This window comes from Salvelinus namaycush, chromosome 18 (assembly GCF_016432855.1).
Source record: "Salvelinus namaycush isolate Seneca chromosome 18, SaNama_1.0, whole genome shotgun sequence".
NCBI classification, from domain to species: domain Eukaryota; kingdom Metazoa; phylum Chordata; class Actinopteri; order Salmoniformes; family Salmonidae; genus Salvelinus; species Salvelinus namaycush.
Genome location: NC_052324.1, coordinates 30,531,050 through 30,603,138, shown reverse-complemented (window position 1 = coordinate 30,603,138; position 72,089 = coordinate 30,531,050). Strand labels below are relative to the sequence as shown.

General features: G+C 43.1%; 2 protein-coding genes across 5 annotated transcripts; both read left to right on the top strand.

Annotated features, from left to right (window-relative positions):
- The first annotated feature begins 4,563 nt into the window (after window positions 1-4,563).
- Window positions 4,564-8,090, top strand: LOC120063348 (zinc finger protein 703-like). Its single transcript, XM_039013682.1, has 2 exons — window positions 4,564-5,251; window positions 6,085-8,090. The coding sequence occupies exons 1-2, from the start codon at window positions 5,000-5,002 to the stop codon at window positions 7,570-7,572; spliced, it is 1,740 nt and encodes a 579-aa protein (XP_038869610.1). The 5' UTR covers window positions 4,564-4,999; the 3' UTR covers window positions 7,573-8,090.
- Window positions 8,091-36,241: 28,151 nt separating this feature from the next.
- LOC120063347 (erlin-2) lies at window positions 36,242-70,236 on the top strand. 4 transcript variants are annotated; one of them, XM_039013680.1, is made up of 13 exons: window positions 36,253-36,328; window positions 38,291-38,349; window positions 38,502-38,609; window positions 38,958-39,039; window positions 39,418-39,464; window positions 39,571-39,632; window positions 54,163-54,288; window positions 54,961-55,034; window positions 57,523-57,581; window positions 61,211-61,302; window positions 61,491-61,580; window positions 68,556-68,635; window positions 69,005-70,236. In XM_039013680.1, the coding sequence occupies exons 3-13, from the start codon at window positions 38,503-38,505 to the stop codon at window positions 69,176-69,178; spliced, it is 993 nt and encodes a 330-aa protein (XP_038869608.1). In that variant the 5' UTR covers window positions 36,253-36,328; window positions 38,291-38,349; window position 38,502; the 3' UTR covers window positions 69,179-70,236. The 4 variants fall into 4 exon arrangements, with proteins under 4 accessions (XP_038869609.1, XP_038869608.1, XP_038869607.1 ...); XM_039013679.1 differs by having other exon boundaries at window positions 36,254-36,328; window positions 38,296-38,349; XM_039013681.1 differs by lacking the exon at window positions 38,291-38,349 and having other exon boundaries at window positions 36,242-36,328.
- Window positions 70,237-72,089: the final 1,853 nt, after the last annotated feature.

Below are 72,089 nucleotides of genomic sequence, written 5' to 3'. Positions count from 1 at the left end.
TGGATAGAGAACAGAAGATCATAGGTTTGAAGCTCACTGAGGCCGTGCCACTATAATAAATACATGTGTTTGCATGATTAATTGCTAAGCAATTGTTCTTGGAGTTGCTTGGAGTTCAAAACAGTTAACCAAAGCTAGCAGTGTTATTGCAATTCTTATTGAAATCTTTTCTTAAAACGTTATTTAATTACTTTCAAATAACCTATCATTTCCGTTCTCAGAACATTAATAAAACCTCCCAGGAAAACTTTCAGGGAACCATAGTAAAATGTTCTCAGAATCTCCTTGCAAACAAAAATGTATGTTCCCAGAACAGGTCAAATGTTCACTTCCATTCTCAGAACGTAAAAAAAAAATGTCAGTTTTTCCGTTCAATAAACGTATGGCTTAATTTGCAGACCCAATTGGAAACCAAAAACGTATGTTCCCACAACTTCCAAGGAATCAAATGTGGTAGCTGGGAGGAATGTGCAGGAGACTTCATTCTCTCTTCTCTATAGTGCATTACTTTTGACCAGGGCACTATATAGAGAATGGTGTGCTATTTGGGACGCAAAGCCAAGTGCTGTGAATGCCTTGGTTGTACTTCTATCAAATGCCCTCTCTGGACCATTGCAAAAACACCTTTTGATGTCAGCTGAAATTTCACACAACAACGTAGGACAACCTGATTTGAGTCAAACGGGGTCTGGCAGTCCGTCAGTTGGTCTGTTCTCCCTGGTTCTTCACCCACTATTCCTGATAACTTCTCCATGTGGAGCACAATAGATACATTATATTGTACCAGAAATATGTAAATATCCCACTTCTTATTGCATGCATGTGCGTGTTGCTCTGAGTGTGTGTGTGTGTGTGAGAGAATGTCTGTGAGAGAACCATGTATGTAGATACTGATGTTTCAAACCAGAACCAATCAAAATCCTTGTTTTTAAACTATTTGTCCAGCGTGGAATGTTGCCTACTTTGCTCCTTTTCTTTTAAGAGGTTGAGGCCTAAATGCCATGTCTGCTACACGCTATGAAAGTCTTATTCCCCCTGGAGAACACAGACAGGGCTAGAGCAACAGAGCCCCAGCCTCAGGCCTGTATTCCCATTCCACACACCCCATAAGTCACTCACAGATAATTAAATAGGAGTTATTTACATTCATTTCTCTTCCTCTGCCCCTCAGACCGTTTATCATTCTCCTCTCTGTGCCTGCAGGATACAGTATATGCATCCCAAATGACCCCCTATTCCGTACTTAGTGCACTGCTTTTGACCAGAGCCCATATGTGAGAGGTATTGACATGTTGAATGCACTGAGCTGTCTGTTTGAACTACTGGCACACAGCTCAGACACCCATGCATACCCCACAAGACATGCCAGCAGAGGTCTCTTCACAAGCCCCAAGTCCAGAACAGACTAGGAGAGGCGCATAGTACTACATAGAGCCATGACTACATGGAACTCTATTCCACATCAAGTAACTGATGCATGCACTAAAATGAATGCAACATTTTTTATAAAAATATACCTTATGGAACAGCAGGGACTGTGAAGCAACACAAACATAGGCACAGACACATGCATACACACAGACACACAATAACATACGCACTATACACACACGTACACATGGATTTTGTGTTGATATGTGATAGTGGAGTAGGGGCCTGAGGGCACACACTTAGTGTGTTGTGAAATCTGTTGTAAATGTATTGTAAATTTTTTTAAATTGTTTAAGTGCCTTCATTTTGTTGGACCCCAGGAAGAGTAGCTGCTGCTTTGGCTGGATCCTAATAGGGATCCATAATAAATACAAATACAAATAGGGCTTTGGTCAACGGTAGTGCACTATATAGGGAATATGGGGCCATTTGGGATGCAGACACCAAACTACACTCAGTCAGTGGTTACTCTCCATTTACGCTCCATTGATCGAATCAGAGGGTTATAGAAATGGACTTGGTCTGAAAACCCTTTGAAATATGGGCTAAACTACAGCATTTTCCTTTACAACTTAACCATCACACCAGAGGTCAATTGAGAATGAACATCCTCACATGCCTCAAACTTCATTTTACTCTTACAAGAAGTAGGTCTACAATTGACAGGATGAGCAATCCATTTACTCTAGTGATTTACATTCTGTATATCACTAAACTCAAGTGAGTCAAACACCAACCTTTTCACCAATAAGGCCAGCCATTTTACGTTAGCAGATGCTCTTATGCTTGCTCAAGGGAACATCAACAGATTTTCCCTTTAGGTCACCTCAGTGATTCGAACCAACAACCTTTCAGTTACTGGCCCAACCCTTTTAACTGCTAGGTTACCTGCCGCCCTAGGCTTCCATTACATGCCTCAGTGGGTCTGTAAATCACACAATCAAAGACAGAGGATGTCTGTGGGGTCCTCTAGTCTCCGTTGCCTAGCCGTGTAGCCCTAGCCACAGGACAGGGTGTTTTGTTAGGCTGCTGTTCTAGTAAAGACCTCTTGCTTTGATATGGCCATGCAAAGGCAAATGCTTCCAGGGCCGGCCAAAGAGATTTCTACTGCAGAGTGCCCTCTTGATGGGAAACACACCCCTTAAATATCAACAACAGGAAATGGCCATCAGTCACCAACATGCCACAACAGCTGTAACCAGCCCAACTTCAATGCAAGACATGAAAGGAGCTGCTCCCCATTGTTTCAGCCCTCCACTTGTTTCTTTCTCTCTCTCTTTGTGTCTTTTTCCTCTCTTGCCCTCCTCCAGGTCTCCTTTTCCCCCCACCCCCTTCTTTAACCCACACACCCAAAATGTACCCTTTCTCTCAACCAACTGACCCCCTTGCAAATGGAGGACTGAGTTACACGTATATCAGTGAATAACTTGCGTTATACGCATGGCACGTTTCCTCATGACATTACTTGAATGTTTTAGATCAGCACTAGACACTGAATAAAAATGTATTTGAAGTTATTTCTATTCTGCATGCTTTGTGGCCTAACCTACATTTGAATTGGCTTTGTGTCGTGAACATTATAACCAACCTGCATATGCGTCATCTATTTGTACAGCTTTCATCGCATGGTTGAATAAAACAAGCACACACAGACAGACAGACACATTGAAAACGAAGATCACATCACACTTAACCCCTTGTACATCTGCATTCACATGCTCTTGGATCTGGGTAGGTTATTCAAGCGTTCACTGCAGTGTGTAGGTGATAAGTGACGGCTAAGCCTAATGATGACAGGTCAAACAGCGATCCTGTTGAGTGAGGCAGAAGAAGTGACTTCATCTATCCACTCCCAGCCAGCCAGCTAGCATCCCACTGCCTTTCCTCTTAACTGAAGATAAATGGCATTCGTCGTTATAGTCAAGGACTATTCTGCTGACAGCACCATTAATAATGGGACATGGAAAGTGTGACAGAGCTTATCAAGCTTGTAATGGGCCATTATGGCACATAAGCAGCACAGAAAAAGGCCCGTATTTATTGTTCTCTTGAGTCATTGAGTATGTTAGCTAGACTACAGTTCTCTCAGTGTAATTGGTTTAATGAACAGTGTTGTTTTGTTTAAAACAGAACAGGTATATACTCCCAGCTGTTGTTTAGGAAGACAGAACACACACAGCTGGTACAAGATGAGTTGTTCCTCATCTCAACTGGGCCTGAGATTACAAACTGGACTTATGGTGGAATAGTTGTCATTTTTATATGTTTGAACAAGGCAAAAAATTGTTGATGTTGATGGTTGTCACATAAGTTCACATAACATGATTAATCAGTATTTGATTGGACAATATTGGTTGAATATGGGTTCATTTTTTTGCTGTGTTACTGTCAGACAGTTGATATTGGGTTGTCATGACAGGCACCTCTAGACAAGTGTGGCATTCAAATTTTTAACCTAAATGGAGACGATGACATGTATTAGATGGCCTTTTAACGGGAGGTGACATGGCATCATGTGGTTACTTGGGACAGAAATTAGAACTATCATGCCAGACATGATTTATGACCAATGGAGGAGCAGAGTAGCCAGAACATCATAGTTTCTTTATTTCAGACAGATTGTAATTGCATCCGTCAGGGCAAATTTTCAAATAATACATCCAATTCATTGCATAATTAGATTAGTTAAATTACCTAATTGGCAATTCAGCCAGCAGTAATGCAATAAAGGCAATTAACATTCCAGAATTGTACCCAGACATGAACATAGGGCTGTTATTTCGAATTGGATGAACTAATTTACAAGGGGAATGGGTATAGGCCATATAACAAATTACATCTAAAGCAACCCATCAGCTTGTTGTGTGGCTATGAACTATCTATGGTAGAGATCGTTTTTTATTGACATAAAAAGTGACTTAAATTTCAGTTATCATAAAAATACATATCTATATATTATGCCATATTTAAAAACATTGCCAAGGAGAGTGTAGAGGTGTGGGCACAGGCAGGCCGCGCCTCTACAAGGAGAGCCGACCCCCTTATTACGAATGCGTGAACTCGCGATTGGACCGCGGTTTCTTGCTTAAAATTTCGCCTCCTTAGTTAGGTCTTTAGTATGTGAAATGAGCATGGTACTAGCTGTTGTGTGAACAGAGAGACAGTGGGACAGCGACAGAAAAGTCTGACCGTATCGTCTACGGGGATATTCTATTTACACTAGTCCTTGTTTATTCTTTTCTGGTGATAACTGACTACTGATGATCTTTCTGCTCCATTCCTCTTTTACAAGACGGACGGATGTAATTGTCCATTCCAAGGAAAGTATTTTGAAAGGACAGAAGATTGGGTCAAGGAATGTTGACATTTGAGAGAATTCTTCCTCTATAAAGACAATAATTTGAACTGATTCATGAGACCCGTGCTACTGTTGGTATATTTGGATTAAAACAGACCGAGTACTGCTTGATTATTGATTTGTGCATCATTTGTTGTTTTCATAAATGTATTTCTACTTACAACAACACGTTCCCTGCCATCGCCCGAACTCTGCGCCGCCCCGATCCAGATGAACAATTCTCCCCGTGGATCTGACTCGCATTTACGCAGTCCGTCCCCTGAGCGTACCGATAACGACCGTTGTAATTCACTCCCGAGAGGAACTAAAATAGAGCTGGTTTCCGTACCTTCTCCCTCAGATCCAACACGCCAGGCTAGAAGGCTGCCTATTCGGATTCTAAAGATGTTGAGCACTCACAGTAGCATCTTGCTACACCCAGAGTATCTCCAACCCCTGACATCCGCGCCAGTAAGCATTGAGGTAAGCAAAGCACATTTTCTAGAACTGTCGAATTCTTCGATCATCATCGACCGTGTTAATGTCTGGAATTATTTACAAATATTTATAAATATCCCACGTAGTTTCCGAGACTACTCATGTATTAGCCTACGCATCAAATTACGCATAACATTGTAACTAATTCGTCTACATTACAATACAGTTTATATTTATTTTACCTTTCAAGTTTGCGCGTAGATAATACAAACATGACCCAACAAACTAGATTATGAAATTAATATTTCAAATTCGTAGCCTATTATTGAGTTATTCTTGAGTTATTGAGGTTACATAAATAGGCCAGTGTGTTGATTTGATACTCTCATATATTGTGTGTAATTGTCTGTAAAATATGTAAACAGAAATAGTTCAATCGTTTCCTTCGTTTTTCCCAAATAGAACAGATGCTATTTACCCCGTGCCAACATTTCAGTCATACATTTTTCTCGCTTTCTCTCTTTCTGTTAAGGATTTTTTCATAGGGCAAACACAGGGAAATAAAACTTTTGGGCAGATTGATGTCTCCTTCCCTCTGCGGATAGGTATATGACTCATGGGCTAAATTATTACTAACATTTACAACGCATTTTACTGCACCTTGTTTATTGGATGGACATTTTATTTGGCCTATTAAATGATACTGGCTAAAATATATTTATAGTGGACATACTATACACTCAGAACAAAATCGAAGAAAAAAATTACAGAATAGTTACTGAATTACCATCCAATGTAAGACCAGTATAGAGTGTGACTATAGAGTACTTTAACGTGGCTGTGCTCTCATCCTGTCTCTGTTTGTGTCGCCCCCTCAGCTGGATGCTAAAAAGAGTCCTCTGGCCCTGCTGGCTCAGACCTGCTCACAGATCGGCAAACCAGACCCCCCCTCCTCATCCAAGCTGGGCTCCCTCTCCTCCATCAGCCTCAGTGACAAGGAGTCATCCGGACGCTCCTCCAGCTCTGGCCACAAGTCTGGAGACCAGCACCAGTCTCTGGAGGATAAGTCCAGCTTCAAGCCTTACAACAAGACCGGAGGGGAATGCCGCAAGGATGGGTTGGTGACCAAGGGTGCTACAGACAAAGCTGGCTTCAGGGTGCCCAGTGGTGGATCCGGGAGCAGTGGCTCTTGCCCGTCCTTCCCCCCACACTCCACCTCTCCCAGCTCTACCTCCCCTCCCCTGCACTCCCAGGGCCAGTCCCACAGACAGACCCAGTCCCCCTCCACACAGCAGCAGACATCACACTCTCAGGCCCTGCACATAGACAACAAGCCTGTAAGCTCGGACCAGGCCAGCTCAGACAGCAGCACAGGGAAGAAAGATTCTGATCACAGTAAGGAGAAGCTGGACGGGGCCCAGCTAGCTAACTCCAGTCACATGCGGGCTATCGCCAACTCCAGCAATGCCAGCTCCGCTAGCAGCCCGCGGCCGGAGAGCAAGGCTGACCCACAGTCCTCTCAGTCTGGGTTAGGCTCCGGACACATTGCCCCTGTCTCCCCCTTCAAACCAGGCCATTCAGTCTTCCCCATGCCCCCCTCCTCCATGGGTTACCATGGCTCCATAGTGGGCGCCTATGCAGGCTACCCATCTCAGTTCATGGATCATACCAAGTCTAGTCTAGGGATGGGGATCCCAGGAAAGCACCCCAGCTCCAGCCCCCTCACTGGGGCCTCACCTCCTTCCCTCATGCAGGGTCTATGCAGGGACCCGTACTGTCTGACTTACCCCAACCACCCCCATCTAGGGGGAAGCAACTGCAATACATGTGTCCATGACCCCTCCTCTCTAAAATCAGGTTACCAAATCATGTACCCATCACACCACCTTCACTCCCTCCACCCCAGCTCTCTATCCTCCACCACCCCCACCCTGTCCCACCCGCTCTACACCTACGGCTACATGCTGCAGAACGAGCCCCAGCCACACGCCTGTAACTGGGTGTCAGTAGGAGGGCCGTGTGACAAACGTTTCTCCACCTCAGAGGAGCTGCTGGCCCACCTGCGTACTCACACGGCTCTACCTGGTGGGCTGGACAGTAAGCCCCTATCTGCCTACCCTTCCTCAGCCGCCTCCTGCCACCTCCACCTTCCCCAGCCCGGCAGCCCCGGCACCCTGCCCAGCTCCTTCTCCCTGCGGGGGTCACCTGGCCTGAGCCTGGCTCGCTACCACCCCTACAGCAAGGCCCACCTGCCCGGAGCCCCAGGCCTGCCCATGCACTCACTGCAGGCGTCCTCGCCCTACTACTCCCCCTATGCCATCTATAGCCAGAGACTAGGCTCAGCCTCCACCCTGGGCTACCAGTGACGTCTGAGGACGCAAAGACAACAGAACAGGCACAAGCTGGACACCTCAGATATGCACAGTGGATGGATGGACCAGGCCCCGTCTGGACCGGAGGGGTCCTCGCCAGTCGCCAGAACAAGGGGGCCTTACCCTGCCTGCCTGGAATACCACCTGTTAGCCACAGGATTCTGAATGGCATTTCAATGGCAAGACCCAGTGGTGATGGCTGGCCAGCAGTACAGGCCCAGAGACATTTGTGTGTGGGCCAGACACCTGCCTGGGAACAGAAAGGAGCTTGAATTTGATTGGATGAGATTGTGGGATTTCGGATTGGTTTTTGATTTTAGATTTTTTTTCTTTCGCTCCCTCCCAGGACTGAAAACATGTATTTATTTTTCACTTGAGCGCTTGGCATTCAAACTTGGGGGAAGTTTACTATCCAAATTAATTGTTCATAAGTATTCTAATTGGGAAAAAAATATTTTAAATATATTATTATTATGCCTATCATACACTCTTTAAATAAAGTTTTTCACCATGGCAAAGATGGACTGTGTTTTTTTAATAGAGGAATAAACCAAAATTTGTTCTTTGCTTCTGTATCTTTCCATCTCTGCTGTTTGTTTTCTTCTACTATTCAGACTGATGGAAAATGTAATGTCACGATTTTAAAGTCTTCTTGATAAATTGCCATTTATTTAGTAGTTGTACATAAGCAAAGATGCAAACAATTTTTAAGTGTTTTCGAGTCAGCCCGTTGGGGTTGCTGACTGTAATTGAAAGAGGATGAGATTAATTCAAACAAAATAAAAACACAACGATGGCAGTGCTACCCATCTGACAGGGAAAGGTCTTATTTTGTTTGAAAAAATTTACTTGATTGCATTTAAAGTTGTTTTATTGAAATGCTTATATAGTGTCATAACTTGTGACACTGTATAACTAGTTTTCATTATGGCTATAAGGGGGTCATTTATCTTTTTGCTAAATTGTACTAAATTATTTTAGTAAACAATTTAACTATTCAATTAATCATGTAATTTAGCTGTTGCACTGCTGGTGTACTGCAGTTCTATGGACAAGTATAGTTGTAATTTAGTGATATACTACAGCTATATGGATATGTGTAATAATTCAGAATATATTACAGTTGACAGGATTTCACACTGTCCCAGAGAAGGCAGATCATATTTAGCTTCTTTCTAAAGACCACTATCCCTCCTTCCTCTCCTTCTCCCTCTACCTCCACCACAATGTTGGCTGTTGGAAGTGCAAGCCAGGGTTTAATTGCTGATGCTTGTTTGTTAGGGGGCCAGAATAGCAGTCTCAGCAGCACTGTGGCTTGCTGGCTGTCGCTGAGTGGCCGCTGGGTCAGTGGGATTTCGATAATGACTGGAGGGTTGCTGACCCTGGCGCCCCTCCCTGTTTGACGGATGGCCCTGCTACACAAAGGCCAGGGCTAACAATGGGAGGTAGTTAATAGAGAAATATTAATCAAAGCTCCTGTCACCTTGTCCTCCCTAGAGAGGAGGAGCACAGCCTTTAAACCAGGAAACACAAACAACAAGGCTGTGTCCCAAATGGCACCCTGTTCACTATGTAGTACAATACTTTTGACCAGAGCCCCCTGGGTCCTGGTCAAAAGTAGTGCACTAAAGACTAGGATGACAGTTGGGACAGATACCATGGCTCTCCCCTAGTGGGGAAGAGAATTTAGTAGGTTAATAAATACAATACTGTATTATGTATTATCTGAGGACAGATTTCTCTGTTTTAAGTATCTGTTAGACGCTAATATTCAGGGATAGAGAATGAAAGCCTATGTAAGAACAACACCACAGTTCAGTAATTCCAGTGTTTTGTGTCTTGGTTCAATTAAATAATGGTTTATTTATCTAGCCTAAATGGTCTGATAGTGTGGAGGATAGGAGGTTTATCCGGAAGTGAAGAGGCTAGTAGTCAGTCTCAGGGGTGGCTATTGACCCCGACTCCCAGACTCCCCTAGCTAGTGAAGCACACTCGGTTCATTAGCACTCCAGACAGGAGAGAGGGAGAGGCGACCATAGGTGTCCCTTGACAGGGCCATTAACAAAATAGATCACGCTCCCAAACCTCTGTGGGCTTGCCAGCTCCAGCCCTTCCTGCCCAGGAAGGTCACTCTGCCATGAGAGCTGAGCAGGTGAACTCATCGGGAGGGAGGGAAGCCCAGCGGACACATTTTTCACCCCCAGAAACAAGCTAATGCCAGCAGACTGGGACAGGGATGGTCTGCCACACATATGGCTTATCTGTGTTCTCTATCTGTTTTCAGGGTTGGATCAGAGGTTGTAATCAAAACTAGGACAGATAAGTTGTTGTTTTGAGCTTGTACTGTAAATAAGAATTCAGTTTATATTGAAGATACATTAAAGTGCTAAAAGAGGTCCACTAATTGGGTCATATACTAGTATATGTTGCCACCTATGGGTCTGTTGTAGAAGTACAGATTATATATTTGACTCAGTATTGCATTATTCCTCTTTGTCATGTTGTACATAGCTATTGGCTTTGTTTATCCAAATCCCTGTGTAAATGTAGTAGTAAATGTCAGAGTTCAAAAATGATGTTAATGTCCTCTAGAGGCTGCCACTGGCCCTTAAAAGACTGTTGTGAGAGATCAGCCTCACACTAGTGTATTAGAGAGGGCCTAGAACCAGAGGTCAAACTGAGGACAAAACGTTCAATCTTGTCAAGAGGGAGGAATTAATTCTGCTGTCGCCCATTTACACTCATTCATCAAATTCTTCACTATTCTTTCCATCTCAGTACTCTCATCAGTCTCACTCTCATCTATCTTTAGATTCTCTCACTGCTACAGCTGAGTCAACACCCAGATACTTCATTTCTGTCACCTCTGTTCTGCAGGCTGGTTGGCTGGGTGAGGAGGGGGAGGCTAGTGGGGAGGAGGGCAGTTAATTTAGGTTCCAACTGCTGTTCTCACAGGAGGGCCCACACCTGAGATAGATTGATCTCCCTGTCCTGTCCCTCTGTCCTGGGTATGGTGGGGACAGACAGACAGAGGTTACGTCTCAAATGGCAGCGTAGTGTCCCCTACTACTTTTGACCATAGCTGCATGGGACCTGGTCAAAAGTGGTGCACTATATATGGAATAGGGTGCCATTTGGGACATAGCAAGGAAGAGTGTACCCTCTCTGTCTCTCTCTCAGGCTGAGAGAGAGCTGTGCTGCTGGCTGGCTGGCTACGTGTCACTGTGGGGTCCTGGGCAGACAGCCGACAGCCCCGGTGATTAATGACGACAGGGTGTGGAGCTGCTCCTCAATTAGACGCCAAAGCCACACTGGCTCACCACGATGACAGCCACGACAGAGAGTGAGAGGAGGAGAGGGAGGAGGCACTCTCTCTCATACACTCTATTTCTTTCTCTCGCTCTCCTTCTCTCGCTTTCAATTCAATTCAAAGGGCTTCATTGGCATGGGAAACATATGTTCACATTGCCAAAGCAAGTGTTCCTGAGTGGCGCAGTGGTCTAAGACATGGCATCTCAGTGCTAGAGGTGTCACTACAGACACCCTGGTTTGATTCCAGGCTGTATCACATCCGGCCGTGATTGGGAGTCCCATAGGGCGGCGCACAATTGGTTTGGTTTTGGCAAGTGTAGGCCATCATTGTAAATAAGAATTTGTTCTTAACTGACTTGCCTAGTTAAATAAATACAATTTTAAAAAGTGAACAAAAGTTAAATAAACAATCAGAAATGAACAGTAAACATTACACTCACAAAAGTTTCAAAATCATAGCGACATTTCAAATGTTATATTATGGCTATGTACAGTGTTGTAAGAATGTGCAAATAGTTGAAGTACAAAAAGGAAAATAAACAAACATAAATATGGGTTGTATTTACAATGGTGTTTGTGCTTCACTGTTTTCATGTGACAACAGGTCACATATCTTGTTGCTATGATGCACACTGTGGTATTTCACCTAATACATATGGGAGTTTATCAAAATTGGATTTGTTTTCTAATTCCTTGTGGGTCTGTGTAATCTGAGGGAAATATGTGTCTCTAATATTGTCATACGTTTGGCAGTAGGTTAGGAAGTACAGCTCAGTTTCCACCTCATTTTGTGGGCAGTGTGCACATAGCCTGTCTTCTCTTGAGAGTAAGGTCTGCCTATGGCTGCCTCTCTCAATAGCAAGGGTATGCTCACTGAAACTTTACATAGTCAAAGCTGTCCTTAATTTTGGGTCAGTCACAGTGGTCAGGTATTCTGCAACTGTGTACTCTATGTTTAGGGCCAAATTGCATTCCAGTTTGCTCTGTTTTATGGTAAATCCTTTCCAATGTGTCAAGTTATTATCTCGTGATTTTGGGTCTTATTGTGTTGCTGCCCTGAGGCTCTGTAGGGTGTGTTTGTGTTTGTGAACAGACTCCCAGGGCCAGTTTGCTGAGGGGATTGTTCTTTAGGCTCATATCTTTGAAGGTGATGGCTTTTTCATGGAAGGTCTGGGAATCGCTTCCTTTTAGGTGGTTGAGTTTAAAGGCTCTTTTTTGGATTTAGTTAATTAGCGGGTATCGTCCTAATTCTGCTCTGCATGCATTATTTGGTGTTTTACATTGTACACCGAAGATGTTTTTGCAGAATTCTATATGCAGTCTCAATTTGGTGTTTGTCTTGTTTTTGTTTTTTTTTATCAAATCAAATGTTACTTGTCACATGCCACGAATACAACAGGTGTAGGTAGACCTTACTGTGAAATGCTTACAAGCCCTTAACCAACGATGCAGTTTTAAGAAAGATAAGAGTTAAGAAAATATTTACAAAATAAACTAAAGTAAAAAATACATACACTACCGTTTAAAAGATTGGGGTCACTTAGAAATTTCCTTGATTCTTATGGCTGCAGGGGCAGTATTGAGTAGCTTGGATGAAAGATGCACAGAGATGCCCAGAGTAAACGGCCTGCTCCTCAGTCATAGTTGCTAATATATGCATATTATTATTAGTATTGGATAGAAAACACTCTGAAGTTTCTAAAACTGTTTGAATTATGTCTGTGAGTATAACAGAACTCATACGGCAGGCAAAACCTGAGAAGAAATCCAACCAGGAGGTGAGAAATCTGAGGTTGGTCGATTTTCAACTCATCGCCTATTGAAAACACAGTAGGATATGGATCTGTTTGCACTTCCTACGGCTTCCACTAGATGTCAACAGTCTGTAGACCTTGAATGAAGCTTCTACTGTGATGTGGAGCTGGATGGGAGCTGTTTGAGTCAGTGGTCTGGCAGAGAGCCAGGTCCTGGTCACGCGCATTCCACATGATATCGACTTGCGTTCCATTACTTCTATAGACACAAAGGAATTCTCCGGTTGGAACGTTATTGAATATTTATGATAACAATATCCTAAAGATTGATTCTATACTTAGTTTGACAAGTTTATTCGACCTGTAATATAACTTTTTGAAGTTTTCGTTCGACGTTCGCCTGGACCCGCACGAGCGTTTGGATATGTGTACTAAACATGCTAACAAAAGTAGCTACTTGGACATAAATAATGGACATTATCGAACAAAACAACAATTTATTGTGGAACTAGGATTCCTGGGAGTTCATTCTGATGAAGATCATCAAAGGTAAGGGAATATTTATAATATAATTTCGTATTTCTGTTGACTCCAACATGGCGGAGAAATTTGGTTTCTATCTGAGCGCCGTCTCAGATTATTGCATGGTTTGCTTTTTCCGTAAAGTTTTTTTTAAATCTGCCACAGCGGTTGCATTAAGAACAAGTGTATCTTTAATTCTATGTAAAACATGTATCTTTCATCAAAGTTTATGATGAGTATTTCTGTTATTTGATGTGGCTCTCTGCAATTTCTCCGGATATTTTGGAGGCATTTCTGAACATGGCGCCAATGTAAACTGAGGTTTTTGGATATAAATATGAACTTAATCGAACAAAACATATATGTATTGTGTAACATGAAGTCCTATGAGTGTCATCTGATGAAGATCATCAAAGGTTAGTGATTCATTTTATCTCTATTTCTGCTTTTTGTGACTCCTGTGTTTGGCTGGAAAAATAGCTGTGTTTTTCTGTGATTTTGCGGTGACCTAACATAATCGTTTGTGGTGCTTTCGCTGTAAAGCCTATTTAAAATCGGACACTTTGGTGGGATTAACAACAAGATTACCTTTAAAATGGTATAAAATACATGTATGTTTGAGGAATTTTAATTATGAGATTTCTGTTGTTTGAATTTGGCGCCCTGCACTTTCACTGGCTGTTGTCATATCATCCCGTTAACGGGATTGCAGCCATAAGACGTTTTAAAGGGAAGGCAAAACATTTTGTCCATTGAAATAACATCAAATTGCTCAGAAATAGAGTTTACAATACAATGACTATTGTAGCTGGAAAAGGCTGATTTATGGAATATCTGCATAGGAGAAAGGGGCCCAATATCAGCAACCATCAGTCCTGTGTTCCAATGGCACGTTGTGTTAGCTAATCCAAGTTGATCATTTTAAAAGGCTAATTGATCATTAGAAAACGCTTTTGCAATTATGTAAGCACAGCTTAAAAATGTTGTTCTGATTAAAGAAGCAATAAAACTGGCCTTCTTTAGACAAGTTCAGTATCTGGAGCATCAGCATTTGCGGGTTCGATTACAGGCTCAAAATGGCCAGAAACAAATAACATTCTTCTGAAACTCGTCAGTCTATTCTTGTTCTGAGAAATGAAAGCTATTCCATGCGAGAAATTGCCAAGAAACTGAAGATCTCGTACAACGCTGTGTACTACTCCCTTCACAGAACAGCGCAAACTGGCTCTAACCAGAATAGAAAGATAAGTGGGAGGCCCCGGTGCACAACTAAGCCTAGGGGACAAGTACATTAGAGTGTTGAGTTTAAGAAGCAGATGCCTCACAAGTCCTCAACTGGCAGCTTCTGTCACGCCCTGGCCATAGAGAGGCTTTTATTCTCTATTTTGGTTGGGCCAGGGTGTGACTAGGGTGGGCATTCTAGTTTCTTTATTTCTATGTTTGTGTGGTTCCCAATCAGAGGCAGCTGTCTATCGTTGTCTCTGATTGGGGATCATATATAAGTTGTCCTTTTCCGTTGGGTTTTGTGGGTAGTTAGTTTCTGTTTAGTGTCTGCACCTGACAAAACTGTTTCGGTTTTTCACTTTGTTATTTTGTTCAAGTGTTTTTGAGAAATAAAATATCATGAACACTTACCACGCTGCACTTTGTTCCATGCTTTCCGAAGAGAGACGTTACAGCTTCATTAAATTGTACCCGCAAAACACCAGTCTCAACATCAACAGTGAAGAGTCGACTCCAGGATCCTGGCCTTCTTGGACAAAAAATATGCTTTTCTTTCAAAAGCACGGAAATTTCTAAGTGTCCCCAAACTATTGAATGGTAGTATATATTATATATTTTAAAAAATAACAATAAAATAACAATAACGAGGCTATTTACAGGGGGTATCAGTATCGAGTCATTGTGCAAGGATACAGGTTAGTCAAGGAAATTTAGGTAATATGTACATGTAGGAAGGGGTAAAGTGACTATGCGTAGATAATAAACAGCGAGTAGCAGCAGTGTAAAAAAAGGGGGGGTCAATGCAAATAGTCCGGGTAGCCATTTGATTAGCTGCTCAGCAGTTTTATGGCATGGGGGTAGAAGCTGTTAAGAAGTCTTTTGGACCTAGACTTGTTGCTCCGGTATCGCTTGCCGTGCGGTAGCAGTTTTTAGGGCCTTCCTCTGACACCACCTGGTATAGAGGTCCTGGATGTCAGGAAGCTTGGCATCAGTGATGAACTGGGCCGTACGCACTACCCTCTGTAGCTCCATGCGGTCAGAGGCCGAGCAGTTGCCATACCAAGCGGTATGCCAAGAGCGTGCAAAGCTGTCATCAAGACAAAGGGTCGCTACTTTGAAGAATCTCAAATATAAAATATATTTTGATTTGTTTAACACTTTTGGTTACTACATGATTCATGTAGGGAAATATACGTCTCTAGCTTCAGCGATTTTTGCAATTCGTTCCAGTCACTGGCAGCAGAGAACTGGAAGGAAAGGCGGCCAAAGGAGGTGTTGGCTTTGGAGATGACCAGTGAGATATACCTGCTGGAGCACGTGCTACAGATGGGTGTTGTAATCGTGACCAGTGAGCTGAGATAAGGCGGAGCTTTACCTAGCATAGACTTATAGATGACCTGGAGCCAGTGGGTCTGGCGATGAATATGTAGTGAGGGCCAGCCATCTAGAGCATACAGGTCGCAGTGGTGGGTGGTATAAGGGGCTTTGGTAACAAAACGGATGGCACTGTGATAGACTGCATCCAGTTTGCTGAGTAGAGTATTGGAAGCTATTTTGTAGATGACATCGCCGAAGTCGAGGATCGGTAGGATAGTCAGTTTTACTAGGGTAAGTTTGGAGGCGTGAGTGAAGGAGGCTTTGTTGTGAAATAGAAAGCCGATTCTAGATTTATGAAGCAGATGCTCTCCTGCAGAGATGAAGCAGATGCTAAGCTACAGAGCTGTTTTGCTAGCACAGACTGGAATATGTTCCGGGACTCTTCCGATGGCATTGAGGAATACACCACATCAGTCACTGGCTTCATCAATAAGTGCATCGATGACGTCGTCCCCACAGTGACTGTACGTACATACCCCAACCAGATGCCAAGGATTACAGGCAGCATCCGCACTGAGCTAAAGGGTAGAGCTGCTGCTTTGAAGGAGCGGGACTCTAACCCGGAAGCTTATAAGAAATCCAGCTATGCCCTCCGACGAACCATCAAAAATGCAAAGCGTCAAAACAGGACTAAGATCGAATCGTACTACAACGGCTCCGATGCTCGTCGGATGTGGCAGGGCTTGCAAACTATTACAGACTACAAAGGGAAGCACAGCCAAGAGCTTCCCAGTGACACCAGCCTACCTGACGAGCTAAATTACTTCTATGATCGCTTCGAAGCAAGTAACACTGAAACATGCATGAGAGCGTCAGCTGTTCTGGATGACTTTGTGATCACGCTCTCTGCAGCCGATGTGAGTAAGACCTTAAAACACTCAACATTCACAATGCCGCAGGGCCAGACGGATTAGCAGGACATATACTCCGAGCATGCGCTGACCAACTGGCAAGTGTCTCTCCCTGTCTGAGTCTGTCATACCAACATGTTTCAAGCAGACCACCACAGTCCCTGTGCCCAAGCACACTAAGGTAACCTGCCTATATGACTACCGACCCGTAGCACTCACGTCTGCAGCCATGAAGTGCTTTGAAAGGCTGGTCATGGCTCACATCAATACCATTATCCCAGAAACCCTAGACCCACTCCAATTTGCATACCACCCAAACAGATCCACAGATGATGCAATCTCTATTGCACTCCACACTGCCCTTTCACACTTGGACAAACGGAACACCTATGTGAGAATGCTTTTCACTGACTACAGCTCACGGGGGCCCCTCACGGGTGCGTGCTCAGTCCCCTCCTGTACTCCCTGTTCACTCATGACTGCACGGCCAGGCACGACTCCAACACCATCACTAAGTTTGAGGATGACACAACAGTGTTAGGCCTGATCACCGACAACGACAAGACAGCCTATAGGGAGGAGGTCAGAGACCTGACCGTGTGGTGCAAGGACAACAACATCTCCCTCAAGTTGATCTAGACAAAGGAGATGATTGTGGACTACAGGAAAAGGAGGACCAAGTACGCCCCATTCTCATTGATGGGGCTGTAGTAGAGCAGATTGAGAGCTTCAAGTTCTTTGGTGTCCACATCACCAACAAACTAGAATGGTCCAAACACACCAAGACAGTCGTGAAGAGGGCACGACAAAACCTATTCCCCCTCAGGAGACTGAAAAGATTTGGCATTGGTCCTCAGATCCTCAAAAGGTTCTACATCTGCACCATCGAGAGCATCCTGACAGGTTGCATCACGGCCTGGTATGGAAACTGCTCAGCCTCCAACCGCAAGGCACTACAAAGGTGTAGTGCGTACGGTCCAGTACATCACTGGGGCCAAGCTTCCTGCCATCCAGGACCTCTGTACCAGGAAGTGTCATAAGAAGGCCCTAAAAAGTGTTAAAGACTCCAGCCACCCTAGTCATAGACTGTTCTCTCTACTACTGCAAGTAGCTGTATCAGAACACCAAGTCTAGGTCCAAGAGGCTTCTAAACAGCTTCTACACCCAAGCCATAAGACTCCTGAACATCTAATCAAATGGCTACCCAGACTATTTGCACTGCCCCCCCCCCCCCCTTTACGCTGATGCTACTCTCTGTTATGATCTATGCATAGTCACTTTAATAACTCTACCTACATGTACATATTATCTCAATTACCTCGACTAACCGGTGCCCCCGCACATTGACTCTGTACCGGTACCCCCTGTATATAGCCTCGCTATTGTTATTTTACTGCTGCTCTTTAATTATTTTGTTACTTTTATTTCTTATTTTTTGTAGGCATTTGTTTCTTAAAATTGTATTGTTGCTTAAGGGCTTGTAAGTAAGCATTTCACCGTAACGTCTACACCTGTTGTATTCGGTGCATGTGACAAATACAATTTGATTTGATTTGATTTAGAATTGGTCAGCCCCTGTGGATTTCTTGTTGTCTATTGCTAGCAAAGCATCCAGGACAAGAAAAGCTTTGACTGTTATTTCTCTGATCATTCAACAGGTTTCCCTCAACAGCATCCAGCCCAATATTATATATAGGCTTAGAAACCCTTCCAAAGATATAGCCAGCTGAAATAAAATGGTGATTAAATGCATCAATAACGTCATTTTTTCCCATAATGAGGCCTGTGTCTCAAATTAATTTCTTGTGGCGGAGAGGAAAAAGTAGAACCCTTCAGGGATTTGACAGTTTTCCAGAATTTAGCCGGGTTCCCATTACAATCCGAAAAAGTGGTTACATAATAATCCAATTCTAAAAGTTTGCCAGTCCGAGCCTAAGCCTGTGTTCCTGGCCATGACTCCAGCATCATCTCTTTTATGAATGACTTCTGATAATTCCAGAGTGTACCAGACATTTGATCTACCTTTAACCCTTCATTTTTTGAAGGGAGCATGATTATCCGCAATAGTATTGAAGACATCTGCAAAAAGGCACAAAGCTAAACCAGGATTAGGGATAAAACTGAAATACAATCAAGGTCACTAAAATTCAGAAAATGTAAAAAAAAAAAAAAAAAAGCCTGTTCACTGAAGTTTTTAAAGTTCCTCTTTGTGATGACTCGAGGCTTAGATTTTTGTATTTTCATATCTCTAACACAAACACCTGGGCAATGGTCACTAATGTCTTGTGCGAAGACACCAGTAGAAACATATTTATCTGGTGTTTTCGTTAAAATAAGATCAATCAGAGTTTACTTTGAAGTATCTTTAGGGTTGGGCAGTGTAGTCTTAGTCACCAGCTGGGTTAGGTTTAGATCATTTCATATGTCTTTTAGATTGTCTGAAGCCTGCATTTCCCAATCATACTTAAGGTCACCCAGGATAATAACTTCTGATTTCATACAAGAAGACAACAAACTAGTTAACTCCTTGAGTGCACAAAGGTTAGCTGAGGGAGTATGGTAGACCCCTATAAAAGTTATGGATACATTTTTTTCCCCAGACAAAGGCTTAAAAATAGAAGCTCATTTTTTGCCTAGGGAAATTGATTTCAGTAAAGAGACAGAGATTTTTTTTTTTATAAGAATGGCCACTCAGAGTAACCAATAATGGAATGTTATAAACTTAGGTTGCTATCGTGCAACAGCCCAAGCCCTCTAAGTGATTGGGAAATCAAGGGGATATTCAAGTTTATGGAATTCACATTTTAACTCAAAGCACTGAGTGTGCAGACTACAGCGGGCTTCTCTTTCGAGCTAACAATAGCAGATTTAAGAGTTCAAATGAATGGGTACAAGATTACAAATGACAACACCACTGGAAGTATAGACAACAGCCTCGGACACCTTGAGGCCTGATGTGAGAGGGAGCCCGGGGGGTACTAGCCTGTGGTAGGAACCCCCTGAGCTGGACCCCTAGAAGACGGATGAATGAGCAAGAATCTCTGGAAGCAAGTGGGCGAAATGGATTCTACAAGGTGTCCGAAACGTTCCACAGGGATTTGGTCTATGCTGACACGATGGAAATCATGCAGTTGCTACAGATTGGACAGCGGTACATTCATGCTGCAATCATCCTGTTCCATCTCATCCCAAAGATGCTTTATTGGGTTTGGTCAGCAAAAATGTTCAGATATGCTGTGGCATTCAATTGTTGCTCAATTGGTATCAAGGGACCTAACGTGTGCCAGGAAAACATTTCCCACAGCAGTACACCACTGATGTAGAGGGTAGTATCCTGTATAAGACAAATCCTAGGTTTATCCAACTCTAATTAAAAAAATTTGCAGAGTAATTCAGGAGTCCATGAGCTCATGACCTCTCTCTCTCTCTTACACAGACAAACAAACAGTCAAACAAAATGTTAACTTCAACTTCCCTGACTACTACCTCTATGTTGAGCATCATTCAGGAACAGGACACAATGCAGAGCTCTACTCTTTCCAACAGTGACCACACTGTAAAGCAACCCAGATGGTGAAATACATCCTTCATCAGGACTGAACCTCTTAAGGATCGGACTCTTTTATTAAATTTTTGCCTAAAATGACATACCCAAATCTAACTGCCTGTAGCTCAGGACCTGAAGAAAGAACATGCATATTCTTGATACCATTTGAAAGGAAATACTTTGGAGTTTGTGGAAATGTGCATTTAATGTCGGAGAATATAACACATTAGATCTGGTAAAATGCAAGGGAAAGGTCACTATGTACTATTCCAGGTTAGGCGCAAATTCGATTTTGGCCACTAGATGGGAGCAATGTATGTGCAAAGTTTTAGACTGATTCAATGATCCATTGCATTTCTGTTCAAAATGTTGTATCAAGACTACCCAAATGTGCCTAATTGGTTTCTTAATACATTTTCAAGTTCATACCCTTGCACTCTCCTCAAACAATAGCATGGTTTTCTTTCACTGTAATAGCTACTGTAAATTGGACAGTGCAGTTAGATTAACAAGAATTTAAGCTTTCTGCCCATGTCAGATATGTCCCATGTCCTGGGAAATGTTCTTGTTACTTACAACCTCATGCTAATCACATTAGCCTACGTTAGCTCAACCGTCCTGTTAGGGGGCACCGATTCCATAGAGGTTTTTAAGCAATCACACAACTCCTGCTTTATTTCCACATATAAACATAATGCCTGCCCTCTCCACATGCTTAATTCCAACCCCTCGTCTCATTCACACCTGCATTAACCTGTCTGGGAACGGCCAACAGCCAATGAAACAGCCAATGAAATTGCAGGGCGCCAAATTCAATCAACAGAAATCTCATAATTCAGATTTCTCAAACATACAAGCATTAGACACCATTTTAAAGATAAAATTCCCGTTAATCCAACTACAGTGTCCGATTTCAAAAAGGCTTTTCGGCGAAAGCAGAACATATCATTATGTTAGGTCAGCAACTAGTCACAGAAAGCATACAGCGATTTTCCAACCAAAGAGAGGAGTCACAAAAAGCAGAAATAGAGATAAAATGAATCACTAACCTTTGATACTCTTCATCAGGTGACACTCCCGGGACAACATGTTACACAATACATGTATGTTTTGTTCGATCAAGTTCATATTTATATGCAAAAACCTCAGTTTACATTTGGCTTTGCCTCCAAAACATCCTGTGAATTTGCACAGAGCCACATCAATTTACAGAAATACTCATAATAAACATTGATAAAAGATACAAGTGTTATTCACAGAATTAAAGATATACTTCTCCTTAATGCAACCGCTGTGTCAGATTTCAAAAAAACTTTACGGAAAAAGGAAACCATGCAATAATCTGAGTACGGCGCTCAGATAACAAATCAAGCCAAACAGATATCCGCCATGTTGGATTCAACAGAAGTCAGAAATAGCATTATAAATATTCACTTACCTTTGATGATCTTCATCAGAATGCACTCCCAGGAATCCCAGTTCCACAATAAATGTTTGATTTGTTCGTTAAAGTTCGTCTTTATGTCCAAATAACTCCTTTTCGTTTGCTCGTTTAGCACAGTAATCAAAATTCACGATGCGCTATCACTAGGTGCAGACGAAAAGTCAAAAAGTTCCTTTACAGTCCGTAGAAACATGTCACACGAAGTATAGAATCAATCTTTAGGATGTTTTTAACATAAATCTTCAATAATGTTCCAACCGGAGAATTCCTTTGTCTTCAGAAATGCAATGGAACTCAAGCTAACTCTCACGTGCATGGTCATCTCATAGCACTCTGGGAGAGACCTTACTCAATCCCCTCTCATTCGCTCCCACTTCACAGTAGAAGCATCAAACAAGGTTCTAAAGACTGTTGACATCTAGTGGAAGCCTTAGGAAGTGCAATATGACCCCATAGACACTGTGTATTCGATAGGCCAAGAGTTGAAAACTACAAACCTCAGATTTCCCACTTCCTGGTTGGATTCTTCTCAGGTTTTCGCCTGCCATATGAGTTCTGTTATACTCACAGACATCATTCAAACAGTTTTAGAAACTTCAGAGTGTTTTATATCCAAATCTACTAATAATATGCATATATTAGCAACTGGGACTGAGTAGCAGGCAGTTTACTCTGGGCACGCTTTTCATCCAAACGTGAAAATGCTGCCCCCTATCCCAAACAGGTTTTAAAGCACCGCATAACGTCAGACTTAAAAGCAATAACGACTAAATAAAACACACGGCGCCCCAAGTGACGGCCAAACTCATTTGAAGGAACACCTCTGCTGCTTTTCCTCTGCTCCACATTCAGTTGTCCTATTCCGTGCTAGATCAGCTAGATCTACTGTCTCTATTATATTATGACAGACCAGCTAGATCTACTGTCTCAATTATATTATGACAGACCAGCTAGATCTACTGTCTCTATTATATTATGACAGACCATCTAGATCTACTCAATTATTTTATGACAGACCAGCTACATCTACTGTCTCTATTATATTATGACAGACCAGCTAGAACTACTGTCTCTATTATATTATGACAGACCAGCTAGATCTACTGTCTAATTTATATTATGACATACCAGCTAGATCTACTGTCTCTATTATATTATGACAGACCAGCTAGATCTACTGTCTCAATTATATTATGACAGACCAGCTAGATCTACTGTCTCTATTATATTATGACAGACCAGCTAGATCTACTGGGCACCCTTAGCAGCATCGGCGGAAAGCAAATGTTTCTGGTTTTCAGATAAACAGTGTTTTTCAACCTATCTTTCGTTTCCCCTGAAAAAAGAATGTGTGGACTTTCTACGCCTGCTATGTTAGGTTATACACCCGGTAATCGGGGAGAAGAAAAGGACATCACAATTGTGGTACACTGCTAATAATAACGTGCATACCGCTATTGCAGCCTTGTTTGCGTGCTGGGAGAGCGTGGCTCTGCTCAGTAGAAGGTGCCTGGAAAGGAATGAGTGGCAGCCCTCCTACTTGCCATTCGTGCCCTGGTTGACAAGTTTTTTCTCCTTCACTATGGGACAGCCCGTGGTCATAATACACACAGTATTCATGGTTTCTGCCTCTGCTGTCTCTCTGAAAGTGTGCATCCAACCCAGATGCAGTCTTTAGTCAAAATGGCTAACTAGGCCTAGAGAAGGTATTTAGGGTCACACGTTGCATGCAGCTGGTCTGAATTTTCTCAAGTCATAAACTTCAAAGTCTAATTAATCCCAGATTATTTTTCTTATCAGAGACAAAGTCAAGGTTATCTTATATAATTATTTTTGGGCCTAGGGCATACTTATCTAACATGTAACATTAAAACCACATTTTGAACCAAGGAGGATGTGATAATTCTTAATGAGTAACCATCTATTAATCTATCACACAGTCATTGGGTGGCAGGTAGCCTAGCGTTTAAGAGCGTTTGGCCAGTAACCAAAAGGTCTCTGGTTCAATTCCCCGAGCTGACTAGGTGACAAATCTGTCTAAGTGCCCGTGAGCAAAGCACTTAACCCTAGTTTGTGAATATTTGACTTGATCTGAAAGTAGTTAATGAACGACAATGGACTGACTCTATGAGCTCTGTTTCTAGACCAAACAGGTTTGTGTATCTCTGTGTGTGCCATGTTCACTCATCTATAGATTGTATTCAAGGGATGATATTGTTGTCTCGCAACTGTTCAAACAAAGACATAATTCCAGGTGTCAGTACACACACACACAGTAGGAGTCACCCTTCTCACTTCCATACTTCAGTTTATATGGCTTTTTTATGCAATGACAACTCTGAATAAGACAGTGAACACAGTTGGTCTAAACTGACACGGTGGCTTGATTCCATCACAGTGACTCTAACGACATGCTTTGAGCCCTTGTATTTAGCTAGTGGTTAGATATGTTGTCCCACAAGTCTCCCTAGCTCGTTGCCCCTCTAATGTTACATTACAGAGTTGTTTGCTGTCAGCATCTCATGCCCATTCGTGTTTTGTGAATTTTAATTCAGCAGGACTGTGAGTGTGTGTGCTCACATACAGGAGTTTACATAAGGAGAGTTATAGCGGTTTCTTGAAAAAAATCCACCAGAGGCCCTAGCTGTGATTACTCAAGACCCTTTTAGAAGCCTGAGAGAGACCACTCCCTCACTATTTCTCCGCCCAGCCTCTCTGACTGTGTCCCAAATAGCACCCTATTCACTACATAGTGCACTAATTTTGAGCACTGCCCTATGGGCCCTGGTCAAAAGTAGTGCACTTTATAGGGAATAGGCTGCCATTTTGGACACAAGCTCTGTCCTGCAGTAAGTCAACCCAGCTAGCTGCCTGTGATGTTGCTTGGGGCAGAAAGAAAAAGAGGGAAGGGAGGGCCTGGGCCGGGAGAGCAGAGGCAGGAGGAGAAACAGAGATGATTATCCAAATACAGTCATTAAAGGGGAAATGTGTTTTTCAAACTGTCAAGATGATTAATGGGGTAGAGCAAATCCTCACAAATGCTCTTGTTTAGTCTAACTGGCAGACACGATCCTACCCATTGATTAATGGCAGGCCTGGTGTGTGAGACCATAGTGGGGTTAGGGGAGTGCTGGGGGAGGGAGGGGGGAGGAGTAGGGAGAAAAGGGATTTGTGGAGAGTGAGCATTAGGGAACAGGCAGGAGGTAAAGAGTTAGGGAGGGATAGAGGAAAGGAAGGAGGGGAAGGAAGGGAGGGAGAAACAGCCAAGTAAATACTGTGACTCTCACAAACTAGGTTTTAGAAAGCAACATGTCAAGATGAGGCGTTCCAGTGCTACTTTGATATTTTCTGTGTTATGAAAGAAAAAGGGTCACATTTTCAATCTCAATAAATCACCTAAGCAATAAATCAACCAGCCTGTTAAGCTGCCTTTGAATGATTGAATTAATAGGCCTACATGACTCTATAAATCCCCTTTAAGTGAGAAAGGGACACAAAACCATTTATTTTCCATTAATCAGGGTGATACTTTATGTAATAACTGTGCACACATGTACAACATGTTTCCTAAACCATATCCCATGGCTTAGGAAACATGTTGTACATGTGTGCACAGTTATTACATAAAGTATCACCCTGATTAATGGAAAATAAATGGTTTTGTGTCCCTTTCTCAAGTGTAATACAACTACAGAACATCTCTCAATGGAAATAAACTAAGACAATAATACACATCCATCAATGCATCCTTCAAAATCCCCACCTGGTTTACCATAGAGGCACCAAAGGTTCTGAAGTGCATCCAAAATGGCACCCTTTTCCTTATTACAATAGTATATACAATATATATATACAGTATGTATATATATATATATATATATATATATATATATATATATACACTGCTCAAAAGAATAAAGGGAACACTTAAACAACACAATGTAACTCCAAGTCAATCACACTTCTGTGAAATCAAACTGTCCACTTAGGAAGCAACACTGATTGACAATAAATTTCACATGCTGTTGTGCAAATGGAATAGACAAAAGGTGGAAATTATAGGCAATTAGCAAGACACCCCCAATAAAGGAGTGATTCTGCAGGTGGTGACCACAGACCACTTCTCAGTTCCTATGCTTCCTGGCTGATGTTTTGGTCACTTTTGAATGCTGGCGGTGCCCTCAATCTAGTGGTAGCATGAGACGGAGTCTACAACCCACACAAGTGGCTCAGGTAGTGCAGCTCATCCAGGATGGCACATCAATGCGAGCTGTGGCAAGAAGGTTTGCTGTGTCTGTCAGCGTAGTGTCCAGAGCATGGAGGCGCTACCAGGAGACAGGCCAGTACATCAGGAGACGTGGAGGAGGCCGTAGGAGGGCAACAACCCAGCAGCAGGACCGCTACCTCCGCCTTTGTGCAAGGAGCAGCACTGCCAGAACCCTGCAAAATGACCTCCAGCAGGCCACAAATGTGCATGTGTCAGCATATGGTCTCACAAGGGCTCTGAGGATCTCATCTCGGTACCTAATGGCAGTCAGGCTACCTCTGGCGAGCACATGGAGGGCTGTGCGGCCCCACAAAGAAATGCCACCCCACACCATGACTGACCCACCGCCAAACCGGTCATGCTGGAGGATGTTGCAGGCAGCAGAACGTTCTCCACGGCGTCTCCAGACTCTGTCACGTCTGTCACATGTGCTCATGTGCTCAGTGTGAACCTGCTGTCATCTGTGAAGAGCACAGGGCGCCAGTGGCGAATTTGCCAATATTGGTGTTCTCTGGCAAATGCCAAACGTCCTGCATGGTGTTGGGCTGTAAGCACAACCCCCACCACTTGGACGTCGGGCCCTCATACCACCCTCATGAAGTCTGTTTCTGACCGTTTGAGCAGACACATGCACATTTGTGGCCTGCTGGATGTCATTTTGCAGGGCTCTGGCAGTGTTACTCCTTGCACAAAGGCGGAGGTAGCGGTCCTGCTGCTGGGTTGTTGCCCTCCTACGGCCTCCTCCACGTCTCCTGATGTACTGGCCTGTCTCCTGGTAGCGCCTCCATGCTCTGGACACTACGCTGACAGACACAGCAAACCTTCTTGCCACAGCTCGCATTGATGTGCCATCATGGATGAGCTGCACTACCTGAGCCACTTGTGTGGGTTGTAGACTCCGTCTCATGCTACCACTAGAGAGAGAGCACCGCCAGCATTCAAAAGTGACCAAAACATCAGCCAGGAAGCATAGGAACTGAGAAGTGGTCTGTGGTCACCACCTGCAGAATCACTCCTTTATTGGGGGTGTCTTGCTAATTGCCTATAATTTCCACCTTTTGTCTATTCCATTTGCACAACAGCATGTGCAATTTATTGTCAATCAGTGTTGCTTCCTAAGTGGACAGTTTGATTTCACAGAAGTGTGATTGACTTGGAGTTACATTGTGTTGTTTAAGTGTTCCCTTTATTTTTTTGAGCAGTGTATATATATATATATATATATATATATATATATATATATATATATATATAGGGAATAGAGTGGCATTTGGGACATAGCCCTAGTATACAAACTCCTTGCCAAACTGAGTCCCTGCAGACCACCCTTGTCCTTCCAGCAATGCCAGATAGATGGCTAGCAGCTGTTAGCCTTACAGCCTCTTCCTAGTTCCTAGAGCAGATGCATGAGGGGCTATCTATACTGAACAAAAATATAAACACAACATGCAACAATTTCAAAGATTTTACTGAGTCACAGTTCATATAAAGAAATCAGTCAATAGGTTAAATAAAAATGAATAATTAGGCCCTATCCTATGGATTTCACATGACTGGAAATACAGGTATGCATCTGTTGGTCACATATACCTCTAAAAAAAGTAGGGGCGCGGACCATAAAAACAGTCAGCGTCTGGTGTGAACACCATTTTCCTCATGCAGCGCGACACACGTCCTTCGCATAGAGTTGATCAGGCTGTTGATTGTGGCCTGTGGAATGTTGTCCCGCTCCTCTTCAAATGCTGTGCTAAGTTGCTGGATATTGGCGGGAAGTGGAAGACACTTTCGAACACGTCGATCCAGAGCATCCCAAACATGCTCAATGGGTGACATATCTGGTGAGTATGTAGGCCATGGAAAAACTGGGACATTTTCAACTTCCAGGAATTGTGAACAGATCCTTGCGACCATGGGGCCGTGCATGATCATGCTGAAACATGAGGTGATGGCGGTGGATGAATGGCACAATGGGCCTTAGGATCTCGTCATGATATCTTTGTGCATTAAATTGCCATCATTAAAATGCTGTTGTGTTCGTTGCCTGCTCAAACCATAACCCCACCATGGGGCACTCTGTTCACAACGTTGACATAAGCAAACTGCTCGCCCACACAACGCCATACACATGGTCTGCGGTTGTGAGTCTGGTTGAACATACTGCCAAATTCTCTAAAACAACGTTGGAGCCGGCTTATGGTAGAGAAATTAACGTTAAATTCTCTGGCAACAGCTCTAGTGGACATTCCTGCAGTCAGCATGTCAAATGCACGCTCCCTCAAAACGTGAGACATCGGTGGCATTGTGTTGTGTAACAAAACTGCACATTTTAGTGGCCTTTTATTGTCCACAGCACAAGGTGCACCTGTGTAATGATCATGCTGTTTAATCAGCTTGTTGATATCCCACACCTGTCAGGTGGATGGATTATCTTGGCAAAGGAGAAATGCTCACTAACAGGGATGAAAAACACATTTGTGCACAACATTTTTGAGAAAGAAGCTTTTTGTGCGTTTGGAAAATTTCTGGGATCTTATATTTCAGCTCATGAAAAATGGGACCAACACTTTACATGTTGTGTTTATGTTTGTTCAGTGTATCTGCAAATTTCTGATTCTTCCACTGCCTCTCTGAAGTCTTCAAAGAGCCTTTCCCATACCCCCACTGCACCAGACACACACTGTGTCTATGTACCACAAATATAGTCAAGCACATTCATAGGACCATTTTACCCCGCCCCCAGACACACACACTCAAACTAACACAGACACACTGTACTACATATATACTGTTCACACACAGAGCCCTCTCATAAATCTCCAGATGAAGTAAAAGCAGGCGGACACCCATGAGGAAGACATTAAATGGAGATCTCAGCAACGAGGAGATGAATGTGGTGCTGGAGCAAGAGAGAGGGGGGAGAGAGAGCAGCAGAGAGGAGAGAGAGGATATTCAAGACCTGGAACACAGACAGTAATGATAATGAATGGCACTGAAAAGGAGTACAGGGGAAAGGTAGAACATCAGTTTTCAAAAGCTGAAAATAATATATTGACCTATTCCCTTTCTCCCTAACTTTGTGTCAGGCACCTTCGTCATTGTGAGGCGATGGTGAATTGTATAAAAAAGGGGGAGGTAGCAGGTGAACATCAGATGGAGAGAGATGAAGGCTGAGGGTGAGGAATGCAGAGTATGAGTATGAGTGGTAGGTCAGCATGTCATGTGAGTTGAGTGGAGTCTGGCCCAGCTGTGAGCGCACTCACTCATGGTGCCATGGCCTTCTCCTCTGTCTGAGGGTGTGTATGTGTGTGCGCGAATGCCTGCACCCGTGTGTGTTTGTGTGTGTCTGCTCGTACCCCTGGCGTCCTGGTATGCGTGTCAGGGCCCTGTGATTAATGACCCACAGGCCTTGTTTCTCCTGCTTCCTTCCTTTCCAGCCATGTCACACACACAGTCACGCGTCAACCTAGTGGACACCGGCAGATTGACACTGGAGCGACCCCCACTAGGCCACAGCAATAGACTGAGGGTTACTAGGTACTACGCATGCAAACAAAACACATGCACACACAGAGACACACACACACAAGTGCAGAGACACACACGATACAAAGCTCTAGAGATAATTCATACATTTCCAATCTAAACCCGCTTATCAGTCTCTCCTGTTCAGGAAGGTAAGAAAGTGCAGCAGTGGGCATGTAAGTGTGTGTGTCTGAGTGTGTGTTGGGCTGTAATTGTGTGTGTGTGAGAGAGAGAGAGAGCAGGAGTAGGGCTTGCTTGTGTGCTGGTTCCCAGCATGTCAGAGGGCTGTCAGGCTGTGATTTATGGTTGCTAGACTCAGAGCAGTCTTCGCTGCCAGTTCAGTATTGTTACAACTGACAATTAATGAGGCCAGACATGCTTTCAAGCACTGCACTTAACAGAGGCCTCCATCTTCACCAGTCACAGGCTCCTTTTCCTCCTCCTCCCTCTTCGTGTGTTGGGCTGTCTGTAGATGCTCTCTCTCTCTCATTTTCTCTTCTGTGGTGGCGGTGTGGAGAGGGCTAGCAACCACGAGACCTGGGATACAGAGAGAACAAGGCAGAGCAGACAGATATATGGAGGAGGCTCTCTTTCATTTCCACTCCTCTACCTTTCTGCACATTATTAAGCCAGACACAAAACAGGTAAAAGCTAGACTCAGAACACCACTCCAACCTTTAGTGCTGCTACACACACTTTGAAATACAGAAACATACTATATTTCTTAGGAATAATACACTTATTTGACATCGTGTGATTTATATTATACAAAGAGTAATGGTAAAGAAAATGTAAAGGTAAAAGAGTGATCATTTCATAATTGTGGGCTGTTTACACTGTGGGATTACACTGAGAGTAGCCTACCTGGACTATGAGTTATAGGACATTTACACCTTGATTTCGCGGCTGGCTGGCTGCAAACCGTGTGTCTATTGGCTTACGTCGATCCCGGAGCAAACTTAAATTGTTCCGGAGCTAGCCAGCTGAAGAGTTCCATCTGCCATTCCTGGGCTACAATCGCCTATCCGGACCCGTTTTACTACAAATGTGGAGCCCCACCGGGCCTTCACGACTGACTACCGACGTTATCTGCCCGAGGGAGTTATCCAGCTGGCACCTCCGTCGCGACGTTACCTGAACGCTCATCTGGGGCCCGCTAATCGTTAGCTGTCTTATCGGCTGCTATCTGAATAAGTATATCGGACAATTTTTCTTGGGTCACTATAACTATATCTATTTTGCCAATTGGATTGATCCCCTCTACCACACGGAACCCCACTAATCTACCGACGGAAACGCACGAGGTGACTAAAAATAGACCTCCATCCTATGCTATCTTGCTACCGATAGCCAGCTACCCGGCCAGCTGTCTGGATCGCCGTTACCCCAACCAACCTCTACTCACTGGACCCTTATAATCACTCGATTAAGCATGCCTCTCCTTAATGTCAATATGCCTTGTCCATTGCTGTTCTGGTTAGTGTTTATTGGCTTATTTCACTGTAGAGCCTCTAGCCCTGCTCACTATACCATATCCAACCTTTCAGTTCCACCACCCACATATGCGATGACATCACCTGGTTTCAATGATGTTTCTAGAGACAATATCTCTCTCATCATCACTCAATACCTAGGTTTACCTCCACTGTATTCACATCCTACCATACCTTTGTCTGTACATTATTCCTTGAAGCTATTTTATCGCCCCCAGAAACTTCCTTTTACTCTCTGTTCTAGACGTTCTAGACGACCAATTCTCATAGCTTTTAGCCGTACCCTTATCCTACTCCACCTCTGTTCCTCTGGTGATGTAGAGGTGAATCCAGGCCCTGCAGTACCTAGCTCCGCTCCTATTCCCCAGGCGCTCTCTTTTGATGACTTCTGTAACCGTAATAGCCTTGGTTTCATGCATGTTAACATTAGAAGCCACCTCCTTAAGTTTGTTTTGTTCACTGCTTTAGCACACTCTGCCAACCCGGATGTTTTAGCCGTGTCTGAATCCTGGCTTAGGAAGACCACCAAAAATTCTGACATTTTCATCCCTAACTACAAGATTTTCAGACAAGATAGAACGGCCAAAGGGGGCGGTGTTACAATCTACTGCAAAGATTGCCTGCAGAGTTCTGTTTTACTATCCAGGTCTGTTCCCAAACAATTTGAACTTCTACTTTTAAAAATCCACCTCTCTAAAAACAAGTCTCTCACCGTTGCCGCCTGCTATAGACCACCCTCTGCCCCCAGCTGTGCTCTGGACACCATATGTGAACTGATTGCCCCCCATCTATCTTCAGAGCTCGTGCTGCTAGGCGACCTAAATTGGAACATGCTTAACACCCCAGCCATCCTACAATCTAAGCTTGATGCCCTCAATCTCACACAAATTATCAATGAACCTACCAGGTACCACCCCAAATCCGTAAACACGGGTACCCTCATAGATATCATCCTAACCAACTTGCCCTCCAAATACACCTCTGCTGTTTTCAACCAAGATCTCAGCGATCACTGCCTCATTGCCTGCATCCGTAATGGGTCAGCGGTCAAACGACCTCCACTCATCACTGTCAAACGCTCCCTGAAACACTTCAGCGAGCAGGCCTTTCTAATCGACCTGGCCGTGGTATCCTGGAAGGATATTGATCTCATCCCGTCAGTAGAGGATGCCTGGTTATTTTTTTTAAATGCCTTCCTCACCATCTTAAATAAGCATGCCCCATTCAAGAAATTTAGAACCAGGAACAGATATAGCCCTTGGTTCTCTCCAGACCTGACTGCCCTTAACCAACACAAAAACATCCTATGGTGTTCTGCATTAGCATCGAACAGCCCCCGTGATATGCAACTTTTCAGGGAAGCTAGAAACCAATATACACAGGCAGTTAGAAAAGCCAAGGCTAGCTTTTTCAAGCAGAAATTTGCTTCCTGCAACACAAACTCAAAAAAGTTCTGGGACACTGTAAAGTCCATGGAGAATAAGAACACCTCCTCCCAGCTTCCAACTGCACTGAAGATAGGAAACACTGTCACCACCGACAAATCCACTATAATTGAGAATTTCAATAAGCATTTTTCTATGGCTGGCCATGCTTTCCACCTGGCTACCCCTACCCCGGTCAACAGCACTGCCCTCCCCTCAGCTACTCGCCCAAGCCTTCCCCATTTCTCTTTCTCCCAAATACAGTCAGCTGATGTTCTGACAGAGCTGCAAAATCTGGACCCTTACAAATCAGCCGGGCTAGATAATCTGGACCCTTTCTTTCTAAAACTATCTGCTGAAATTGTTGCCACCCCTATTACTAGCCTTTTCAACCTCTCTTTCGTGTCGTCTGAGATTCCCAAAGATTGGAAAGCAGCTGCGGTCATCCCCCTCTTCAAAGGGGGGGACACTCTTGACCCAAACAGCTACAAACCTATATCTATCCTACCCTGCCTTTCTAAGGTCTTGGAAAGCCAAGTCAACAAACAGATTACCAACCATTTCGAATCCCACCATACCTTCTCCGCTATGCAATCTGGTTTCAGAGCTGGTCATGGGTGCACCTCAGCCACGCTCAAGGTCATAAACGATATCTTAACCGCCATCGATAAGAAACAATACTGTGCAGGCGTATTCATTGACCTGGCCAAGGCTTTTGACTCTGTCAATCACCACATCCTCATCGGCAGACTCGACAGCCTTGGTTTCTCTAATGATTGCCTCGCCTGGTTCACCAACTACTTCTCTGATCGAGTTCAGTGTGTCAAATCGGAGGGTCTGTTGTCCGGGCCTCTGGCAGTCTCTATGGGGGTGCCACAGGGTTCAATTCTTGGACCGACTCTCTTCTCTGTATACATCAATGATGTCGCTCTTGCTGCTGGTGAGTCACTGATCCACCTCTACGCAGACGACACCATTCTGTATACTTCTGGCCCTTCTTTTGACACTGTGTTAACAACCCTCCAGGCGAGCTTCAATGCCATACAACTCTCCTTCTGTGGCCTCCAATTGCTCTTAAATACAAGTAAAACTAAATGCATGCTCTTCAACCGATCGCTGCCTGCACCTGCCCGCCTGTCCAACATCACTACTCTGGACGGCTCTGACTTAGAATATGTGGACAACTACAAATACCTAGGTGTCTGGTTAGACTGTAAACTCTCCTTCCAGACTCACATCAAACATCTCCAATCCAAAGTTAAATCTAGAATTGGCTTCCTATTCCGCAACAAAGCATCCTTCACTCATGCTGCCAAACATACCCTTGTAAAACTGACCATCCTACCAATCCTCGACTTCGGTGATGTCATTTACAAAATAGCCTCCAAAACCCTACTCAATAAATTGGATGCAGTCTATCACAGTGCCATCCGTTTTGTCACCAAAGCCCCATATACTACCCACCACTGCGACCTGTACGCTCTCGTTGGCTGGCCCTCGCTTCATACTCGTCGCCAAACCCACTGGCTCCAGGTCATCTACAAGACCCTGCTAGGTAAAGTCCCCCCTTATCTCAGCTCACTGGTCACCATAGCAGCACCTACCTGTAGCACGCGCTCCAGCAGGTATATCTCTCTGGTCACCCCCAAAACCAATTCTTCCTTTGGCCGCCTCTCCTTCCAGTTCTCTGCTGCCAATGACTGGAACGAACTACAAAAATCTCTGAAACTGGAAACACTTATCTCCCTCACTAGCTTTAAGCACCAGCTGTCAGAGCAGCTCATAGATTACTGCACCTGTACATAGCCCATCTATAATTTAGCCCAAACAACTACCTCTTTACCTACTGTATTTATTTATTTATTTTGCTCCTTTGCACCCCATTATTTCTATCTCTACTTTGCACATTCTTCCACTGCAAACCAACCATTCCAGTGTTTTTACTTGCTATATTGTATTTACTTCGCCACCATGGCCTTTTTTATATTTTTATTTATTTATATATATATATATATTGTTTGCCTTCACCTCCCTTATCTCACCTCACTTGCTCACATTGTATATAGACTTATTTTTCACTGTATTATTGACTATAGTATGTTTGTTTTACTCCATGTGTAACTATGTGTTGTATGTGTCGAACTGCTTTGCTTTATCTTGGCCAGGTCGCAATTGTAAATGAGAACGTGTTCTCAACTTGCCTACCTGGTTAAATAAAGGTGAAATAAAAAATAAATAAATAAATAGGCAAATTCTACCTTCAACACTCTCGCTTTGAGTGGACCCCATGCTATAATCACTACCAGAGTTTACTGGCAGCAGCACCCGTGCCCCCCCTTCCTTGTCAGTCGTGATTAATGACAGCAGGGCCCCGGCGCGGCTTACGTTGCCAGTTCCAGCGATGTTCCCTTGATAGGCTACTTGGTGAACTCTGACAAACTTATTTTCCCCTCACTCGGTTATTCCTTTTTCTCTCCACGTTAAAAATGTGCAGCACAGATCTGCCATGCACTGCGACACCTAGGGGTTAGGGTTGGCGTTTCATATTTCTGAGGCGACCGATCGAGGGCTATAAATAAAGTGTTCGCCATCTCTGCGTCATGACCCTGGATATTATATCCAAATCTCTGCCCTGGACCATTGCACCCATCTAATAAAGACTTGTTGAGGTGAGAAAACACATAAATGTTTTTCAAGCTTGTTGAAGAGTTCTCACTCTACTTTTCAAGGCTGTAAATAATATGTTAATATGTATTTATAATATAATGTAGATCTTCTTAAATTTTATTTTTTACAGCTGATTCGTTAGGCAAACTTAGTCAGTTCCTTGAACCACCACTATCAGTGAAGTTAGCCAGTCCAGCACATGGGCTCAACTGCAACCAATTGAAAACAAAGACAATTACTACAGTGGCAAATTGATAAAGGTTTGGGAATATTGTCAAACGTAAACACTAATAGGCCTACAGATAAACCAACAGACCTTCAGAATACATTAGACTAAACCCCAAACATTTTAAGACAGCATGGTCCTCAGATGGCTCTCAAACAAATGACTAGCAAAGTACAGCAATGACACTGGACAGCCTATATGGGCTTAGAGGCGCTGCGTGGTCAATCCGAGGGCTGCATTTGCCTTGCAGCATTTATGGTGATATGGCCTCTGCTGAAGTCAAGGAATTCATACTTCTTGCGCTCCGTGGAGCAGGGGCTGTTGTAAATGAAGTTGTCAAGGAAGTGAGTTTGTGTTTATATAGGACCTCCCACTCTCACCTACCGTCAACCAATCATGCCAATGCACAGCGATTTGGAGCTCTTCGCATTGTTACAACATTTGAGAGGCGCACGGCGATGCAGTACAGAGCTCAATTTGGCCCCTGCTTGCCTCCAGAGGCTCCGCAATTGCATCACACCATCCATACAAGCCTACAAGCACATTTTTGGATCACGCATAAATTGGCTTTTACCCACACAAGGCCTTCAGATACAAAGCTCTCATCGCCGCGCGCACCACTTATTCTTCTTCTTCTTTGGTATTATGGCGGTCTGCAAACAAACGTTATAGGTACATGCCGCCACCTATTGTATTGCCCTACCAACCAACCCTGCATCCATTAAAACTTCACCACTCTCATATACGCACAGGACTAAGGGGTGCTTTTATACAATAACATGTTCCCCAGTAATTATGATCCCCTGTGAAACACTGACCAAATCTATGTTCCTATCATGTAACATTAATATAAAGCAACTCTGCTCGCTAGTCTAGTCACTCAAGTATCACTTAAGCCAAGGGGTAGCAATTTACCTATCAGTACTCCTGATCAACTTCACAACAGAATAATTAGCTTTCTATGATACTCGTTGTCCCCCTCTGTTGGTCTTGTGGGATATTTCCTCGTTGAAGAACGTCCAACTGATGACGTGTGACGTAAAATGCGGAAGTGAGCCTGGTAGCAGGTGTTTGCGTATTTTTGTCGGTGGAGGAGGCACCTCGAGTGATAATACTACAGGTAATAGTACGGATTTCTAGAACACCTTTGTCAATGGGGTTTAACGTACCTATCAAGTATCTACAATGACAACAATGTGAGTGAAATATTGTGTCAGTGGATGTGACCGTTCCCGTGTTTGAAATCGAGCGTAGTCTAGGTTAACGTTAGCTAGCTAGGTAGCTAAAGTAGCTAGCATAGATGCTAAAAAGCCAAACGGTTGCTTGTTACGTAGTTGGCTTATTTAGTCTTGTCTTGCTGGAGAGGGGTGTATGAGTACGTCAAAGACTGGGCGATTCATGGTTTGCTGTTAGTATTATGTCAACTCAAAGTGAATCAACTTCTCCATGTTAGAAAGTGGAACCAAAGATACTGATCCTACACGTGCAAGAAAAAGGTTCACGACCTGGTATCAAAAGCCTGCTTCCTGTCATTGCTTGACTTGAGGTTTGTTTAGCGGTCTTATTTTGAGGTATTGTATAGCTAACTACACACTAAGTTAGTACGTTTGGGCTGGCTGCAGTTGTTAGGATTGTTATGAGATAAGGCAGCCGGGAGAAGTTTTTATCACGCCCTGTCTTGGCCAATCCTCTTATAACGCTACAAGGTCAGTCCTTGTTGATGTCTCAGCTAAGCTTCTTCTTCCTGACAGAGGAGTTTAGCCTGACAACAATATGCCTACCCTGTGCCTGGATATCACATATGTTGTTAATACCTGTGATTGATTCCAGCCTAATGTTTAAATGGCTATAGCCTATTCCAAATACACTGAACAAAAATATAAACGCAACAATTTCAGAGTTACAGTTCATCTAAGGAATCAGTCAATTTAAATAAATTCATTAGGGGCTAATCTATGGATTTCACATGACTGGGAATACAGATATGCATCTGTTGGTCACATATCTTTTTTTTAAAGTAGGGGAGTGGATCAGAAAACCAGTCAGTATCTGGTTTGACCATTTGCCTCATGCAGCGTGACACATCCCAGCATTTGCCTCATGCAGCGTGACAGATCTCCTTCACATAGAGTTGGCCTGTGGAATGTTGTCCCACTCCTCTTTAATGGCTGTGCGAAGTTCCTAGATATTGGCTGGAAGTGGAACACGCTGTCATACACATCAATCTAGAGTATCGTCAACATGATCAATGGGTGACATGTCTGGTGAGTATTGCCATGAACTGGGACATTTTCAGCTTCCAGGAATTGTGTACAGATCCTTGCTACATGGGGCATTATCATGCTGAAACATGAGGTGATAGCGGTGGATGAATGGCACAACAATGGGCCTCAGGATCTTGTCACGGTATCTCTGTGCATTCTAATTGCCATCAATAAAATGCATTTGTGTTTGTTGTCTTTAGCTTATGCCTGCCCGTACCATAATCCCACCGCCACCATGGGGCACTCTGTTCACAATGTTGACCTTAGCAAACCGCTTGCCCACATGATGTCATACATAATGTCTGCTATTTGCCCAGTACAGTTGAAACTGGGATTTACAACGCCGAACTGCAGTCAGGTCAAGACACTAGTGAGGACGTCCAGCACGCAGATGAGCTACCCTGAGACAGTTTGTGCAGAAATTCTTTGGTTGTGCAAACACACAGTTTCATCAGCTGTCCAAGTGGCTGGTCTCAGATGTTACTGCAGGTGAAGAAGCCGGATATGGAGGTCGTGGGCTGGCGTGAGACATCTGTGGCATTGTGTTGTGTGACACAACTGCACTTTTTAGGGTGGCCTTTTATTGTCCACAGCACAAGGTGCACCTGTGTAATGATCATGCTGTTTAATCAGCTTGTTGATATCTCACACCTGTCAGGTGGATGGATTATTTTGGCAAAGGAGAAATGCTCACTAACAGGTGCACAATATTTATAAGAAATAAGCTTTGTGCGTATGGAACATTTCTGGGGTCTTTTATATCACCTCGTGAAATATGGGACTAACACTTTACATGTTGTGTTTATATTTTTGTTCAGTATAGAAGGCACTGGTTGATTCTATTCAACTGTTCTAGCTAATATCCAGAGCTTGCAAGGTAACTCTATTTACTACAATTTGATTGTTATGAAAGCCTTATTCTAGCCTACTTGTTATATAGGCTAGGCTTATAGACTTATTTCATTAATATGTCCAACATTGTGTATGTTGATCCTTTTGAAACTCATTGTTTGTCCTTCTTCTTCCCAGGATGGCACAGTTGGGTGCCATAGCCTCAATAATCTGTGCAATTGGAGGTGCAGCTCTCTTCTCTTCTGTGCACAAGATTGAGGAGGGACACACTGGAGTTTACTACAGGTCAGTTAGATATTAGGCTAGTCATTGTTATGTCTACTGTGAGGCTTACTGTGTATTAATGCATTTTGGTTTCTGGAGACATGCATCAGTTCACCTTGCAGTGCACTGCACACATACTTCATACCAGCGCTAAACTCAGATTATATCTGTAGTGTGATATAGAAAGAGGGCTAAGATTATTTTCTGTTGAAGTTCAGATCAGTCCAGCAAATTCTCCAGTCTCCTCACATTTACAACTAACATTTGCAATTGTGGTTGCACACTACATCAGAACCATTTTGATTGACTTTTGGCTCTGATGTGATTCTTGTCATTTCCTTGTGATGTGATCATGTGTGTGTTCCACAGAGGAGGAGCTCTCCTGACCACCACCAGTAGCCCTGGCTTCCACCTCATGATGCCCTTCATCACTAATTTCAAGTCTGTGCAGGTGAGACAGACAGACCGTTCTCAGGAACAGGCCCTCAGCATGACTGGTCTGACTGGGAGTGAGGGGTTTAGGTTCAAATGTAGTTGTACAAAGACTGAGGCCGGACTTCAATGTTTATGCTAAGCACTGTCTTTGTCAGTTTGTTTACAAACATGGCCCCAAGCCCACACACTTTTTTCTGGAAAGTAACAGTACACTTGTGAGGGGAGTTTACATGTAGGTTTTCATACAGTGCCCAAGACCAGTCTGAAGTTATTTGACCTTGGAAAAAGGAACTACTGTGTAAATAATACAATGCAGGTTTTATTCAAATTGAGCCCTGCGGAAGTAATGGATTTTTGAGTGTTGAATGCCTTCTCTTTATTTCTGTCTTTGTAGACCACTCTACAGACAGATGAAGTGAAGAATGTACCGTGTGGAACAGGGTAGGGTTGTCTGTCTATCTCTTCCCAAAATGAACCAGCTACTTTTATCTCCATTCTTGAGGATTTATTGCATGTATGTGTTACATTCTGTTTTTATTTATTTCAGTGGTGGAGTGATGATTTACTTTGACCGGATAGAAGTGGTGAACTACCTTGTACCCTCAGCAGGTAAAGTAATTTGCCAATAAATCAAAAGGTGGAGCAGATAAAAAATGTCAATAAAACACATATTGTAGTTTGATTTAAATTTTACTATGTGCTCATGTTTAATCTCTCAACACAACTCAAAACTGATCTTATTTTTCTTTTTTCTTTAACCTTTATTTAACTTGGCAAGTCAGTTAAGAACAAATTCTTATTTACAATGACGGCCTACACCGGCCAAACCCGGACGATGCTGGGCCAATTGTGCGCTGCCCTATGGGACTCCCAATCACGGCCGGTTGTGATACAGCTTGGATTCGAACTAGGGTGTCTGTAGTGAATCCTCTTGCACTGAGATGCAGTGCATTAGACCGCTGCGCCACTCGGGAGCCCCTTGGGATCTTACTTGTGGCATAGCATGTCTAATTTTCAAATCCTTCCTTAGTATATAGGTTGTACTATTTCAGAACATTGTAACCCATGTATTGTAACAGTGCGTTGTCCACTGCACCATTATTTCAAAGGGTGACTCATTTTCCAACTTATGAATTGTATTCAGTCTTAAAGGCTCTGTGCAGTAAACTTGTTTTTCCTCGGTTTTATATATATTTCCACACTGAGGTTGGAATAATACTGTAAAATTGTGAAAAGTATTATAATGCTCTTTTAGTGTCTGAGCTGTTTGAAAAGACCGCCTGAAATTTCTGCCTGTTTTGGTGTGAGTGTTGGCCTGCCTGGTGACATCAGGCGGTACATTTGTTAATAGACCACTAAGCAAGAAAGTTTCAAATAGAGATGTGACAACAAAAAAAACGTTAACTCATTTTTTTGTCGGTTTTCGTTAAAATGACAATAAAAATGTATAAAATTCCACGTGAATTCACAATGCAGCTGAGCTGTCAGCAAAGGTTTGGGTCTCCCAGTGCGTCCCTGTAACGTCAACGCAGGGGTCAGCAAACAGGTGCAGTTAGTGACTTTAATATTAACGAACATAGAATGATACAAAACGAGAAACGTCTGACAAGGAAACAAAAACATTACTGCCTGATAGCAAAATTAGGTGTGACTGATGATGAAACGCAAGTGTGCGTAAAGATGGGTTACCAGGACCGGTGGTTAGTAGACCGGCGACATCGAGCGCCGAAGAGCGGGAACTGTCACGTCTACTCCCACTCCACGTCGCCGGTCAACTTACCACCAGTTCTGGCAGCTCCTTTGGACCGTACACTTCCCAGTCCACCAGGTACTGGAGCCGACCCCACGACGTTGGGAGTCCAGGGGTGATCTGACGGCATAGACGGGGCTCCCCTCAATGTCCAAGGGAGGTCGTGGGGGATGTCATCAGCCAGGGGACCAGGAACCACCAGCCTGAGGGAAACATGAAAAGATGGTGAGATCCGGTAGTTAGATGGGAGTAGTAATCTGTAAGTTACCTCATTGACCCTTCCGAGGACCTTGAACAGCCCCACAAACTGGGGACTCCACTTCTTACAGGGAAGGCAGAACGGGAGGTTCCTGGTGGAGAGCCAGACGTGATCACCAGGATGGAACACGGGAGCCTCACTGCTGTGGCGATCCGCTTCTCCATGAAGGCCTTCATACACATGATGTGAATTGGGGGCCATGATCGGAGACGATATCCTCCGGATGGCCAGAGTGCCGGAAGACCTGCTGGAACAGTGCCTGAGCAACCTGGAGAGCGGTAGGGAGACCAGAGAGAGGGATGAAACGGCATGATTTGGAGAATCTGTACACAACTACCAAAATGGTAGTGAAACCATCAGAGGAGGGGAGATCAGTGACAAAATCAATGGACAGATGAGACCAGGGATGCTGAGGCACAGGAGGGGGAAGGAGTTGTCCTGCTGGACCGTGTCGGGAAGATTTAGATTGAGTACATACTGAACATGAGTTGACATAGTATGCAACATCCTGGGCCAAAGTGAGTCACCAGTATTTCTCAGAAAGGGATCGAGTGGTGCAGGTGATACCTGGGTGTCCAGCGGTGAGGGATGTGTGTGTCCAGGTCAGCAACCGATCTCTGACCCCCGTGGGGACGTAGATGCGCTCCGGAGGGCAGGTGGCAGGAATGGGTACCCTCTCCAGAGCCTGGCGGATGTCCACATTTACTTCCCAAAACACGGATCCAACGATACGGGAGGACCGATTGATGGGTAGGCGTACACTCACAGAGCCCACAGACGTGGAACCACAGGGTGCAGGAAAGCAGGTCCTCTGACATCTTCGTCCCCAGGTGGTAATCCTCCTCTCTGACCAGGAGATGGTGGGATTATAGAGTTGGAGCCACAGGAGGCCAAGTATGACTTTGTGCACAGGTGCGGAGGTGATGAGGAAGGAAAGGCTTTCCTGGTGCTTGGTTCCCACAGTGAGGGTGAGTGGAGCTGTGACGTGCGTAATAGTGCTGGATCCCAATGGTTGCATTTCCAATGCTTGGACCGGAAACGGAGAGAAGAGCAGGTATGAGGTGATGTGCAGGGAAGAGGCAAGGGCCGGGTCAATAAAATTCCCTGCGGCACCGGAATCCACTAGAGCTGTAGAAACAATAGATGAGAGACAGCCAGCTAGTGAAATGGATACTAAAAAAGGTTTGGTGGAAAGGGAAGATGGATTACTCACTCCTAACCCAGGAGACGGATGATTACGGGCCGTCCTTCTGCTCTCGTGGATTCCAGGTTGGAATGTACCGGACACCGTTGAAGCTGGTGCCCCTCCTGGCCGCAATGGGGATAGAGCCCTAACTGCGTCGCTCAGATGCGTGGAGGCGTGTGGCCCCTACCTCCATGGATTCAGGCTCTTGACGGTCAACGAAGGACCTCTTCGCGCAATCCTCTTCTGAATAGGGTGAGGAGCCATGGATGCTGCCACTGTCCGAAAGATAAGTGCCTACTCCGCTGTGGTCTGGCCATCCTGTCGTAGTTGGAGTAGATGCTCACCCCCCTCTCTGCCCTCCGGTGGATGGTCAAAGAGCCTCCTGAACAGAGCTATGAACCCCTCATAGGAAGCCAGCTCCTCCTCTCTCCCAGAAGGCCGTAGCCCACACCAATGCTTGTTTGATCAGCAGGGAAATAACCGTGGCAACCTTGGACCTCTCCGTTGTGGGTGCTCCCATCTGATGAGTGAAATAGAGGGAGCACTGGAGCAGGAAGCCACGTTATTTGGAAGGAGTCCCGTCATATTTGTCCGGGAAGGACAAACGGACATCGCTGACCTGGGCGGACGGTTGGATGGGCTGGGGTGTTGTCTCACTGGGTTGACTTGTGGTAGAGAATTCTCTGCTTGTTACGGGTGATGCCCCTCGGGAAATTTAGAGACGTTGAAGAACGCGGAGGACCTCATCCATAGGCGTCCCCAGATGTGCAGCTGGTCGTGGTGTTGGCGAAGTAGTTGTCCCTGTTCGTTGACCATCTGGGAAGTCCTGATTTAACTGCTGCTTCCATTCAGTGAGGCAGTATTCGGTAACGTTGACACGGAGTCAGCAAGCAGGGGCAGTTAGTGAGTTTAATACACTGCTCAAAAAAATAAAGGGAACACTTAAACAACACAATGTAACTCCAAGTCAATCACACTTCTGTGAAATCAAACTGTCCACTTGATTGGGGTGGCATTTCTTTGTGGGGCCGCACAGCCCTCCATGTGCTCGCCAGAGGTAGCCTGACTGCCATTAGGTACCGAGATGAGATCCTCAGAGCCCTTGTGAGACCATATGCTGACACATGCACATTTGTGGCCTGCTGGAGGTCATTTTGCAGGGCTCTGGCAGTGCTCCTCCTTGCACAAAGGCGGAGGTAGCGGTCCTGCTGCTGGGTTGTTGCCCTCCTACGGCCTCCTCCACGTCTCCTGATGTACTGGCCTGTCTCCTGGTAGCGCCTCCATGCTCTGGACACTACGCTGACAGACACAGCAAACCTTCTTGCCACAGCTCGCTTTGATGTGCCATCCTGGATGAGCTGCACTACCTGAGCCACTTGTGTGGGTTGTAGACTCCGTCTCATGCTACCACTAGAGTGAAAGCACCGCCAGCATTCAAAAGTGACCAAAACATCAGCCAGGAAGCATAGGAACTGAGAAGTGGTCTGTGGTCACCACCTGCAGAACCACTCCTTTATTGGGGGTGTCTTGCTAATTGCCTATAATTTCCACCTTTTGTCTATTCCATTTGCACAACAGCATGTGACATTTATTGTCAATCAGTGTTGCTTCCTAAGTGGACAGTTTGATTTCACAGAAGTGTGATTGACTTGGAGTTACATTGTGTTGTTTAAGTGTTCCCTTTATTTTTTTGAGCAGTGTATTAACGAACATAGAACGATACAAAACAAGAGAAATGTCTGTCAAGGAAACATAACTGATGAGAGAGAGAGAGGGGAACGAGAGAACCGTGCACTAGGCCTATCTATCGGCAATCGAAACTGGCGTCTAACTCAATTTTGACATAAATGCAGATAGCTTCTATTTTTGTGTCCATTTTACCATTTTAATTGAAAACAATCACAGTATGGTCCTTAATTGTTACCAGAAATTATTTGATTTTGAGATAAAACTCTTCATTGGACCTTTTAACTGTTTTAGTAAAATAAAACAGCTCTTTAGTGAATCACTTTTTCTCTTAGTGAAATAGGGCTTTGGCGTATACCATATTTTACTATATACCGGTATTGATGCACGGACCGGTTTGGGTTTTTACTTTACCTTCTATAACGGTATTTGAATGTTTGGTTTGTTAAATGTGATACGCTGTGTGTAAAGTCCATTTCTATAGTTTACTCCGCTACTTGAGTCATCTCTCTCTCTCTCCACGCCGCTTTCCACACAGACTTAGTCCCACAACATAGAACAATACAAAACAAGAGAAATGTCTGTCAAGGAAACATAACTGATGAGAGAGAGAGAGACTCAAGGAGAGCATTTATTGTTGCTTAACCACGAGACACTTTCGTTCAGTCTGCATGGTCAATGCAGCACATGCCGCAATGTTGATGACAACAATGTTGTTTCCAAATTTGATCTTAATATAAATCCACAAGCGTTCTATAATTACAATATTAGTTTGTTTCTTACATCTGCAAACAGCTAGTTTGTATTTTCTTAGCAAGTTAGCTAAATCGTGTTAGCCACTAATGTTAATTGCTAGTTAGCTGGCTAGCTAAGTACTGAGTCAGAGCAAACGTAGCTAGCTTCTTGGCGCACAGATCCCGATTAAGGGATCATTTTCGTAAACAACCGCTGAATTGGCAGCGCGCCAAACTCAAAAATAATACTAAAAATATTTATAATCATGCAATCACAAGTGAAATATACCAAAACACAGCTTAGCTTGTTGTTAATCCAGCCGCCACGTCAGATTTCAAAAAGGCTTTACGGCGAAAGCAATCCAAGCGTTTGTGAGTGTATCAATCACTGCTAGAAAAGCTAGCCTTAAATTAGCATGGTCACGAAAGTCAGAAAAGCAATAAAATTAATCGCTTACCTTTGATAATCTTCGGATGTTTGTACTCACGAGACTCCCAGTTACACAATAAATGTTCTTTTTGTTCGATAAATATTAGTTTTATAACCAAAATCCGCCATTTCGTTTGCGCGTTATGTTCAGAAAACCACATGCTCGTTCCCGCCCTGAAAGGCAGACACAAATTCCAAAAAGTATCAAGTTCAAAAATAATACAAAAAATATTTATAATCATGAAATCACAAGTGAAATATACCAAAACACAGCTTAGCTTGTTGTTAATCCACCTATGGTGTCAGATTTTGAAAATATGCTTTACAGCGAAAGCAATCCAAGCGTTTGTGAGTTTATCATTCACTAGACAAAGAACAAAGAATAGCTAGAACAGTTAGCCTTAAATTAGCTTGGTCACGAAAGTCAGAAAAGCAATACAATTAACCGCTTACCTTTGATAATCTTCGGATGTTTGTACTCACGAAACTCCCAGTTACACAATAAATGTTATTTTTGTTCGATAAAGATTAGCGTTATAACCAAAAATCGCTATTTGGTTTGCGCGTTATGTTCAGAAAGCCACAAGCTTGTTCTGGTACTGAAGGGCAGATGAAAATTCCAAAAAGTATCCGTAATGTTCGTAGAAACATGTCAAAGGTTTTTTATAATCAATCCTCAGGTTGTTTTTAACATACATAATCGATCATATTTCAACCAGACGGTAAACTGTTCAATTCTACAGAGATAGAAAATGTCGAGCAAAATCCCTCTTGCGCAGGAACCAATCAAAGGACACCTGGCCATCCACTGACGTGTTTTGATAAATCTCGCTAATTTTTCAAAATAAAAGCCTGAAACTATGTCTAAAGCCTGGTCACAGCCTGAGGAAGCCATTGGAAAATAAATCTGGTTAATACGCCTTTAAATGGAGGACGGGCAAGCAATGTAACACGGATTATTATTTTTTAAGCACTTCCGGGTTGGAGTTCCTCAGGTTATCGCCTGCAAATTCAGTTCTGTTATACTCACAGACAATATTTTGACAGTTTTGGAAACTTTAGTGTTTTCTATCCTAATCTGTCAATTATATGCATATTCTAATATCTGAGCCTGAGAAATAGTCCGTTTACCTTGGGAACGTTTTTATCACAAATATAAAAATTCTGCCCCCTAGCTTCAAGAGGCTAGCTCATACAGCCTGATACCAGTATTGGTGGAGGCTTAAATCAGCATGTTGTTTGTGCAACAGTATCTTCTAAATGAAAGAGGAGTAGGCGAAGCATGAATATGTTGGCTACATGAATAAAGATTTATGGTAGTCAAAGATTATAGGGTCCCCTAGGAAACACGGAACATCACTTTGGTTCCTACCCTGTCACAATAACTCGTCCATGGCATTTTCATTCATTGTCATGTCAAACAACACTGTATTCATAGTGCCCACTATTATTTATATTCTAACTATAGAGTTATAATAAACGTTCTATTTCCATGATTCCAAAAGTTCACCCAAGTGTTTTGATCTAAATCGCAATTGCAACATTTGGTTAAAAATAAGGCCTAGTATTTTTGCCCATATTGTGGCAGTGTGGAAATGATCTCAAATGAGTGCAGGAAATTATTTTAGGTTGAATTGAACAGTATAAAACAATCAGAATGGAGAAAGACACATTGAAATAATTTAGAGTGTAAACTAAGCAAAAAAGAAACGTCCTTTCACTGTCAACTGTATTTATTTTCAGCAAACTTAACGTGTAAATATTGTATGAACATAACAAGATTCAACAACTGAGACAAACTGAACAAGTTCCACAGACATGTGACTAACAGAAATTGAATAATGTGTCCCTGAACAAAGGGGGGTCAAAATCAAAAGTAACAGTAAGTATCTGGTGTGGCCACCAGCTGCATTAACTTCTTTCGGATCAGTGGGACGCCGTCCCACCTCGACAACATCCTGTGAAATTGCAGAACGCCAAATTCAAATTAAATTACTATAAATATTTAACTTTTATAAAATCACAAGTGCAATACATCAAAATAAAGCTTAACTTGTTGTTAATCCAGCCGCCGCGTCAGATTTCAAAAAGGCTTTACGGCGAAAGCAAACCATACAATTATCTGAGGACAGCGCCCCGCATACCAACACATGAAAAACATATTTCAACCAGGCAGGTGCGACACAAATGTCAGAAATAACAATATAATTTAGGCCTTACCTTTGAAGATCTTCTTCTGTTGGCATTCCAAAATGTCCCAGAAACATCACAAATGGTCCTTTTTGTTCGATAAATTCCTTCTTTATATCCCAAAAATGTCCATTTTATTTGGCGCGTTTGATTCAGAAATACACCGGTTCCAACTCGCCCAACATGACTACAAAGTATCTAGTAAGTTACCTGTAAACTTGGTCCAAACATTTCAAACAACTTTCCTAATCCAACCTTAGATATCCTAAAACGTAAATAATCGATAAAATGTAAGATTGAATATACTGTGTTCAATAGCGGATAAATACAACGTGGAGCGAGCTCCAGTTCACGTGCGCCACACAGAAGAGTCCACTTGGCTTAACACTCACAATGAACAGCCCTACTTCTTCATTTCTCAAAAGAAAAACATCAACCAATGTCTAAAGACTGTTGACATCTAGTGGAAGCCATAGGAACTGCAACCAGGTTCCTCATAAATATAGTTTCCCATAGAAAACCAATTGAAAACACAGTGACCTCCAAATATTTTTCCTGGATGGTTTGTCCTCGGGTTTTCGCCTGCCAAATAAGTTCTGTTATACTCACAGACATAATTTTAAGTTTTAGAAACTTTAGAGTGTTTTCTATCTAAATCTACCAATTATATGCATGTCCTCGCTTCTGGGCTTGAGAAACAGGCAGTTTACTTTGGGCACACTTTTCATCCGGATGTGAAAATACTGCCCCCTATCCCAATGAAGTTAACTTCTTATGGCTGGGGGCAATATTGAGTAGCTTGGATGAATGAGGTGCCCAGAGTAAACTGCCTGCTACTCAGTCCCAGAAGCTAGGATATGCATATTATTAGATTTGGATTAGATTTGGATAGAAAACACTCTGAAGTTTCTAAAACTGTTTGAATGATGTCTGTGAGTATAACAGAACTCATATGGCAGGCGAAAACCTGAGAAAAATCCAACCAGGAAGTGGGAAATCTGAGGTTTGTAGTTTTCAACTCTTGGCCTATCGAATACACAGTGTCTATGGGGTCATATTGCACTTCCTAAGGTTTCCACTAGATGTCAACAGTCTTTAGAACCTTGTTTGATGCTTCTACTGTGAAGGATGAGGGAATAAGAGCTGATTGAGCCATGGCTCTGGCAGAGTGCCACTGCATTTCTACAGACAAAGGAATTCTCCGGTTGAAACATTATTGAAGATTTATGTTAAAAACATCCTAAAGGTTGATTCTATACATTGTTTGACATGTTTCTACGAACTGTAATGGAATTTTTTGACTTTTCGTCAATTTGGATTTTGGAACTAAACGCGCGAACAAAAAGGAGGTATTTGGACATAAATTATGGACGTTATCGAACAAAACAAACATTTATTGTCGAACTGGGATTCCTGTGAGTGCATTCTGATGAAGATCATCAAAGGTAAGTGAATATTTATAATGCTATTTCTGACTTCTGTTGGCTCCACAACATGGCAGATATCTGTATGGCTTGTTTTGGTCTCTGAGCGCTGTACTCAGATTATAGCATGGTGTGCTTTTTCGGTAAAGTTTTTTGGAAATCTGACACAGCGGTTGCATTAAGGAGAAGTTTATCTAAAGTTCCATGTATAATACTTGTATCTTTTATCAATGTTTATTATGAGTATTTCTGTAAATTGATGTGGCTCTCTGCAAAATCACCGGATGTTTTGGAGGCAAAACATTACTGAACTTAACGCACCAATGTAAACTAAGATTTTTGGATATAAATATGAACTTTATCGAACAAAACATACATGTATTGTGTAACATGAAGTCCTATGAGTGTCATCTGATGATCATCAAAGGTTAGTATTAATTTTATCTCTATTTCTGCTTTTTGTGACTCCTCTCTTTGGCTGGAAAAATGGCTGTGTTTTTCTGTGACTAGGTACTGACCTAACATAATCAGATGGTGTGCTTTCGTCGTAAAGCCTTTTTGAAATCGGACACTGTGGTGGGTTTAACAACAAGTTTATCTTTAAAATGGTGTAAAATACTTGTATGTTTGGGGAATTATAATTATGAGATTTCTGTTTGAATTTGGCGCCCTGCACTTTCACTGGCTGTTTTCAAGTCGATCCCGTTAACGGGATCTCAGCCGATCTCAGCCGTAAGAAGTTAAGTACTGCAGTGCATCTCCTCCTTGTGGACTGCACCAGATTTGCCCGTTCTTGCTGTGAGATGTTACCCCACTCTTCCACCAAGGCACCTGCAAGTTCCCGGACATTTCTGGGGGGAATGGCCCTAGCCCTCACCCTTAGATTCAATAGGTCCCGGACGTGCTCAATGGGATTGAGATCTGGGCTCTTTGCTGGCCATGGTAGAACACTGACATCCCTGTCTTGCAGGAAATCACGCACAGAACGAGCAGTATGGCTGGTGGCATTGTCATGCTTGCGGGTCATGTCAGGATGAGCCTGCAGGTAGGGTACCACATGAGGGAGGAGGATGTCTTCCCTGTAACGCACAGTGTTGAGATTGCCTACAATGACAACAAGCTCAGTCCGATGATGCTGTGACACACCGCCCCAGACCATGACGGACCCTCCACCTCCAAATCGATCCCGCTCCCGCTCCTTCCACGATAAACGCGAATCCGACCATCACCCCTGGTGAGAGAGAACCGCGAATCCGACCATCACCCCTGGTGAGAGAAAAACGCGACTCGTCAGTGAAGAGCACTTTTTGCCACTCCTGTCTGGTCCAGCGACAGTGGGTTTGTGCCCATATGCAACGTAGTTGCCGGTGTTGTCTGGTGAGGACCTGCCATTCAACAGGCCGACAAGCCCTCAATCCAGCCTCTCTCAGCCTATTGCAGACATTCTGAGCTAGAGGTCGACCGATTAATCGGAATGGCCGATTTTAATTTGGGCCGATTTCAAGTTTTCATAACAATCGGAAATCGGTAATTTTGGATGCCTGTTTCGTCGTTTTTTATTTTATTTGTATTATTATTCTATTTTACACCTTTTATTTAACTAGGCAAGTCAGTTAAGAACACATTCTTATTTTCAATGACGGCCTAGGAACGGTGGGTTAACTGCCTTGTTCAGGGGCAGAACGACAGATTTTTACTTTGTCAGCTCAGGGATTCAATCTTGCAACCTTACGGTTAACTAGTCCAACGCTCTAACCACCTGCCTCACGAGGAGCCCGCCTGTTACGCGAATGCAGTAAGAAGCCAAGGTAAGTTGCTAGCTAGCATTAAACTTATCTTATAAAAAACAATCAATCAATCATAATCACTAGTTATAACTACACAAGGTTGATGATATTACTAGTTTATCTAGCGTGTCCTGCGTTGCATATAATCGATGCAGTGCGCATTCGCGAAAAAGGACTGTCGTTGCTCCAACGTGTACTTAACCATAAACATCAATGCCTTTCTTAAAATTAATACACAGAAGTATATATTTTTAAACCTGCATATTTAGCTAAAAGAAATCCAGGTTAGCAGGCAATATTAACCAGGTGAAATTGTGTCACTTCTCTTGCGTTCATTGCACGCAGAGTCAGGGTATATGCAACAGTTTGAGCCGCCTGGCTCATTGCGAACTAATTTGCCAGAATTTTACGTAATTATGACATAACATTGAAGCTTGTGCAATGTAACAGGAATATTTAGACTTATGGATGCCACCTGTTAGATAAAATACGGAACGGTTCCGTATTTCACTGAAAGAATAAACGTTTTGTTTTCGAGAGAGTTTCCGGATTCGACCATATTAATGACCTAAGGCTCGTATTTCTCTGTGTTATAATTAAGTCTATGATTTGATAGAGCAGTCTGACTGAGCGATGGTAGGCACCAGCAGGCTCGTAAGCATTCATTCAAACAGCACTTCCGTGCGTTTTGCCAGCAGCTCTTCGCAATGCTTCAAGCACTGTGCTGTTTATGACTTCAAGCCTATCAACTCCTGAGATTAGGCTGGTGTAACCGATGTGAAATGGCTAGCTAGTTAGCGGGGTGCGCGCTAATAGCGTTTCAAACGTCACTCGCTCTGAGACTTGGAGTAGTTCCCCTTGCTCTGCATTGGTAACGCTGCTTCGAGGGTGGCTGTTGTCGATGTGTTCCTGGTTCGAGCCCAGGTAGCGGCGAGGAGAGGGATGGAAGCTATACTGTTACACTGGCAATACTAAAGTGCCTATAAGAACATCCAATAGTCAAAGGTATATGAAATACAAATGGTATAGAGAGAAATAGTCCTATAATTCCTATAATAACTACAACCTAAAACTTCTTACCTGGGAATATTGAAGACTCATGTTAAAAGGAACCACCAGCTTTCATATGTTCTGAGCAAGGAACTTAAACGTTAGCTTTCTTACATGGCACATATTGCACTTTTACTTTCTTCTCCAACACTTTGTTTTTGCATTATTTAAACCAAATTGAACATGTTTCATTATTTATTTGAGGCTAAATTGATTTTATTGATGTATTATATTAAGTTAAAATAAGTGTTCATTCAGTATTGTTGTAATTGTCATTATTACAAATACATTTTAAAAAATCGGATGATTAATCGGTATCAGCTTTTTTGGTCCTCCAATAATCGGTATCGGTATCGGCGTTGAAATCATAATCGGCCGACCTCTAGTCTGAGCACTGATGGAGGGATTGTGCATTCCGGGTGTAACTCAAGCAGTTGTTGTTGCCATCCTGTACTTGTTCGGATGTACCGATCCTCTGCAGGTGTTGTTACACGTGGTCTTCCACTACGAGGACGATCAGCTCTCTGTCCTGTTTCCCTGTAGTGCTGTCTTAGGCGTCTCACAGTACGGACATTGCAATGTATTGCCCTGGCCACATCTGAAGTCCTCATGCCTCCTTGCAGCATGCCCAAGGCATGTTCACGCAGATGAGCAGGGACGACCCTGGGCATCTTTCTTTTGGTGTTTTTCAGAGTCAGTAGAAAGGCCTCTTTAGTGTCCTAAGTTTTCAGAACTGTGACCTTAATTGCCTACCGTCTGTAAGCTGTTTGTGTCTTAACCTCTCTGGGATATTCGGGAAGGCAGCGTCCCACCTCGCCAACAGCCAGTGAAATTGCAGGGCGCCAAATTCAAAACAACAGAAATTCCATAATTATAATTCCTCAAACATACAAGAATTTCACACCATTTTAAAGATAAACTTGTAAATCCAGCCACAGTGTCTGATTTCAAAAAGGCTTTACGACGAAAGCACACCAAACGATTATGTTAGGTCAGCACCTAGTCACAGAAAAACACAGCCATTTTCCCAGCCAAAGAGAGGAGTCACAAAAAGCAGAAATAGAGATAAAATTAATCACTAACTTTTGATGATCTTCATCAGATGACACTCATAGGACTTCATGTTACACAATACATGTATGTTTTGTTCGATAAAGGTCATATTATATCCAAAAATCGCAGTTTACATTGGCGCGTTATGTTCTGTAATGTTTCGCTTCCAAAACATCCGGTGAAAGTGCAGAGAGCCACATTAATTTACAGAAATACTCATCATAAACGTTGATAAATGATACAAGTGTTAAACATACGAATAAAGATAAACTTCTCCTTAATGCAACCGCTGTGTCAGATTTCAGAAAGGCTTTACGGAGAAAGCACACTTTGCGATTATGTTAGGCCTGCACCTAGCCACGGAAACCCATACAGCCATTTTCCAGCCAAGGAGAGTGTCACAAAAGTCAGAAATAGCATTAAAATTAATCACTTACCTTTGATCTTCATCTGGTGGCACTCCCAGGTCTCCATGTTAGACAATAAATGTTGTTTGTTCGATAATGTCCCTCTTTATGACCAAATTCCTCCTTATTGTTCGTTCGTTTTGTCCAGTAATCCAAATGCACTAAAGTCCAGGCGAAAAGTTTTAAAAAGTACAATAAAAGTTAGTAGAAACATGCCAAACGATGTTTAAAATCAATTCTCTGGTTGTTTTTGTCATAAATAATCAATAATATTTCAACTGGACAAAAGCTTCGTCAATAGGAAAGGAGAAACAAGAAAGGCGCGTTCCCGATCAGGCGCATGACTGATGAATGGAAATTTCCACTGGCCACTGATTGAAAGTGCTGTATCTTCCTAATTTTTCAGAGTAAAAGCCTGAAACAATGCCTATAGACTGGCCACATGTAGAGGAAGCCATAGAGACCGTGAACTGGGTCCTAAGTCTTTGTATGGTGGATAGGCTTTCAATGGAAAAACAGCCTTTCAAAATAATAGTACTTCCTGGTTGGATTTTCCTCGGGTTTTCGCCTGCCATATCAGTTCTGTTATACTCACAGAACATTATTTTAACAGTTTGGAACTTAGAGTTTTCTTTACAAATCTACTAATTATATGCATATCCTATCTTCTGGGCCTGAGTAGCAGGCCGTTTTCAGGCAGAATTTCTGTTGCTGGTTCTGGACATCTCTGCTGATGCGTTGATCTTGTGGACGTCTTTCTTTGTACTAAGCCCTCCTTATGCTGATGGCATCTTGGAAGAAGAGGAACTTTGAGATTAGGGTTCTCGGTGGTTGGCCCGTGCCATTGCGGGTCAGTGACTCCCCACAATGTTTGCAACACTGGTTGAAATGAGAAGAAAGGGGTACTGGTTGATTACTTTTTTTCAAAACCAATGTATTTTCCACGTTGATTCCACGTCACAAAATGTTGACAAATTATGTTGAAACAGCGTTTATTCAACCACTGTGTACCCAGTGGGTTATTCATTGTAGCCACTATTACTTACTTAATGTAGCCACACTTCTTTCTCTCCTCTCTGCAATGTATAATATCTTTCTCCTCTCTGCAGTGTATATCTTTCTCCTCTCTGCAGTGTATGATATAATGAGGAACTTCACAGCAACTCTTTGTTCTCTCCTACAGTGTATGATATAGTGAAGAACTTCACAGCGGATTACGACAAGGCCTTAATATTCAATAAGGTTCACCATGAGCTCAACCAGTTCTGCAGCGTCCATTCTCTTCAGGAGGTCTACATCGGCTTGTTCGGTAAGTGTAAACAATAGGCAGTTCTAGAATATTCGTTTAAAGGGTGTTTCTCAATATGCATACTACCATGCTCCAAGTGCATTCTCCGAGGTCATTCTATTGAGTACGTACTTGTGAGGACGAGATTGTGGAGAACGCATAACACATTTAATTTGAGAAGCACTCACACTCCCCCTACTGTATTACCTCACTCTGCATCTCCCTAATGTTATCCAAGGTAGATGTAAATTCTTTGTGGGTAGCTAGCTAACAATTCTTTGTGGGTCGCTAGCTAGCCAGTTAGCCCTATTGACTTACCCATTCACTGAACCTTCCTTCTTCTAGCCAGGACAATGGCAATGGTGAAAAAACAAGATATACACAAAGCAAACGTTTTACTTCATAATTATCAGCTAGATATGTGAATCTGAATAATGTCGCTAACTGGGTAGTATAACAGTCAAAAATGATCTAAAACCAATGTTATCCAAGGCAGCTGTCAATTCTTCATGGGTAGCTAGGTAACAATTATTCCTGGCCATCTGGCTAGCTAACAGTAGTAGCTAGCTAGTTAGCTCTATTATGGGCTTACCCACTATAGCATGTGTAGGTCGTATCACAAATGGCAACCTCTGTCTCCATGGTATATCCTCTAACCCTGTTCTGTGTGTGTGTGTGTGTGTGTGTCCTCAGACCAGATAGATGAGAACCTGAAGCTGACCTTACAAGAGGATCTGACCAGCATGGCTCCTGGACTCATCATACAGGTACTGGAACTGACTGGGAGGGAGAGACATGGGAGGCGGGAGAAACTAGTCTTAGGGAATCCTTGCATACCAGTATAAATATTGTTAATTAATTAATCAATGTTTATTTAAATATATTTACTGTACCTTCAGAAAGTATTCACCACCTTGACTGTTTCCACATTTTGTTGTTACAAGGTGTGATTAAAATATATTTAAGTCATTTTTTGTCAACAATCTACACAACACTCTATCAAAAATTCTAACATTTGTAAAATATAAATTCTTCAAGCTCTGTTAAGTTAGTTGCTGATCATTGCTAGACAGCCATTTTCAAGTCCTGCCATAAATTCTCAAGCTGATTTTAAGTCAAAACAGTAACTAGGCCACTCAAGAACATTCAACATGGTCTTGGTAAGCAACTCGTGTATATTTGGCCTAGTAATTTAGGTTATTGTCCAGCTGAAAGGTGAATTTGTCTCCCAGTGGCTGTTGGGAAGCAGACTGAACCAGGTTTTCCTCCTAGGATTTTACCTGTGCTTAGCTCTATTCCGTTTCTTTTTATCCTAAAAAAAACACCCTAGTCCTTGCCGATGACAAGCAAACCCATAGCATGATGCAGCCACCACCATAGTTGAAAATATGAAGAGTGGTACTCAGTGATGTGTTGTGTTGGATTTACCCCAAACATACCGCGTTGTGTTCAAGACATAATGTTCTTCAGATATTTTAGTATCTGATCAATTAGTCTTCTATTAATTAATTATTCTTTACTTCACATCAGTCTCATTCCAAACGTCGTAAATTGTTGGTTATCTGAACGAACCCAGCCTTTACTATGAATCATTCATACACCAATTGGCATAATCATTTATTTACTAACTAACTAAATAATCACAGAAATGCATAAACAAACATATGTTACTAACAAATGGTATCTAGGATTTGCTCTTATTCTGTAGGGATCGATAGTCTCAGATTAACCATTTCCAGCCGTGTAGACAATGCTCCACGTGGTATGGTTAGGAATTCAATAACTATTCGCAATCACAGCTTACGCTGTGGTTTTGCTTAGTCTTGGTACTCAAACCTGTGCCACCTCAGCTTGCACCGAGGTATGCGTGGTCTGAATATGATTTCCTCTGGAGGGGGTTTTATTCGTAACAATAGGAAAGGGCTGTTCCATGATGCCAGATCATGTCTGTGCTCACGGGGGCGGGCCAATGACTTAGTTAAACATTAAAGGGAATACAATTCTCTCACATTAAAGGTTTAACATCACATCATTTCACAAATAGTTTCATATTTACTCAATAATTTTATACAAGAATTAGATGCAAATCTCTTAACTGAGGAACCTGTATAAACAGAGTTAGGGTAATGTGGTAATATTGTTTTTCATGAGGTCACAAACATGAAACAAAACGGACAGTGTTGTACCTAGCTTCTCCACCGACCATTTAAACAATATCCAAAATATGGATATTGTTCAGTTCTCAAGTTCTGTGATGTAGTAGAAGTTCTATTGTGAAACTCTCTCTCTCCATACTGAGTGGCCAGGGGGAGAGAGTATCCGCCAGGAATTTACGATCTGAGATAACAGAACCTGGGTGTAGGAGAGAGGGGGAAGCCACGATCTATACCCAGAAAGGGCCACGTCATGACACTGTTTTAGAGAAAGTTTCCTGCAATTCTATGCATTTTGCAATGGCTAATCTGCTCAAACACAATAACAAAATATATTCTTCTAAATTCATTGTTTTGGGAATTTTCAATTCTCCCTGACTCTCATTTTCATTTTGGGAATTTTTTGTTGTCAAAGACTAATTTAAACGTTAAGAAAAATGTTAAATTTGTCACATCCATAGTTGCAATTTCTGGACTGGAGAACCGTGGGAACATTCAGGCAGACAAAAAGGAGAGCGAGATTCTGGCAGACGTGGAGAGAAATAATCATTTCCTTCCCCAACTCTGCTCATTCCTGTAAAGCATTTGGTTTCAGTCTTTTCTCTCTATTCTTGTTAGAGCTGAGATGGTTTCAGTCTTTTCTCTATTCCTGTAGAGCTGAGATGTTTGTTTTTGTTGCTCATTTGGGTCTCAAGCAAAAAAGTTAAAATAAGGGTTAATGTCCCACTGGGTAAAAAAACACTCAGCTGTTTCTTCCCATAAATCCTCTGGAAGAACTACAATAACAAATGTAGGTTCTACCAGGAACTAATAATACTACAGTACAGTTCACTTTGTGAGGATTGTGTTTGTTTTTACAAGGCTGTCTCCCAAATGGCACCCTATGTATTCCCTTGACTAGAACCTTAAGGGGCCCGGTCAAAGGTAGTGCACTACAATGGCAATAGAGTGCCAATTGGAACTTAGCCTAGATGATCCTCTGGTAATGATAATTCATCTTATTACCATGTATTAACTTACAGGACCACAGTAAAAGAATGTTCGATATAATCTCAAGTCTCCCCTCTTTTTCATACTTGTGGTTTGGCAATCGTTACCACAGGCGGTCCGGGTCACGAAGCCCAACATCCCTGAGAGCATTCGCAGGAACTATGAGATGATGTGAGTAGAAAATTTGGCTGTAGAACACTGAAACTTTCCATATTCCCTGAACCCCCAACCCCCTGCTGTGTGTTCTTTATATGGGTCGTTCTACAGAAGCGGTATAAATTGGGGGTTGGAAAGAAAGTCATATTTATCATATTTCTCCCAAACTTTCAGCACACATGTCTTCCAACATATGTCTGGTAGACATACACTCAGCGGCCAGTTTATTATGTACACCCATCTAGTACCGGATCGGACCCCCCCCTGCCTCCAGAACGGCGTGAATGTTTCGGGGCATGGATTCTACAAGTTTGAAACGTTCCACAAGGGTGTTGGTACATGCTGATGCGATGGCATCACACAGTTGCTTCAGATTTTATGGCGGTACACCACTGCCATCAGCCTGTACAGTTGACATCATGCAGGATGGGGCCATGGACGGCCATCTGCATGATGCAACAGGAAACGGAATTCGTCGGACCTGGCAATGTTTTTCCACTCCTCAATTGTCCAGTGTAGGTGATTGCGTGCCCACTGGAGATTTCTTCTTGATAAGAGTGGAACCCGGTGTGGTCGTCTGCTGCAATAGCCGATCCGTGACAAAGATCGACGAGTTATGTGTTCAGAGATGCCGTTCTGTACACCACTGTTGTACTGTGCCTTTATTTGTGTGTTTGTGGCCCGCCTGTTAGCTTGCGCGATTCTTGCCATTCTCCTTCGACCTCTCTCATCAACAAGCTGTTTGCGCCACCAGAGGACTGCCGCAGACTAGTTATTTTTTGTTTGTCGCACCGTTCTCGGTAACCTCTATACGCTAGTGCATGAAAAGCCCAGTAGGGCGGCCGTTTCTTAGATACTGGCTCCGGCGTGCCTGGCACCAACAATCATACCACGCTCAGTCGCTTAGGTCACTCATTTTGCCCATTGTAACGTTCAATCGAACAGTAACTGAATGCATCGATGCCTGTCTGCCTGCTTTATATAGCAAGCCATGGCCACGTGACTCACTGTCTATTGGAGTGATCCATTTTCATGACCGGGGTTGTGTACCTAAATAAACTGTCCGGTGACTGTATATACTACTCACACACTGTTTGTATTGCATATTTAAATATTTACCTGAATTCAAAACCTTAAATTGTATTTGCATACCAAATTTTTAAACATACATTTTTTTACCTGATTTTCAAAACCTTTAAATTGAATTTAGAGAAATATAAACTATTGTTCTCTGGAAAATGTTCAATGTTGATTGTATGAATCTAAAACTTGTTGATAGATGTTTAAATTATCACTTTACCGATCTTTATTTTGGCAAAATAACAGGCGTTTCGGTGTCGTGTCAATCATAGAGATAAATAAAGGATTCTAGATGGAAATAACTCATTTTGGTATAGACATTATCATTGAGAGCTTCCACCATTTAAAATTAGTCAACTGGGTGGGGATTCCTATGGGTTGAAGCAATGTTCCCTCTAAGCTGTGTGCAGCTCCCCTCGGACTGCCACTCAGAAGAAATATGAGCCCTGAAGGACAAGTGGATAAACAGGTTAATGTCAAGCCCTGCATGTTTTTTTTCCCAAAAGTCTCATGGAATGTAGTCATTTAACACCACACATTGGCTGCTACTGTAGGCTGAATGACGAAGGCCTTGAGGCCGATACGTAAAGCTTATTAAAGATCAGTGATACTATCAAGAGCAGTGTGCAGGTTCCTTCTCGTTTTTATCACCTTATCCAACTGTTATCATGTACCTGCAAAAAAGGTAGCTCAGATGTGCGAGTGCCTTTATGAATTTTGAGCTGTTAAAATGTTATGGGATGCATTTTTCTCCATTGTTTTTGATGGTAGGCCACTCTGGTAGGCCTATATTATGATCAAATAGCCACCGTTACCTACTTGGCCACTGTTAAAATCAACTTAAAGTGGGTACAGCCTCAGTGTTCACAGTAAATGCTGGAAGTTGCACAGAATTTTCACAATGTTCAAGTTTGCGCTCAGCAGACCTGAAATTTGCCAAAAATTTGAGGGAACATTGGTTGGGAGTGATCAGCCAATGACCAGAGAGCATTGTCTTCAAATTGGGTTGCCTATGGTTTGTAAACCAGACTAAGATAATATCCAGGACCCAAGACCAATATTTATACCAGGACATGGGTCCCAAGATCCAGACCCAGTGAGTTGACAATGACAAGTTAATAAAGACAGAATGTTGGGGTCTCAAGTGGTCCCTTCAATTGTAAGAAACTCAAGTAGAGTAAAGTACAGTAGGGTACATTAGAATAGGGTGCGGTAGAGAACAGTACAGTAGTGAACAGTACAGTATAGCACATTATAGACATCTATGTTTTGGACAAATAGACGTTAATGTTTGGGCTCTTGAAGAGCTGGAGGAACTTTGCTGGCTATGCATGTCAATACCCTACAGTTTTTCCTGGAGTGGGCACTTGTCCACTACACACATGGTGGTCCTCTAGACAATTCTGTGCTTCCAACTTTGTGGCAACAGTTTGGGGAAGCCCCTTTCCTGTTTCAGTATGACAATGCCCCCGTGCACAAAGCGAGATTCATACAGAAATTATTTGTCGAGATCGGTGTGGAAGAACTTGACTGGCCTGCACAGAGCCCTGATCTCAACCCCATCGAACACCTTTGGGATGAATTGGAACGCCGACTGAGTCAGGCCTTATCGCCCAACATTAGTGCCCAACCTCACTAATGCTCTTGTGGCTGAATGGAAGCAAGTCCCCGTAGCAATGTTCAAACATCTAGTAGAAAGCCTTAACAGAAGAGTGGAGACTGTTATAGCAGCAAAGTGGGACCAACTCCATGTTAATGCCCATGATTTTGGAATGAGATGTTCGAGGAGCAGGTGTCCACATACTTTTGGTCATGTAATGTATTTGTAGGGTGGTAGCTCAAGGCACATTCTACACTCTTTTAGTGTGTGTTTTGGTAGTGATATCAAAAGTGGGGCAGCATTTTTCAGAGAAATATGTTTTAAACTACCAATTAGATCAGTATCTTTCAGTGTAATAATAGAACTCAATATTTTCTATTGAAATAATAGTGTTAAGAACATACAAATCATTCATTGCTAAGTTTAGTAGTCATGGTTTTGGACAGCCACCTTTCAAGTGAAATAGATGTATGAACAATACCTTTGTACTATATTAATTTAACAATATGTTTGTTATTGCCTTGGATTAGAACATATGCCTTTTATAGTTTTTTGGGGGGGTGAGACAGCAATTTACACCACTTCTGTAGAATCACCCATATATGTTCTCCCGGACCTAGGCTGTGTCACAAATTGCACCATATTCCCTAAATAGTGCACTACTTCTGACCAGTGCACTACATAGGGAATAGGGATGCAGACCCAAAGTAAGTGGATCTGTCTGCTGGTTCATGGCTCTGTCTGCTCTCCACTTACATCTGGAAGACTTTAGTGATGGACTGTTGATGCTGTTTATTCATGGTGTTGAGTTAACATGTTGTTGCACAACACTCACCACACTCCACACTCATCATTCCCTAGGATATTCTAGGAAATTATAGAACCACTGCATGTTGTGGGACTGGAGAAAGATGTTAACCAGCTGTTGGCACGCGCTGTAATCTGTGTTTGTGTGTGGGTTTAGGGAGGCTGAGAAGACAAAGCTGCTGATTTCTGCTCAGACTCAGAAGGTGGTGGAGAAGGAGGCGGAGACAGAGCGAAAGAGGGCTGTGATTGGTGAGTCATGGGTGACACTAACGCACTATAACCTTATATTTACACTGACAAAATATTAAACTGACATTTACAATAATACACTGACATTTTATAAACAAATGAGAATTTTTAAGAGGGGTTCAGACAGTTCTCTCGCTAAATTCACAGAATATAAGGTTCATTTCCTGTCTCCATGTGCTGCTCTACAGAGGCAGAGAAGGTGGCTCAAGTGGCGGAAATCAAGTTTAGCCAGAAAGTAATGGAGAAAGAAACAGAGAAAACTATCTCTGAAATTGAAGGTGTGTATATCTGGCAAATTATAATAACTGTATATTTATCATTAGGCCACTGGCCAGTGAAATAGCGTGCTTGTACAACGGGGGTTTTAGGATGCGCTACATTTTTGTCCTTGGCTCTGGCTCTATGAGTCATGATGGTAGAAAAAGCAGTTCCCTGAGGACTGACTGACTGAGTGTGGAAGCTCAGAGCTTAGATGAAATACATTTAAACAGGGTTTCTTATACTATGGGTCGGGACCCAAAGTGGGACATGGGCATGTAAAAGGTGGGTCGTGAGTTAGGAGAATACATCTATAATTACACAATATTTTTTTGTTTAATTTCACCTTTATTTAACCAGGTAGGCTAATTGAGAACAAATTCTCATTTACAACTGCGACATGTCCAAGATAAAGCAAAGCAGTTCGACACATGGAATAAACAAACATACAGTCAATAATACAGTAGAAAAAGTCTATATACAGTGTGTGCAAATGAGGTAGGATATCGGAGATAAGGTAATAAATAGGCCATGGTGGCGAAGTAATTACAATATAGCAATTAAACACTGGAATGGTAGATGTGCAGAAGATGAATGTGCATGTAGAGATACTGGGGTGCAAAGGAGCAAGAAAAAGAAATAAATGCAGTATGGGGATGAGGTAGTTGGATGGGCTATTTACAGATGGGCTATGTACAGGTGCAGGGATCTGTGAGCTGCTCTGACAGCTGGTGCTTAAAGCTAGTGAGGGAGATATGAGTCTCCAGCTTCAGTGATTTTTGCAGTTCGTTCCAGTCATTGGCAGCAGAGAACTGGAAGGAAAGGCGGCCAAAGGAAGAATTGGCTTTGGGGGTGACCAGTGAGATATACCTGCTGGAGTGCGTGCTACGGGTGGGTGCTGCTATGGTGACCAGTGAGCTGAGATAAGGCGGGGCTTTACCTAGCAGAGACGACCTGAGATGACCTAGAGCCAGTGGGTTTGGCGACGAGTATGAAGCAAGGGCCAGCCAACGAGAGCGTACAGGTCGCAGTGGTGGGTAGTATATGGGGCTTTAGTGACAAAACGGATGGCACTGTGATAGACTGTATCCAATTTGTTGAGTAGAGTGTTGGATTCTATTTTGTTAATGACTTCGCCAAAGTCGAGGATCGGTAGGATGGTCAGTTTTACGAGGGTATGTTTGGCAGCATGAGTGAAGGATGCTTTGTTGCAATCTAGATTTAATTTTGGATTGGAGATGCTTAATGTGAGTCTGGAAAGAGAGTTTACAGTCTAACCAGACACTTAGGTCTTTGTAGTTGTCCACATTTTCTAAGTCAGAACCGTCCAGAGTAGTGATTCTGGATGGGCGGGCAGGTGCGGGCAGCGATCAGTTGAAGAGCATGCATTTAGTTTTACTTGCATTTAAGAGCAGTTGGAGGCCACGGAAGGAGAGTTGTATGGCATTGAAGCTCGTCTGGAGGTTAGTTAACACAGTGTCCAAAGAAGGGCCAGAGGTATACAGAATGGTGTCGTCTGCGTAGAGGTGGATCAGAGAATCACCAGCAGCAAGAGCGACGACATTGATGTATACAGAGAAGAGTCAGCCCGAGAATTTAACCCTGTGGCACCCCCATAGAGACTGGCAGAGGTCCGGACAACAGCCCCTCCGATTTGACACACTGAACTCTATCTGAGAAGTAGTTGGTGAACCAGGAGAGGCAGTCATTTGAGAAACCAAGGCTGTTGAGTCTGCCGATAAGAATGTGGTGATTTGACAGAGTCGAAAGCCTTGGCCAGGTCGATGAATACAGCTGCACAGTATTGTGTCTTATCAATGGCGGTTATGATATCGTTTAGGACCTTGAGCGTGGCTGAGGTGCACCCATGACCAGCTCTGAAACCAGATTGCATAGCGGAGAAGGTACGGTGGGATTCGAAGTGGTCGGTAATCTGTTTGTTGACTTGGCTTTCCAAGACCTTAGAAAGGCAGGGTAGGATAGATATAGGTCTGTAGCAGTTTGGGTCTAGAGTGTCTAGTAATAGGGGTTGCAACAATTTCGACAGATCATTTTAGAAAGAGAGGGTCCAGATTGTCTAGCCCGGCTGATTTGTAGGGGTCCAGATTTTTCAGCTCTTTCAGAACATCAGCTATCTGGATTTGGGTGAAGGAGAAATGGGGGAGGCTTGGACGAGTTGCTGTGGGGGGTGCAGAGCTGTTGATCGGGGTAGGGGTAGCCAGGTGGAAAGCATGGCCAGCCGTAGAAAAATGCTTATTGAAATTCTCAATTATAGTGGATTTATCGGTGGTGACAGTGTTTCCTAGCCTCAGTGCAGTGGGCAGCTGGGAGGAGGTGCTCTTATTCTCCATGGACTCTACAATGTCCCAGAACTTTTTTGAGTTTGTGCTACAGGATGCACATTTCTGCTTGAAAAAGCTAGCCTTAGCTTTCCTAACTGCCTGTGTATATTGGTTCCTAACTTCCCTGAAAAGTTGCATATCACGTTGGCAATTCGATGCTAATGCAGAACGCCACAGGATGTTTTTGTGCTGGTCAAGGGCAGTCAGGTCTGGAGAGAACCAAGGGCTATATCTGTTCCTGGTTCAACATTTTTTGAATGGGGCATGCTTATTTAAGATGGTGAGGAAGGCACTTTTGAAGAATAACCAGGCATCCTCTATTGACGGGATGAGGTCAATATCCTTCCAGGATACCCGGGCCAGGTCGATTAGAAAGGCCTGCTCGCTGAAGTGTTTTAGGGAGCGTTTGACAGTGATGAGGGGTGGTCGTTTGACCGCAGACCCATTACGGATGCAGGAAATGAGGCAGTGATCGCTGAGATCTTGGTTGAAAACAGCAGAGGTGTCTTTGGAGTGCAAATTGGTTAGGATGATATCTATGAGGGTGCCCGTCTTTCAGGATTTGGGGTTGTACCTGGTGGGTTCATTGATCATTTGTGTGGGATTGAGTGCATCGAGCTTAGATTGTAGGATGGCCGGGGGGTTAACTTCTTTGGGATAGGGGGCGGTATTTTGACGTCCGGATGAAAAGCGTGCCCAAAGTAAACTGCCTGCTACTCAGGCCCAGAAGCTAGGATATGCATATAATTGGTAGATTTGGATAGAAAACACTCTAAAGTTTTTAGAACTGTTAAAATAATGTCTGTCAGTATAACATAACTGAAATGGCAGGCGAAACCCCGAGGACAACCATCCCCCCAAAAAATGTTTTTCATCCTACCACTGATTTCAATGGCTGGCACTTTTATAATATGGCGAAATCGTGCCCGATTGCAGTTCCTAGGGCTTCCACTAGATGTCAACAGTCTTTAGAAAGAGTTTCAGGCTGGTTTTTGGAAAAATGAGGGAGAAGTAGTTTTTCTAAGGGCTCCCATTTTGGCTGTAGTGTTTCCATGCGCATGGCCGAGAGAGCGCGTTCTTTTTGTTTATCTCCGGTAAAGACAATAACGATTCTCCGTCTTAAATTTGATTGTTTATTGTGTATTAGGGTACCTAAGGCTTTATTATAAACGTTGATTGACTTGTTTGGATAAGTTTATTGGTAACGTTTGGGATTCATTTTGTATGCATTTTGACCGATGGAAACCGAGTGGATTATTGACTGAAGCGCGCCAGCTAAACTGAGTTTTTATGGATATAAAGAAGAAATTTATCGAACAAAAGGACCATTTGTAATGTAACTGACCTTTTTGAGTGCCAACAGAAGAAGATCTTCAAAGGTAAGGCATATATTATATCGCTATTTCTGACTTTCGTGTCTCAGCTCCCTGGTTGAAAATGATTTGTTATGCATTTGTGTGCTGGACGCTGTCCTCAGATAATCGCATGGTTTGCTTTCACCGTAAAGCCTTTTTGAAATCTGACACCGTGGCTGGATTCACAACAAGTTAAGCTTTTTTTTATGTATTGCACTTGTGATTTCATGAAAGTTCAATATTTATAGTAATTTAATTTGAATTTGGCGCTCTGCCATTTCACCGGATGTTGGACGCTACCGTCCCACCTATCCCAAAGAATTTTTAAGCATGTCCCAGTTTAGGTCACCTAGCAGCACGAGCTCTGAAGATAGATGGGGGGCAATCAATTCACATATTGTGTCCAGGGCACAGCTGGGGGCAGAGGGTGGTCTATAGCAAGTAGCAACGGTGAGAGACTTGTTTCTGGAATGGTGGACTTTTAAAAGTAGAAGCTCATTGTTTGGGCACAGATCTCAATAGCCTGCAGAGTTCTGTCTTACTATCTCTGCAGTAGATTGCAACACCGCCCCCTTTGGCAGTTCTATCTTGTCGGAAAATATTATAGTTAAGGATGGTAATTTCTGGGTTTTTGGTGGACTTCCTAAGCCAGGATTCAGACACGGCTAGGACATCCGGGTTGGCAGAGTGTGCTAAAGCAGTGAATAAAACAAACTTAGAGAGGAGGCTTCTAATGTTAACATGCATGAAACCACGACTTTTACGGTTACAGAAGTCAACAAATGAGGGCACCTTGGGAGTAGGAGTGGAGCTAGGCACTGCAGGTCCTGGATTAGCCTCTACATCACCAGAGGAGGAGTAGGATAAGGTTAAGGCTAAGTGCTATCAGAACTGGCCGTCTAGTACGTTCGGAACAGAGAGTCAAAGGAGCAGGTTTCTGGGCGCGATAGAATAGATTCAAGGCATAATGTACAGACAAAGGTATGGTAGGATGTGAGTACATTGGAGGTAAACCTAGGCATTGAGTAATGATGAGAGAGATATTGTCTCTAGAGACATTTAAACCAGGTGATGTCACCGCATATGTGGGTGGTGTAACTAAATGGTTGGTTAAGGCATATTGAGCAGGGCTAGAGGCTCTACAGTGAAATAAGACAGTAATCACTAACCAGGACAGTAATGGACAAGGCATATTGATATGAGGGAGAGGCCAGCGTAGCCGAGTGATCATAGGGGTCCAGTGAGTGGTTGGGCTGGCTGGAGACACGGCGATTCAGACAGCTAGCAGGCCGGGGCTAGCAAGCTAGCAGAAGGGCCTTAGAGGGGAGTCTGTTTTAGCCTCCTCGTGCTGTGACGTCGATAGACCAGTCGTGATAGGGTTCCGAGTAGCAGAGGGGTCCAAGTCCAATTGGCAAAATAGGTATAGTGGCCCAAGAAATTGGCCGATGGATCTATTCAGCTAACAGTCCAATATGCTCTAGACAGCTAGCGGGCCGCGGTTAGCAGCTAGCGGGCCGCGGTTAGCGGCTAGCGGGCCGTGGCTAGCAGATGGGCAATCAGGTGACGTAGGGGCAGTTGACTACTTCCTCGAGCAGGTTACGTTGGTAGTCCAGTCGCGAAGGATCGGCAGGGTTCCGATCCCCTTACCGGCAGTGGAAGGGGTCCGGATATTGTAGCCCAGGAGTGGCTGATGGGCCTCTTCAGCTAGCCGGGAGAATGGGCCTAGCATGGGCTAGCTCCAGGCTAATTGGTGCTTGCTTCGGGACAGACGTTAGCCAGGAGTTGTCACTCGGATTGCAGCTAGCTAGCTGATTCAGGTGAAAAGGTTCAGAACTTGCGGTAGGAATCCGGAGATATGGAGAGAAAATTGGTTCGGTATGCTCTGGTTTGAGTCGCGTTGTACAAACTGGCAAGAGTTTTCCGAGCTAAAGGTTAGCTGATGACCGCTAGCAGCTAGTAGTTAGTGAGTTGGCTAGTTTCTGTTGGGGGATTCCGGTTCCAAGGTAAATATAAAATAATTTAGAAAAAACAGATCCACACCACATTGGGTGAGGTGGGTTGCAGGAGAGTATTTTGAAGTTGAGGTTTAGAAAAATATAAAAAAGATATGCGAAGAAAAAGATATATACAGTGTATGGAGGAGTGGGCCAAAATCCCTGCTGCAGTGTGTGCAAACCTGGTCAAGAACTACAGGAAACGTATGATCTCTGTAATTGCAAACAAAGGTTTCTGTACCAAATATTAAGTTCTGCTTTTCTGATGTATCAAATACTTATGTCATGCAAATTAATTACTTAAAAATCATACAATGTGATTTTCTGGATTTTTGTTTTAGATTCCGTCTCTCACAGTTGAAGTGTACCTATGATAAAAAATGACAGACCTCTACATGCTTTGTAAGTAGGAAAACCTGCAAAATCGGCAGTGTATCAAATACTTGTTCTCCCCACTGTACATGGGACACGACAAGACGAATAACAAAGACGTCTGACTGCTACGCCATCTTGGAATGAGGACAATTTGGGTCCTGGGAGGACGGTCAATTGCTCATTTGGGTCTCGAGCTAAAAAAGTTTAAGAACCCCTGATTGAGACATATTCCTGCTTCATCCTGTCTCCTCAGACATAGTTTTCATTTTAACTAGTGTTGGCATTTCCCAAAGCCCAAGGGATTCTTCTTTTCTACACTTTCATTCCAGTTCTCTGCTGCCTGTGACTGGAACGAATTGCAAAAATCGCTGAAGTTGGAGACTTTTATCTCCCTCACCAACTTTAAACATCTGCTATCTGAGCAGCTAACCAATCGCTGCAGCTGTACATAGTCCATCTGTAAACAGCCCACCCAATTTACCTACCTCATCCCCTTACTGTTTTTATTTGTTTACTTTTCTGCTCTTTTGCACACCAGTATCTCTACTTGCTCATGATCATCTGATGATTTATCACTCCAGTGTTAATCTGCTAAATTGTAATTATTCGCTCCTATGGCCTATTTATTGCCTACCTCATGCCTTTTGCACACAATGTATATAGACTCATTTTGTTTTTTTCCTACTGTGTTATTGACTTGTTTATTGTTTACTCCATGTGTAACTCTGTGTTGTTGTCTGTTCACACTGCAATGCTTTATCTTGGCCAGGTCGCAGTTGTAAATGAGAACTTGTTCTCAACTAGCCTACCTGGTTAAATAAAGGTGAAATAAATAAAAAATAAATTGTTTTCTATACTTTATAGCCCTGCTGATGCCTCCTCTCTGACCCACTCCTCTTTGTCTCTGACCTCTAACCCCTGGGTTGCAGACAGAGCTTTCCTGGCCAAGATGAGAGCCAGGGCCGATGCAGAGTTCTACACAGCACAAAGAGCCGCTGAGGCCAATAAGGTGAGAGGAGCATACTGAGAGGAGACAGACGGTTCCCCTTGGCCCTAACCCTTCCATGTTTGCAGATCTGAAGGGTCTGCATAATCAGGGCAGTTAAAGAGCTCTTTGCTCCCACTATATTGCTTCCTCCATGCAGATCTACAAATATCCAAGGGTTAGAGCCAAGGGAGTGAATTGGGAGCAGCTGGAACAGTGAGAGAGAACACACTGCCCCTCAGGCTACAATCTAACATCACACTACAGCCAGGCATCCATCACTGCCCTGTCTCTCCCCTCTTTCTCTCACTCCACCCCCTCTTCCTCTCTCTCCCCCTCTCCTCTCTCTTTCTCCTCATCTCTTTCCTTTTCCTATCTCTCTCTGCCTCCCAGTTGAAGCTGACGCCAGAGTACCTGCAGCTGATGAAGTTCCAGGCCATAGCAGCTAACAGTAAGATCTACTTTGGCAGTGAGATCCCCCAGATGTTTGTTGACTCTGGGCCAGGCGCTTCTAAGGCCTCAGCTGCCATGGACGTCCTAGCTGAACAGATCCTGGACCTGGACTGATGGAGAGGGGAGACCCATTCTAGGGCTGGAGCTGTGGAGCTGGGCCCAGGCCAGGCACAAGATGGGGTGGTAGAGGAGCCTTGGGTTTTGTTTTTGTTTATGAATCCCAAATGGCACCTTATTCCCTATATAGTGTACTACTACTTTTGACTACTATTGTGCACTACTACCCATAGGGCTCTTGTCAAAAGTGGTGCACTATATAGGGAATAGGGTGCCATTTGGGATGCAGCCCTGGACCAGGAGGCTTTACTAGCTCTACAACAGACTATCTTGAGAAGACCGTAGGCGAAACAAAGAGATATTGAATGTAACAGTGTAATGTGGTTTGTTTCTGTTGGCTGAATTATCACTTTTTGTTTTTGTGTTTTGTTAATTTCCTCTTGGACCAGGGACATTTAAACATTAACTGAACTTATGCAAGTGTGTGATTACCTTGTTTCTTCATACAGACCTCTCTCCCATAAGAATTGTCTTACTATCTTTACTATCTTGCCAGGGTCTTATCACAACAACAGATGTAACCGATCTTGACTAAACACATAATTGTGCATTTGTTTCTCTCGTGTACATTATCTCTTGTATCGAGTTGTCACAGTGTGATTTCTTCACAGAAAAACAAACAAATGCTAATTACTTTATTGGAAGGATTTGGTAATGGATTCAATGGTATAATGATCTCAATGGGGTTGTAATGAAAGATACAGCAGCAGCTTTTGTAATTCTGCATTTCACTCACTGGTGCCCTCAGTGTTGGAGACAGAGCTCATTTGGGGTTAATCATTTGTATGTTTTTCACCAGTGCTTAACTAAACTTGTTTGTGAGGCATTTGATTCTTGTACTGTGTATCTATAAAACTGTTCTCTTAATGTAACTGGTTTGCTCTGCGTTAGCTGTGCGAGTGACTACCTGTATAAACTGTTTTAGACTCGCTCAGGTTGACTTGACTGATTATGACTTGAAGGGAACTGTTTTTGCACTCTCACTGATATTAAATTGTGAATGAGCAATCCATAATTTTGTCATTTATACAATAAAATTAGTTTTCCTTTGTAGAGTGACGTTTCTGTGGGTGTTTTCATTGACTTTTTCTTACATTCTTCCTTGACAGATGTGAAAGGGCAAAGACAAACATGTTGAGTCTTGATTGGATTCGGCTACATACCACTACACTGCCTATTGAAAGGCTAGTTCAGATGTGATGATAGATTTACAGCCATTCAGACTATTGCACAACATTACAGACTGTTTCTGAAGTTATGAAGATGAGAAGTTACCCAATTTGATGACATAGAGACAACTCCAATTTACACTTGGAAGACGTGGCCTGCAGAAAATAAACAGATAGCATCCTCTGTTAAATTGAACTCTTATTTTAGAGAGGTTTGACTCAATTTGTTGTGTAACGTTCAAAATGTAAGGGCTCTATTCAATCTGTTGCGCGATAGTAATGTAAAGGTAATTTCAGATTGAGCCGACATGCAGCGTTTAGTGTGAATGCAGTCTCCACTAATGCGGGAACATGCCTTTAAATTTCAATCACGCTGTAACGCTTAACTTCTGCGATATAGATTGAATAGAGCCCTAAATCCTTAATTTTGATGATGGCTTTATTGTATCTGTTAAGAAATGATTTTGCATCAAACAGCATTAGCCTATTGTTTATAATATGTAACACTAAAGTGCCATGACTTCACTGTCATCTTTCTGGTTCAAGTCTATGTCCAATAGCTAAGCCTAGTTTTATCTCCTAAGTACTACAGTCAAAGAAACAATCACCTATTACAGTTGAAGTCTGAAGTTTACATACACTTAGGTTGGAGTCATTAAAACTCATTTTTCAACCCCTCCACAAATTTCTTGTTAAACTATAGTTTTGGCAAGTCGGTTAGGACATCTACTTTGTGCATGATACAAGTAATTTTTCCAACAATTGTTTACAGATTATTTCACTTATAATTCACTGTGTCACAATTCCAGTGGGTCAGAATTTTACATACATGATGTTGACTGTGCCTTTAAACAGCTTGGAAAATTCCAGAAAATTAAATCATGGCTTTAGAAGCTTCTGGTAGGCTAATTGACATAATTTGAGTCAATTGGAGGTGTACCTGTGGATGTATTTCAAGGCCTACCTTCAAACTCAGTGCCTCTTTGCTTGACATCATGGGAAATTCAAGAGAAATAAGCCAAGACCTCAGAAAAAAAATTGTAGACCTCCACAAGTCTGGTTCATCCTTGGGGAGTAATTTCCAAACGCCTGAAGGTACCACCACGTTCATCTGTACAAACAATAGTAAGCAAGTATAAACACAATTGGACCACGCAGCCATCATACCGCTCAGGAAGGAGACACATTCTGTCTCCTAGAGATGAATGTACTTTGGTGCGAAAAGTGCAAATCAATCCCAGAACAACAGCAAAGGACCTTGTGAAGATGCTGGAGGAGACTGGTACAAAAGTATCTATATCCACAGTAAAATGAGTCCTATATCGACATAACCCGAAAGGCCACTCATCAAGGAAGAAGCCACTGCTCCAAAACCGCCATAAAAAAGCCAGACTATGGTTTGCAACTGCACATGGGGACAAAGATTGTACTTTCTTTTTTGTCCTCTGGTCTGATGAAACAAAAATAGAACTGTTTGGCCATAATGACCATCGTTTGTGTAGCACACCATGTTTGGAGGAAAAAGGGGGATGCTTGCAAGCAGAAGAACACCATCCCAACCGTGAAGCACGGGGGTGGCAGCATCATGTTGTGGGGGTGCTTTGCTGCAGGGGGGACTGGTGCACTTCACAAAATAGATGGCATCATAAGGAACGAAAATTATGTGGATATATTGAAGCAACATCTCAAGACATCAGTCAGGAAGTTAAAGCTTGGTCGCAAATGGGTCTTCCAAATGG

Coding starts and splice junctions, on each gene's coding strand:
- LOC120063348 (XM_039013682.1), top strand. CDS start 5,000: ATGAACAATTCTCCCCGTGGATCTGACTCGCATTTACGCAGTCCGTCC. Junction 5,252..6,084: donor CCGCGCCAGTAAGCATTGAG/GTAAGCAAAGCA, acceptor TCGCCCCCTCAG/CTGGATGCTAAAAAGAGTCC.
- LOC120063347 (XM_039013678.1), top strand. Junction 39,633..54,162: donor CTACCTTGTACCCTCAGCAG/GTAAAGTAATTT, acceptor TCTCTCCTACAG/TGTATGATATAGTGAAGAAC. Junction 57,582..61,210: donor CGCAGGAACTATGAGATGAT/GTGAGTAGAAAA, acceptor GTGTGGGTTTAG/GGAGGCTGAGAAGACAAAGC.